This window comes from Littorina saxatilis, linkage group LG8 (genome assembly GCF_037325665.1).
Source record: "Littorina saxatilis isolate snail1 linkage group LG8, US_GU_Lsax_2.0, whole genome shotgun sequence".
Classification (NCBI taxonomy): domain Eukaryota; kingdom Metazoa; phylum Mollusca; class Gastropoda; order Littorinimorpha; family Littorinidae; genus Littorina; species Littorina saxatilis.
In genome coordinates, this window is record NC_090252.1 from 23,270,452 (window position 1) to 23,342,540 (window position 72,089).

General features: G+C 42.3%; 1 protein-coding gene across 2 annotated transcripts; it reads left to right on the forward strand.

Annotated features, from left to right (window-relative positions):
- The first annotated feature begins 1,696 nt into the window (after positions 1–1,696).
- Positions 1,697–59,603, forward strand: LOC138973079 (uncharacterized). 2 transcript variants are annotated; one of them, XM_070345737.1, is made up of 5 exons: positions 1,698–2,441; positions 21,198–21,366; positions 28,420–28,688; positions 57,497–57,956; positions 58,454–59,603. In XM_070345737.1, exons 2-5 carry the CDS (start codon positions 21,205–21,207, stop codon positions 58,601–58,603), a joined length of 1,041 nt encoding a protein of 346 aa, XP_070201838.1. In that variant the 5' UTR covers positions 1,698–2,441; positions 21,198–21,204; the 3' UTR covers positions 58,604–59,603. The 2 variants fall into 2 exon arrangements, with proteins under 2 accessions (XP_070201839.1, XP_070201838.1); XM_070345738.1 differs by lacking the exon at positions 21,198–21,366 and having other exon boundaries at positions 1,697–2,441.
- The last annotated feature ends 12,486 nt before the right edge of the window (positions 59,604–72,089 follow it).

The window sequence follows — 72,089 nt, forward strand, 5'->3', positions numbered from 1 at the left end:
AGTCGTGCTGTGTGCGGGCGAGCGTTGCCCTGCTGGAATATGGCATCCTGGTCAGCCAGAAGAGGAAGGGCGTGTGGGCGCAGAATTTCCTCCACGTATCGCTGGGCAGTTATGCGCCCTTGGACGTGCACCAGGGTGCTCCTTCCAGCGGTATTGATCGCCCCCCACACCATGACGCCTCCACCACCATGAACGGGTGCCTCATCCACACAGTTGGGCGCGTAACGTTCGTTTACTCTCCGGTAGACCCTCCTCCGACCATCATGTCGCTGGAGCAGGAAGTAGGACTCGTCGCTGAACCACACGTGTCTCCAGTGATTCCGGACGGTCCAGCGAAGGTGCTGGTTGCCCCACTGCACTCGGTTCTGGCGATGGCGGCGGGTGAGGACAGCTCCTCTGTGAGGTCTGCGAGCTCTCAAACCAGCTTCATGCAGGCGGTTCCGCACGGTCTGGTCCGATAATCGGTGTGGCCCGGGGAGAGCCTGGACAGAAGATGAGGCCCACAGGAAACGATTCCGGAGGTGGCGGAGCCGTATGAAGCGGTCGTGAGCAGCAGTTGTCGCCCTTGGTCTTCCCGCTCGTGGCAAGTCAGCAACGGAGCCAGTGGCTTGAAACCTGACCCACAGTCTACTGATGGTGCTCTGGGACACGTGGAAGTGCCTGGCGATTGCACTTTCACTTTGGCCTGCTTGTAAACGACCCAATGCAATTTGGCGGTCTTCTCTGCTCAATCGGGCCATCTTTCGTCGCTGAATTGTCGTCTGATTTCTTTGTGGCGAACAATCCGCTTTCATGGGTTTTGGAAGACATGGTGAGAGCTCAATATTCCCCGAGTTTCACGAGATTACACTGAAGCATGACGAGTGGTCATGCCAAATGAGCAATTTTGACATTGTAGCCACTGATAACGCATGCGTCACGTGCAGAGCTCACTTGTGGCAATGGACGAAAGGTCGACGACCAGATAAACATTTTCTGCAGTTTGGTGGATATCCTTGTAGCCATATAACTAAATTAACCAAATATTACAAGCTATGCGTTTCTTTTTTTGAACAGTATATAATATAACATTAATTTGTGACGGCGTCTTCGCTCTGTAAGTGGTATATACACACACACACGCGCGCGCACACACACACACACACACACACACACACACACACACACACACACACACACAACAGAGCACCTGTTATTTAGGAAAATGAGCCCAAGTAATTGTAAAAACAACAAAACACAATTGTCTGACAGCGTTGGCTTTTTTGGGACAACCCAACAAGTTGGTGCATTCCCATTAAACTGTCGTACAGGAAAATGCGTCTTTGTAATCTAGCCGAGGGTACAGGCGGATGAGGTTTTTGTTAATGAAACAAAATACAATCTGGGACACTTTTTTTCGCGCTCAAGAAGAAAAGTTGTTCAGAACGATTAGTACTATCTTATGTTAACATGACTTGTTTCCAGCTTTCGCATTTTGATCCTTGTCTATTTGTCTTGATCCTTGAATATTTCACAAATCAAGAAGAAAAACCCTCCCATTTCTATCCAAAAAGATCCCAAGGCTCAATGTCACATTTTTATGTTCAATTCACTCGCGTTTTTTGCACAAGTGGGTGTTTAAGTGTATTATCGTTTATACCCCGTCATTTAGCCAGCCATACGCTTTCGGGGGACTCGTCGCGTTCAACTTTTAATTTGTCGCCCAGCATAATCCGCTGTCCAGCGCAAGCGAAGGTCGTGTTTGACTGACTATTAGGGTTTAACGTCCTCTTAGACCAACTGGTCTATATTGGGACAGGTATTGGTAATACGTTGAAGATATGGTGTGATACTTTGATTCGAACAAGCCCGCTGTGGTTGTCTTCTTCGACACACCAGCATTGGGTTTGTCTCGTCAAAGTATCGAAATACGATCATGATAATCGGAGACGAGAGATGATGCATGCGTGTCTTCGTGTTTTCCAAGCCCTGAGACTTTCGCTGTGAACGTGGGATCTTTTTCGTGCGCATGTGTGCACACGGGGGTGTTCGGACACCGAAGAGAGTCTGCACAAAGTTGACTCCGAGAAATAAATCTCTCGCCGAACGTGGGGATCGAACCCACGCTGATAGCGACCAACTGGCTACAAAGCCAGCGCGCTACCAACTGGGCTACGTCCCCGCCCCGTCGTGTTTGTTTTACACACAAGTGGGGACAGTTGTGGGCGAGTGACCCACAAAGCGCAGCTGACCATTGTTTGCGAGAGGCACATGGTATTTGACTCGTACAGGTCTCGCGGGCTGCCGCGATACGACGGGGCGATCAAGAATGCTCGTTTCAAGCCAGCCAGTCTTGGGCGGGATGTGGTTGCGACTGTGAGGAAATATATGCATGAGAGTGTGATATATGGTGTGTATTCGAGTGCTGGCTGCGTGATATGTCTGTATAGCTGTAAGTGAAGGTGAGTTTTGACCGTGTTTTTAATTTGTAAAAGTTTGTATTGTGCTTTGAATATTCATTAAGCAGTTGTGATCATATCTGTATCGCTCTCCTTACCTCTTCGATCCATTGCCACTTATTTTCTTCGTTCATTTTTCTCATTCTTCTCATTCTTCTTCTTCTTCTTCGTCTTCTTCTTCTCTTTTGGCATGGCGGTAGTAGCAGTGTGTGTGTGTATGTGTGTGTGTGTGTGTGTGTGTGTGTGTGTGCGTGTGTGTGTGTGTGTGTGTGCTTGCTTGCGTGCGTGCGTGCGTGCGTGCGTGCGTACGTGTTGTGGTTGTGTTGTGTGTGTGTGTGTGTGTGTGTGTGTGTGTGTGTGTGTGTGTGTGTGTGTGTGTGTGTGTTAAGACCTTCAAATCCCATGTAAAATAACCACGCAATCTTTGTCAAAATAAACAGATTTTTCAGTAATTTTTTGGGCACTTTTTGTCACGTCGATGTTTCAATTAACTGATTTATTTAGACATTGTTGCATGTATTGGATTATTTGTGCGCGAAAAATCCAAGAAAATTAAAATCGTCCTGCTTTTCTGGTCACGTACGTAACCCTGCATAATTGTGTTAGTTGGCACACTCGCATTTACCGTAAAATCCCTAGCAAACGCCCAGTATCTAGCAAACGCCCACCCCCCACTTTTGGCCAAAAGTTGTGCAGAGGGGTTACTACCTTGCAAACGCCCACCCCTTATTTTGCTTTTAAAAACATTTGTTTTAAGACAGTCGGCCTCCTTTATCTACGATTTGTGCACACTGTTCGATGGTTCGCCGGTTTTTTCTTCTTCTTTTTTTTTCTATCACTGAACGTTGATCTTTCTTTGGGTAAACGGGTGTGTTTATTACACCCCCGGTATAGGGGTGTGTAAAGGATTCGGTCGATGTGTTTGTTTGTTTGTTTGTGTTCGCATATAGATCTCAAGAATGAACGGACCGATCGTCACTAAACTTGGTGAACAGGTTCTATACATTCCTGAGACGGTCCTTACAAAAATTGGGACCAGTCAAACACACGGTTAGGGAGTTATTGGTGGATTAAGATTCTACAAGGACTCATAGAGGGACATATTAATGGTCAAAGGGAAATAACCTTCTCAGTTGGTGGCAGTGAGAATGGTAAGGACGGGGGTGTTTTTCCTACCTCGGAGGAATTTCTTGTTTTTCGTTAAAATTGCATAAATCACATGTTGTATCACTTTTTTTCTCTCGTGAAAATGTGATGACACTTTATCTTGCCAAGGGGTGTATACCTAGCAAACGCCCACCCCCTACTTGTACCCAAAATCTGTGCGGAGGGAGGGTGGGCGTTTGCTAGGGATTATACGGTACTTGTTTCATTCTTTCTTCCTCTTATCTTTAGTGTGTTCAATATTTCCTCCTTCTTTCTTTTTACCTTTCTACTTTTAGTGCAGAAAAAAACCAATTGTTTCTTTGGATAGCTTTTACTATTTGTTTTCACAAGAGTTTCTTTTTTTTGTCCTAACAAGTGATATTTGCATGATTTATGGGTCATAATTGACGTTTATGGGGTGGGAGGGGGGGGGGGTGGGGGGGGCAAAGGGGGTAACACAATTAGTTTTGGGGAAACATTTACCATCAAGAACAATAAAGGAATAATTTAGAAGTACGTTTTATTTCACTCAAAACAGGTCCCACCATACAATAACAAAGCCTTTTCTTTGAATGTATTAACATAGTGTGTTCCGCGGGTAGATTTCGTAGGCTCAAAATACATTGTGCATAGAATGGCCCTCTGGGGCTTAAAAATAAGCCATATTACGGTGGAACCCCTCTCTAGCGACCTTGAAAATGTTGACAAAAATCGGTCCTTATGGAGGGGGGTCCTTACAGAGGGAGGGGGCGGGGTCAGGGGGCCACAAAGAAAGTCACCTCAGCTTAAGCGAGACGGTTATAACCGGTTATAACTGGTCAGTGATGCGTTACGCTGACTGAGAGTCTTGGCTTTGTCTGACAAAGTCGTTACACAAGCTGTTAGGTACTAGTCGGTCCTTAGACATTAGAGCGGGGTGGTCGCTACACTGGTGACAACTATATAAGGAAACACATCGGTTAAAAAAAAAGGGTCGTTGTGGCGGGGTAGTCGTTAGAGAGGGGGGTCTTTGTGAGGGGTTCCACTGTACCAATAGAAAATGTGTTGTTTTGTGTGTGTGTGTGTGTGTGTGTGTGTGCGTGTGTGTGTGTGTGTGTGTGTGTGTGTGTGTGTGTGTGTGTGTGTGCGTGTGTGCCCAAATTATTTTTTTTTTAGTGGCCAACACTGGAGAAGAACTCTAAATCTCACTCAAAATGTGGACAGAAATAGAATGGGAAGAAAAGTAACAAGATGAAGCCCCACAAAACCAAGACTGACAACTGAGCACAAATAAGCAGAACCAATGTTGAGTTTAGAAATGGAGGGATTAAAATCTATTGAACAAAACACGCGGCTCTCGCGTACAAACCACATAAGCCGAAAACAGAAACTCGATTTCCTCATGATTAAATGCAATATCCTGCTGTTTTCAAAAGGTCAAGGTCGACATTGTTCCATTAATTATCCTTGACTTTCTCTACATTGTCTGTGTTGTTGTGTCTGCAAAATTAATTGCTATGCAGTGAAAAATCGCTTAGCTAATTATTACAACACACGAGCAGAAAGAATGCATTACTTTGGCCTCAAGCGATTTTATTGTCTGACTTTCTGGTTGGTGTAAGCTTACATGTCAAAACTTGATTAAACTGTTGATGAAATACTTTGACGGACGAATTAAGACAAGACAAGCTCATTCGATGTTTCCGTCGTCGATGTGGAAAACTTCTGATTGATTACAGAGCGAGTGAGTGAATTAGAATATGTATATATTGCTTTGTGATTCGTTGTCACGGTTTAGTGACATGGATTGAGAAAGGAACACTCTGTGGGGAGTCTCAAATTACGACGAAAAGCGCCTGTGTTTGTACGGGCTATTTTCCGCTGACCGAGCTAAGCACGGGAAATACGTTTACTTGCACGCCTGGCTGGCATGCGAGGGGTGATATTTTGATACAGGGGTTCCACGTGCGTGATTTTGCTTGCTTGGCGAAATCGACTGTGACTGAACTGGATACAGGACACGTGGAGTCACGTGATGTTTTTTCAAGGTTGTTTGGGGAAGACATGAGAGGACACTCGGAACACAGGGCAGCGACAGAGAAGGATCGTTTTTTTCCTCCGTCCTAAAGTTAGATGGTCTTCTACACGTGGTGATTTATTATTTTAAGTCAGCGTGCCGTTCTGCATGGTACCGTATGGCTTTACGGAACTACAAAGGAGAGAGAACTTTTCGCTGTTATACCTGTGCTGTCAACAAGGTTGACAGGTTTTGATTCTTGACTGAGCGGGGGATTTTTCCCACGCATAAAGTATAACAGCAAGAAGGGGATGGCGGTATTTTCGTCGACGGACGGCAGCCATTCAAAAGGGAGCGGATTCGCTTAAAGGAGAGCTACTTACATTAGGCTGTTGAGGTAATAAATCATTATTTAACGCTGTTGACGAGTCTGTGTTTGTGGAATGAAATACTCTCTGTTGTTCTTTCCAGGTTAGCGCATAATTTGCTCTTTGTGACGCTAAAATAATAATCTGTATATGTTTTTTGCAGATATGGAGAGAAGGAAGGAAAATGACTGATTTGTTGTTTTAAAAGTTCGTTTGTGCAGGCCACGTGCTCGATGAAATATGTAAAGGTGACATGTTTGAAGGTGGAGGGTGAAGGGTTGCGTGGCATGTTTAGTTCACCGATGCTTTTTGTTGCAGCCTACTCATCGGTACCTACCTATTGGAGCTGTATGCTGTAACCTGGTGTCGTGGTGCTGTATGCTGTTGCTGCTGCTGGGATAACCGGTGAGGCCGTCACCGTCTGCAGGGGTCTTCCGGCAGGCAGTGACATCACCTACACGACCACCCGTTGTCTTCAGCAACTGCCCCACGGTTCCCTGCTTCGTTCAACGCCGACTGGCACTACAATCAACGAAGCAGTAGTGGGGAAGGACTATTTACGGGTCGCCCACTCCGTAACTAAAAGCTAAGTGCACCATGTCATTGCGCCACCAAGTCACCTTGTGTATTTGTGATTATATTTGAGTGGTGGCGACGTGGGTTGTGACAACTGCATTTAACCAGCGCTTTTACAGACAGGTAACTTTTCTATCTATACACGGGATCAGCGTGTTATCATTTTCTAAACTTTAACCGGCATTTTTGTCAGTGACCTCTTGTGTTTACGTTTTGAACGTAAAAACCTCTTTTGGAGTGAAGTCTCGAGGGAGGTGGCGTGATAATATATAAACAGGCGTCTGAAACTTATACTTTTGTTGATTTTATCTATTTGTATGACTGCGAGAGTGGATCGTGGTGTGGTTAGTTAGTTAGCAGTAACTAACCGTTCATAATCACCTTCTGTGATATATTGAAACGTGACATTCGCAACTGAAATAACCATGGTATCGTGTTGCTTAGTAATTGCTGCATGAATTGGCGTCACGCAGAATTACACGCCCCTGAGGAAGGCCTGGCAACAGATGGGTATATATATATATATATATATATATATATATATATGTTTTACTCCACCTTTAGATATTTGTTTCCATACAACATCATCACCAATATGAAAAACATTGTTTAAAACTGCATCCAACTTTAATCTTTTATGATAATTCTTAACTGAGCGTATAACGCCCTCGAAAAACACAATATTCAGTTGTACATTTGGATGTTTCAATTTAAAATCGTTATATGACAAAACACCATCAGCTCCCATCAAGTGACCGACTGTAATAATGCCGTTTTCCATCCAATTCCTGTTAAAAATAACCTTTTTATCAATGCAAATATGTACATTATAATGGAACACTCTAAGGCAAAATCACTCAAGGAGATGGGGACACATTTACATGCAAAATGCTTATAATGTTTGAAAACATCTCTCCAGAAAGGATTCTGAACTCTTTGCATCAATATGTTTCCAAACTCACCTCCTCTCTTGTGAATGTTATGTACAAGTGGACACAGAGCTTGTAAAAATTTAGTTAATTTTCCTTCACACAAAGGACTCGCTGTAACTATAAAATCTTCAGAACTGACAAAAAGCATTTAAAATCCACCATTTTAAGCCCGCCCCCCCCCCCCCCCTTCAAACGACTGATACGCTGTTGTTCTCTTTATTCTATCTCTCTTTCCATCCCATAGAAATGAAAAAAATAACTTATTCAAATCAAATAAAAACTTATCATCAGGGTCTGGTAAACTCATAAACTGATGAGTTAACTTAGACAGCGCCAAACTCTTAATAACTGTTATTTTTCCAAAGGGGGTTAAATTTCTTCTGGACCAGGACCTTAACAAATTCTCAATTTCTACCAATTTATGTTCATAATTAAGGGGTATAATGTCATCTAAGTTAACTGAAAAAACCCAATGCCAAGAACTTTAAATGTTACAGGGTTCCAACTGAGCCTAAGTTTCGGCATAAATTTAATATTACAATTTTATGTGAGCCTATCCAGACTACCGTAGTTTTCTCATAATTCATTTTCAGACCGGATATAGAGGCAAATTGCTTCAAAACGTTCTTACATGCACAAACAGATTTTGTATTAGTATTAACGGATGTGTGGCTGATCTGAGCAGCTTTATTCCCAATTGAAAAGTATTACTATGTCAATGTAATTTTTCTAATTTTTGAGTTACTCCTTATATGTAATCCCTTAAATGCACATTGTGTTGCATTCCATACAATGTATTTCTGTATTTTATATTATTGATGTTTTTTATGTGCGTCTGTCTTTATGTGTTGTATAAGGACAGGTTGGGAGAATAGGCTTTGCCTAAACCTTTATCCTTTTGTAATAAAGTTCTGAGTCTGAGTCTCTCTCTCTCTCTCTCTCTCTCTCTCTCTCTCTCTCTCTCTCTCTCTCTCTCTCTCTCTCTCTCTCTCTCTCTCTCTCTCTCTCTCTCTTTCTCTTGTATAAAGATTCTGTGGTTGAGTCATTGCATGCAAATTTAAAGGACCCTAAAAAGTTTTGGGAAACAGTCCGTTCAGTGCGACCATCTCTTGGTGGACAATGCAACATATCGATGGAACAGTGGTATGAGCATTTTCTTGATGTTTTTGGTACCGTACCACCTGCTGAAACAAATACTCCAGGTAATGAAGGTGATCAAAGTTTTGAGCAAGGAGGGATAAGAAATTGTGACTCTTTAAACCAATTGATCACACATGATGAGGTATAATAAATGCATGCCGCCCGGGCGCTGAAAAATGAAAAGGCAGCTGGCCCAGATGGGTTGATTAACGAGTTTTATAAGAATGGTATTGATATACTCTTGCCTTTTTGACCACATTTTTTAATCATTTATTTGACAACGGTTTGTTTCCCGATGAATGGTCACACTCGATTTTGCACCCAATTCATAAGAAAGGGGATATTGATTCACCGGATAATTATATAGGTGTTTCGTTGTTGAATGTATGCAGCAAATTATATAGTTTTATTTTGAATAAACGTATTTCTGATTGGATTGAAGAGAACGAAGTTGTTGGGGAGGAGCAAGCTGATTTTCGCCAAGATCACTCTACAGTAGACCACATATTTACAATGTTTGGAATTGTACAGAAACAGTTGTTGAGACATAGAAAACTGTATGCAGCCTTTATAGATTTTCGGAAAGCGTTTGACTCTGTTCACAGGGAGAAACTATGGAAAGTACTGGATCAGAATGGCATGTGTGGAAAGATTGTTTTAGCCCTTAAAAGTATGTATACGACAGTGAAAACGTGTGTTCGAGCAGGAGGTGAACTTTCAGATGTATTCATGTGTCCAGTCGGCTTAAAACAGGGTGAAAACTGCTCACCGATTTTGTTCTCTTTGTTTATTAACGAATTAACCAAAGACATTATGGCAAATGGAAGACACGGTATTCAATTGTCACCAGATTTAGTCGAATTATTGATTTTGTTGTTTGCTGATGATGTGGTTTTAATCTCTGATAGTGTCATCGGTTTGCAAAACCATCTAAATGTTTTATTGACCACCTCAAAGAAGCTTGAGGTAGTCGTAAATATGGCTAAATCGAACATAGTTGTGTTTAGAAACGGTGGCCATTTGGCATTACGAGAAAAATGTTTTTTTTGCGATAGTGAAGTGAAAGTTGTAAACATTTATAAATATTTAGGAGTCTATTTGTCCACAAGAATCTCTTTTTTCCACACTCTAAACGACCTTGCTGATCGCGCGAGAAAGGGAGTATCAGCTATCCTCAAACTTCTATGGAGTATTGGGGAATATTCTCCTGATACGTTTTTTAAACTGTTTGACAGTCAAATACAACCGATCTTGACGTACGGTTCGGAGGTCTGGGGACTCTGCTGATCAACAAATTGTTGAAAGAGTACATTTGTCTGCCATTAAAAGGTTTGTCGGTGTCCATTGGAAGTCACCAAGGCATATAGTTTACGGTGAAACAGGACGTTATCCTCTGTTTGTGGTAACGCACATAAAGTGTATGAAGTTTTGGCTTCGATTAACTCGGATGGATGGCAACAGGTACCCCAAGAAAGTGTATAATATGTTATTGTCTATACAAAGGCAAAATTACACGACATGGGCTTGTAACGTTCGTAATGTTTTGTACAAGTATGGATTTGGTGAAGTGTGGGAAGCACAAGGTGTTGGTGATATTTCCACGTTTGTAAGAGAATTTCGCCAAAGACTTGTCGATTGCTTTAGACAGGATTGGCATAGTTCCCTTGAATCACACGTGTTTTATCATGTGTATTCGTTATTTAAGCAGTCCTTGTGTATGAGTGGTTATTTGTATCAGATAAGAAATGTTCATTTTAGAAGAATGTTAGCACGTTTCAGATTTGGTATGTCACCCTTAAATAACCACTATTTACAGTATAAACCCAATGTAAATAACGTAGACAGACTTTGCCCTTTGTGCTCAGATGATACAATTGAGACGGAAGTTTATTTTTTACTTGTTTGTCCCGCATATAATGAGATCAGAGTTGAATTAATAGCCTCAAAGTATTATCGGAACCCATCCATGTTTAGAATGTGCCAATTACTATCCTCTACAGATGGCCAAGTGGTAAGACAGTTAGCAACGTATATTTACAAAGCTATACGATTTCGCACTGAGTCTCTGGAAAATGCACAGTTGCAAGATGCAGGTCCATAAGGTTGCTTCTTTTAAACATTGTTCGCTTGTATTATGTGTCCACCAGTCTTGTTATGGACCGGAGGCCTAACAAATAAAATGTCCGACTCCGACTCCGACTCTCTCTCTCTCTCTCTCTGATTGTTTGTGGGTTCGTTCGTTTAATTTGTTTATTTGTAATGTTGCTTTACTTGTTTATCATTTATTAGACATTTGTATTAGAAGTAAGGACCGGTTGTAAGAAAAGGCGTCGCCTTAAACCTCTATCCTTGAAAAATAAAGTTCCATCATCATCATCATCATCATCTCTCTCTCTCTCTCTCTCTCTCTCTCTCTCTCTCTCTCTCTCTCTCTCTCTCTCTCTCTCTCTCTCTCTCTCTCTCTCTCTCTCTCTCTCTCTCTCTCTCTCTCTCTCTCTCTCTCTCTCTCTCTATTCCACAATTCTCTGTAAACCTCATTATGTGTTCAGGGAGGTGAAAAATAATGTGTTAGGACTGTCATAGCAAAACAATTTTGTCCGGGCTACCCTAACCCAAACATTTTTATTTTAAACCTAAATAAGATACGAACAAGAGTACGTTAGATGTATTTATATAGTTTTTACCGTTATGCCCAATGATCAAATGAGCATAGAAACAATTTAAGTTAAATCCCCCAGCGAGGAACACGCGCGTGTCATGAGGTCTAAAGAATTTCAGTTCACTGGTTGCGGCAAGCCCCCATGTGTCGATTAGATAATATCAGCTGTCTCACTTTTGCTGAAACACATCAGACACTCGACAGGCATCATATACTTGTATTGCCTCACGCATTTTTCTCCTTTCGATTTCGTCGGCTTTATTAGCCCACCCCCCGCGGGTTTGGGGGAAGAATTTACCCGATGCTCCCCAGCATGTCGTTAGAGGCGACTAACGGATTCTGTTTCTCTTTTTACCCTTGTTAAGTGTTTCTTGTATAGAATATAGTCAATTTTTGTAAAGATTTTAGTCAAGCAGTATGTAAGAAATGTTAAGTCCTTTGTACTGGAAACTTGCATTCTCCCAGTAAGGTAATACATTGTACTACGTTGCAAGCCCCTGGAGCAAATGTTTGATTAGTGCTTTTGTGAACAAGAAACAATTGACAAGTGGCTCTATCCCATCTCCCTCCTTTCCCCGTCGCGATATAGCCTTTGTGGTTGAAAACGACGTTAAACACCAAATTAAGTAAGTAAGTAAGTAAGGCTTTACTAGCCGACTAAAAAGGTGAATCGACCTGATATTTGGCTCGCCATCTTGAAATGTATTTCGTCTGCTCTGTCACCAACAACTGACCCAATTGAAGTCTACTCACGGCGTTTATTCAAACTTGATTTTTACAAACATTTCTGTGATAAATCAGGCCTAAAATAATCAGAGCATGTATTCTAAACAACGAAGTGACTGTGGTAAGATGAACAAAGTTAAAAAAACAAAGGAATATTGTACTCACCAATACAAGAACGAGACAAGACGGTAGTACGAATTTTCGCTTATGGAAGCTTCATCAGGAAAAACAAGAACACAAAAGACAACAAAAAGCAGACGCAACACGGAACGAACAAGGTTTGAAAGAAAATGGAGGGGAAACACGCAAAAAAGGGAAGGAACTCTAGGAACGGAAATGAATGAAAGGGGAGAGAAGTGGTTGGATGATGTCATGGGCACAGGAATACTAGACTAAAAGTGATACACATTCATAAAAGGGGGGGGGGGGGGGTGGGGACAGAGGGAAAAAAAATAACAAGTCGCGTAAGGCGAAAATACAACATTTAGTCAAGTAGCTGTCGAACTCACAGAATGAAACTGAACGCAATGCAACGCAGCAAGACCGTATACACGTAGTGAGTATTGGTGAGTACAGTATTCCTTTGTTTTTTAACTTTAGAGCATGTATTGATTACACAAGGTAGGCATATTTTACAAGAAATTGTAATGGCAGCTAGGGCTTGAATAGTTATGATCTGTGACTAGATTATGCGTTGTAATTATTGTTTGCGTTTAAAAGTTGGTGTACGTTTGTGGATTGATAAAAAAAAATTAACAGCAAATGCAGAGCACGTAGGATTTATGATTTAGGGTACTTAATTTTTAACCAAAACGCCACATTCACTCATTTCAACCAAAAAAGCACGTTGCATTCACGTGGAATTAACGTAAAAACACAACGTAATTTTCACCACACCACAACCACAAATTCACGTTGCATTAACATGGAATTTACGTAAAACCCCAACGTAATTTTCCCCAAACCACAACCAACTATAAAATCACGTTGTGTGAACGTAGAATTTACGTAATTTTTTTACGAACCAAAATTTCACGTTATATTCACGTGGAATTTACGTAAAAACGCAACGTTATTTTCACCACACAAGAACCATAACCAAAAATTCACGTTGTATTCACGTTGACTTCATGTATACACCGTAATGCAATGTTGTCTTTCAACGTTATTTTCACGTGATTTCGTCCATACAAATCTACGTAATTTTACGTTGAAACGCAACGTAAACCCAACGTAAATACAACGAATGGGACATGAAGCGTGACGATATTGAGAAAGGTAGGGGAGCATCTCGTTACTCCCCCGTATCGTTACTCCCCCGGCTCGTTACTCCCCCGGCTCGTTACTCCCCCGTATCATTACTCCCCCGGCTCGTTACTCCCCCGTGCCTTTTTTATTACACTTAAGTAATGCAGTTATTACTTAATTGAATTTTCAAGAGAGAGAGAGGAGAGAGAGAGAGAGAGAGAGAGAGAGAGAGAGAGAGAGAGAGAGAGAGAGAGAGAGAGAGAGAGAGAGAGAGAGAGCATGTTTAAAGAACTTACAACTGTCAGATCTGCTTGTACATTCGTGTACAGTACATCTTTGAAAAAAAAGTATATATTTTAAGCAGAAGAGATTTTATTTATTTATTTACGAGGATTTATATCGCGCACGTATCTCACCACACAAGGCGACTCAAGGCGCATGTTACCTATTAATGCCGTGTGAGATGGAATTTTTTACACAATATATCACGCATTCACATCGGCCAGTAGATCGACTGCCTTTAGGCGCTGCATCCACCTTTCACGGCCTATTATTCCAGGTCACACGGGTATTTTGGTGGACATTTTTATCTACGCCTATACAATTTTGCCAGGAAAGACCCTTTTGTCAATCGTGGGATCTTTAACGTGCACACCCCAATGTAGTGTACACGAAGGGACCTCGGTTTTTCGTCTCATCCGAAAGACTAGCACTTGAACCCACCACCTAGGTTAGGAAAGGGGGGAGAAAATAGCGGCCTGACCCAGGGTCGAACACGCAACCTCTCGATTCCGAGCGCAAGTGCGTTACCACTCGGCCACCCAGTCCCTTACTCCTAGATACGGGGAATAACGAAATGCTCAGCTCGTTACTCCCCCGTATCGCTACTCCCCCGGCTCGTTATTCCCCCGGCTCGTTACTCCCCCGTATCGCCACTCCCCCGGCTCGGTACTCTCCCGTACACAGAAAATGACTGGATAACCGTGGATAGTAAGATAGAAATATTGTTTTTCCGGAGAAATTGTCTGGATAAATAAACAAAGAAACAAACAAAACAGCTGGAAAGGGGGCGGGGGGTGGGTGGGGGGGGGGGGGGACAATATTTCATGCCAACTTACTATCACAGGGTTATCCAGTCATTTTCTGTGTACGGGGGAGTAACGAGCCGGGGCAGTAGCGATACGGGGGAGTAACGAGCCGGGGCAGTAGCGATACGGGGGAGTAACGAGCCGGGGCACTAGCGATACGGGGGAGTAACGAGCCGGGGGAGTATCGAGCCGGGGGAATAGCGATACGGGGGAGTAACGAGCTGCTCCCGATGGAACGACATACGCATTGCGTCGCCGAGTTTGGGTTCTTTTACGGGAGGCTGTGACAGAATTCGACCCTTTCAGTCAAAGTTTGACAGCATCCTTCAGCAGACTGTCCTTTTATTTATTTTTTTTTGAGCCTGCGTGGACTCTGTATGATTGTGTCGTGAATTGCGAAGAGATTGTGAAAGGCTGTCGTTTAGCGTCACATAATTTGGGTTCCCAAATTGCAATACCGACTTTTACGGGCGCTTCTCGCAGAATTCGACCCTTTCAGCCAAAGTTTGACAGCAGACTTCAGCGATTTTTGTTTGTTTTTGTTTGTGACTGTGTCATGAATCGCGAACATTTTGTACAAGATTGTCGTACAACATAATTATAGCGTCGTCGATTGTGGGTTCTCCAGTTGTAGCATTACAGTGTTCTAGATGATAGAACGTGTAGCAAAGACCTGTACGTGTACGTGTAGATATTGCGTCTCCCGTGACTCACTTTTTTTCTCCAATTTCCAAATCATTCGTTGTTTTGCTCCCACCAAGACGGCAGATCTTGGCAAACGCGTGACGTAAAAACTAGATTTGATGACGTCACCCGTACTCGTTCCCGTACACGTGGTGAAAAGTGCCACATCTAGATCTTGCAAATGTCCATGACGGGAAGAAGTGATCGAATTCGAACTCTTCAGCCAACGTTTAACAACAGACTTCACCTGTCCGTTTTATAGCTTGCATGGGCTGTTTGGGTATGACCGTGTTACGAGCCGCAGAGAGATTGTAAAAGACTGTTATCACCTGCTTCAAGTAGGTCACGTGCTAGCCTAGTAAACTCACCTGTTAGTAAAGGCCCGGTCACACAGCCCAAAAGTCGCGTAAACGCATGAATCACGCACGAAATACGATCCTTACGCGATACATGCGCGATTTGCGCATTTCATCAGTTTGTCTGACGTGGAACCTCCGTAGTTGTCCGCCGATGTTCGCCGGATCGGCGCTTTACGCGATTCCAGGTTTTGAGCAGCTCAAAACTCGGCTTCGCGTAAGAGTTTACGCAGTAACTGTATTGCGCTGTTTTACGTAATTTCTGCGTAGTTTGCGGAGTTCTTACGCGAACAATGCGCGAAATATGCGTGTAATATCAGTGATCGTTTGCGAAAATGTTGCCGCTATCGCGTTCATCGACGACTTTCCACTGACGATTAGCAGACATATGACGCATGTTTCGCGCTTGTAACACCTACGTATCACTGAAAATCACTGAAAATTGTTCCTTGCGCAGTTCATGCGCGAATCATGCGCGATTCATACGCAGTTCATTAGTGATAGTGCGCAGATTATACGTGGTTTTCCGTGGACCTTTGCGTGCCTATGCGCTGTAGTGCGTGGTTTGTTAGTGATTTTTGCGTGATCTTTCCGTAGTTCTTGCGCAATTCATCGGTGATTTTCATCGCGTAAATCAGCGAAAATGGTCAAATTCTCGACCGACAAGCACGCACAACCAAATGTTATGCGTGATTCATGCGTTTACGCGACTTTTGGGCTGTGTGACCGGGCCTTAAAGGTACTGAACTTGTCAAATCTAGGTGCACGGAGCCCCTGGGGCTTTTAGTCATACCTCCGGCAGCTGTCCGTTAGAAGAACTACCAAGTTTCATTGACTTGCACCCAAAGAGTCAAGAACTGCGATTTTTTTACGAATTAATTTCGTACTCGGACCCGGCTGGTCTTGACCTATTTTTGGGTCTAAATTTAGATCAGGTAGATCACCATATCATGCACAAAAAGACACGTCACCAGCAAACTATGTCAGACGTCATCATGAGTTTGTGTAAAACAAAATGGAGGCCGGAATCACTCAGTTGAATCGAACTCCGACCAAACACCACGTAATAACTAGGTTAATTTATGCACTCGCGTGAACAAGAAACTGTCGAGCTTCACAGATGTCGTTGGGTCGTTTTTGGTTTGCTTTACTACCATAGGAGGATTTTTGAACTGTAAATGCACTCAGCTGCAACAAAAACGCAAAACGACGGCTGTGAGCTGCACTGTGCCTTTAAGGAAACAAACTGAGTTTCATCGATCACGAATAGCCATTTCGGCTGTAAAGGGACTCTACAAATACAATCAACAACCATCATATTTCACCTGTTTCTGGGTTTGTTTGTCGAGTCTTATCAGATCTCGCAACTATACCTTGCGCTAGAGGGATGTGGTACCGACTGATTAAGAAGTCGAGACCGAGTCTCCTATGTGTGTGTGTGTGTGTGTGTGTGTGTGTGTGTGTGTGTGTGTGTGTGTGAATGTGTGTGTGTGTGCGTGTTTGCGTGCGTTCGTGCGTTCGTGCGTGTGTGTGTGTGTGTATGTGTGTGTGTGTGTGTGCGTGTGTGTGTGTGTGTGTGTGTGTGTGTGTGTGTGTGTGTGTGTGTGTTGCTGTGTGTTTTTGTGAATGAGCGTGTTTGCGTGCGCGCGCGCGCGTGTGTGTGTGTGTGTGTGTGTGTGTTTGTTGATAAGCCTGGTCAAAAATTCCATTCGACCATAATCAGTTGCAGCTGTCAGTTTACACATGTGCTGCCTGCTTGTGAGATCCCATAAAAAAGGTACATATACATACCTTTAATCTTGTATTGTATTGTAAGTGCCGTGTTATATGCAAGGTTTTTAGGTATCGGTGCATTGTGTAGTTCAGCGAGAAAGAGTGTGTTTTCTTGTTCTTCGAATGTCTGCTCTGGATATAGCGTAAGACTGATTTTTATTATAAAGTTCATTGGCAGGGCCCCTTGCATATTACACTTTCTTTCTTTATAATGCTTTAAAGAAGAATCTCCATTCTACAGTAGTACATAGACCATTTATCCTGGACCGCCAACTAGCTCTCTCTCCGCTCTGTCTCTCTATTACGAGGTAGCGGCCTCACGCATTTAGGAAGCTACGCTTACTAGCCTTTCAGAAATCAGGGGGATGTCATATCCGGTATTGATTGTAAACATGGACGAAGTTGCCGAGGTAAGTTTTGAAAATGCTAAAATAAACTCAGCTAAAGTGCATATGGAACATGTTTTTCGATGAGTTTTGTAAAGTTTAGTTTGGAGTTTTGGAAAATCCAGTTCATTGTCACCTCCCATTGTCACAAATAACTGGAGCGTGCTTTCTTTTCACTGTCTTTCAAACCGGACGCTAAGCGCCCCTGTGAAAGTCGAGCGTCGTAACCTCGAACGGTCACGTGACGAGTTGGCTGTCCAGGCTATTTGGTCTATGAGTAGTAGAAGTCAAACAGGGTAAGTGTTCACCAACATTTCAAACAAAGATGGCCACCAAACAAAGCCAACTCTCATTATCTTTTGGTAATCACTATTTACAAATATCAACCAATTTGCATGACATTTGACATGGAGTTATGTCATAGCCGAATGTTGCCTTATGCAATAGAACATGAATTCTTAGGCCCTAATTGAAGGAATTTAACTTAACTAAATTGTAGAACTCGATCAATTGCTTTAGCTTATGGTAAATCTAATATGACATGAAAAGAATGACTGCATTTTTGAGTGTCAAAATACTAAGGGAATAGACAGATAAGGGAAGAGTCTACAACACAAACAATTGAGTCAAATATTATTATTATTATATATGAAGTCTTATATCGCGCGCGTATCTCCAGAATCGGACTCAAGGCGCAGGGATCTATTTATGCCGTGTGAGATGGAATTTTTTACACAATACATCACGCATTCACATCGACCAGCAGATCGCAGCCATTTCGGCGCATATCCTACTTTTCACGGCCTATTATTCCAAGTCACACGGGTATTGTGGTGGACATTTTTCATCTATGCCTATACAAATTTGCGAGGAAAGACCCTTTTGTCAATCGTGGGATCTTTAACGTGCACACCCCAATGTAGTGTACACGAAGAGACCTCGGTTTTTCGTCTCATCCGAAGGACTAGCACTTGAACCCACCACCTAGGTTAGGAAAGGGGGGAGAAAATTGCTAACGCCCTGACCCAGGGTCGAACACGCAACCTCTCGCTTCCGAGCGCAAGTGCGTTACCACTCAGCCGCCCAGTCCAAATATGGTAATTATCAATTTTTTCTCTCTTGTTATTCTTGACTGAAACAATTCTAACAGTAAAACAAGATGACATAGGTGAAAACATGATTATTTTATTGTAAAAAGTAATTATTCATACCTATTAGAACCACATTTCAGAGCGTATGTGCTTAAAGTAAATTAATTTACGTTAAAAAAAAACAGGATTGCACACAATGCTAAATAGGCCCGCAAACACGCGTTTTCAAGTAAATCTAATACAACCCGATCATAAACTTGGCCAAAAGGGGACACCCCGAAGCGTCCCGGTACCAAAGCGTCCCGGTACCGAAGCGTCCCGGTACCAAAGCGTCCCGGTACCGAAGCGTCCCGGTACCAAAGCGTCCCGGTACCGAAGCGTCCCGGTACCAAAGCGTCCCGGTACCGAAGCGTCCCACTATAACGCGTCACAGGACTTAGACTTTTTTTTTTTTAAACCTTGACCAAGGGCGGATCAATTCGCTTTGGAGGGGGGGTTACAAAATGACTGCGAAGATACAAGTTAACGGCGCCGAAGGCGCCTAAGCCTCTAGGGGGGTCCGGGGGCATGCCCCCCCGACATTTTTTTTATCCAAAGAAGCAAAATAGAGCTATCTGGTGCATCCTGAGCCAATAAATTACCTCTTTTTTGGGGGGGTGGGGGGTGGGGGGAGGGGTTACGTAACCCGTGTAACCCCCCCCCCCCCCCGATCCGCCCTTGTTGACCTTGATTTGACCTTGACTTGACTAACCATATTTATTTTTTTTTAAATTTAATCTTGACCTTGATTTGACCTTGACTTCACTGATTTTCTTAATTTTGCACAGACCTTGATTTGCTTTCGGTAAAAAAAATCACTTTTTGTCCAACTTTTCCCCAACTTTACTTTAGATCTGTACTCACAACACACCAATTTGGAAATACTGTACCCGTGTGGACAAGTTCGGGGGAAAAGTCCGTAGGCTTCCGTTCACAAGAGGGATATGTCTGTTATCACACACGCTTTCTGGCTTCACTAAGCGTGAGCGTCGGAAAAAGTCTTTTCAGTTCTGCCTCCGACTTTTAAATTGTATCATTTGGGTTAATTTGGGTTTGTTTGGGTTCATTTGGGTAATAAAAAACGCTCGCGCTGGACCCGAGTACTCTTCAGACTGGCTCGCTCCCCCAGTATGAAAGTTTTTGTCTTGTGCACGTTTAAGACCAAGTGATTGCTCTGTGTGAATTACAGGCATTCCCTTTGCTTTATAAATATTGGCATGCGAGCCGAGGATGTGCGTGGTGACTGGTACCGGGACGCTTCGGCACCGGGACGCTTCGGTACCGGGACGCTTCGTGCCCTACTGCGCGGGAGCGTCCCGAAGCGTCCCGGTACCAAAGCGTCCCGGTACCCCTGTGACGCGTTATAGTGGGACGCTTCGGTACCGGGACGCTTCGGCACCGGGACGCTTCGGTACCGGGACGCTTCGGTACTGGGACGCTTCGGTACCGGGACGCTTCGGTACCGGGACGCTTCGTGATGTACCCGGCCAAAAAATTATTGCAAAAATGTTCGCATGTTCAGAAAAGCGTTAAACCACAATCCATTTTAATTTAACTTCATATGCTGGAAAAGGTAATTATGTCTTCTGTTCATATCATTTGTTCGATCGGTGGTACTTTGTATTGGCATCCCGTGGCAGCCTGTCAAACAAGGTCACCCCTAAAGTCGACCTGACAAAAATGCCCCGTATTTTAAAATCTGCAAAAAATCAGCATGTGCACTTACCAAACACTTCTAACTACCATTGGAAAGGTCATTCAATTTCCTGTTCAGAGCATTTTGTTTCATGCACCTTACATCTTTAGTATTTGTGTAGCCTTTTGTCAAAGGTGGTAGGTGTCAATCGTTTCAGAGACCAAAAAAGGCACATTTTGCGGCCATTTTTGAGGGGGTCCTCCACGTAGAGATCCATATCTGCTCAAGTTTCTAATGAATTGCTTTGAAAATTTAAGAAGTTATGACCAATAGGCTGACCAGAGTGTGTGTGGATTTTTGTGAACGTGTATATCAAACGTGTCGTATTACGTAACTTTTCCGAAAGATCTAAACAAGTATTCTTATTAATTCAGGGTTTATGGACAAAAAAATCGTGACTTTGCATGCTAAGCAAAAAATGGTTGAGGAAATTGGTGCCAAAGTTTCAGGCAGATCTGAGTGCTGGTTTACATTTGCGGAAGATGGGAACGCACAAGAAAAATTATCTATCACCGCCATGTCTCGCGAAGGACTTAACGATTTTGATTTTTTAACTGCCGAGTTCGCCTATAAGAAATGTTCTATTCTATATTTATTTCTGCTTGTTGTTGTGGATTTGTTGTTGTTGTTGTTGTTGTTGTTGTTGTTGTTGTTGTTGTTATCATCGTCGTCGTCGTCGTCGTCATCTTCTTCGGTTTTGAGAATGCGTGCGTATGTGTATGTATGTGTGTGTGGGGGGGGGGGGGGGGAAGAATTGTTTGCAGATTTGTGTTTGTTTTTCTTTGGAGGAGGAAGAGGGGCGGCAGAATGGCAGGGGATATCAGTGTGCTTAACTTTTCTTTTCTTCACTTTTAGGGAGAGAATGTTGCCAAGGCGGGTTAGAAACCTTGCTACCATGGTGAAGCGACGAGCGTTCTGGACAGCAAGCGTTCTGCTCGGGCTTGCATTCATTTCATTTCTCTACGTCATCGGTCCTCCTGTATTGCGTTCTCTCTCCGGGTTGCAGGGATTTGATCTTTTTTATGTAAGTTAAAGGCTCAGCTGTTCTTTCTTTCTTTATTTGGTGTTTAACGATGGCTCAGCTGTGTTGCTGTCCCTTGTTGTAGTGTGTAAATGGCGTACGTCGAACGAACTCGAAAGCGGCATAGAACTAACAACATTCCAGCTCGTCTAATGGATATAAACTGGTCACGAGAGAGCGCTGAGTTCTTACAGTATGTATATGTTTAGATGTGTGTGTGTATGGCGCGTGTTGTTTGTTGTCGTTGCAACCAGTCTGTGTATCGTTTCCCCTGCTGTGTTGTGTCAGTCCCCCCCACTAATTCCCCCTTCATGCCCCCTGTGTATGTAAGACGGTGGTCACAACAAAACTGTACCTGTTCATTCGATGATCTATTCCTTGCTATGTCGGAATCATTTACACGATGTAAATTTTCACCTTCAGCACCACAAATCAACTCGAATGCAGTGCTTGTTTCTGTATATGCATTGGAAGTCACTCGACGTGTTGTTGTGAGTGTTGACGGTTTGGTATGTCAGGTGTGTTGTCGAATTTGTCCAGCATGCAAGTTGACATGTTTGTGTTTGATTTGCATCGTATGTGCAGTCTTGTATGAAATGGAAAATAAATTTGAAGATGGCCATGTGTGAATTATTAAATATTGTTACTTTTAATATAAATGGTTCAGGAGATTTTAGAAAGAAAAAAGATGTTTTTGATTTTTTTTTAGAAAAAGCAAGGGCAATGTATTTTTATTACAGGAAACGCACTGGAAAATTGAACAAGAAAATATGATCAGATCACAATGGGGGTTTGAATGTATTGTGGCAGGAAATAATACTGCAAGCAGAGGAGTTGCTGTGTTATTTAAAAATGATTTTGAATATAAACTTCATAATGTTGTGAGAGATCCAGAGGGGCGATATATTTTGATTGATATAGAAATGTTGAATAAACGATTTACTCTGGGTAATGAATATGGCCCAAGCCGTGGTGACCACCCTGAGTTTTTTGAAAACCTGATGGATAATATTGTTTCATTTGATAATGACTGTATTGTGATTGGAGGGGATTGGAACATTGCAATTGATCCTAATATTGATTCTAATCATCCTTCAAAAGTATATAGAATGAGAAGTAGGAAAAATATGTTAGAAATGATGGAACAGTTGAATCTTGTAGATATTTATAGAAGTCTGTACACCGGTTTAAGAAAATATACCTGGCGAAGATTTAATGGTGTACAAAGAAGTAGACTGGATTATTGTTTTAACATCTGAACAATTGGGATTAATTGTTAATGGTGTTGATATTATGCCCAGTTATAATTCGGATCATTCATCTGTATCTTTATATTTCAATACTGATATTGTAAAAAGACACCGACCACTATGGACGTTTAATAACTCACTGTTAAAAGATATAACATTTGTTGGATTAGTTAAGCAAGTAATATTAGATTTGAAAATACAATATGCTGTACCTGTTTATGACAGAAATAATATACATTTGATTGAGGATGAAGATTTGGTGTTGATGATTAATGATCAATTATTTTTTTTAATGATTTTGCCTACGCCTCACATAAAAAAAGAGAAAGTGATAGGAAAGAAAGAGAAACCCTTGCTGAGATTGTATGTTTGGAGAATCAGGTGAATGAAAGTAATGTACAGTTGTTAGAACAAAAGAAGCGAGATTTGTGTGAAGTGCGGCAGAAGCGAGTTGATGGTATTATTGTGAGATCACGTGCCAGGTGGATTTGTGATGGTGAGAAGAATACCAATTATTTTTGTAACCTGGAAAAAAGGAATTATGTGCAGAAAGCAATGTGTTTTGTACAGACTGAGAACGGGGATGTTATACGTGATAGTGATCTTATATGTAATGAGGTCAAGTGTTTTTATGAAGAATTGTATTCCACAAGAGACACAAATTTGGTAAATAAATCGATTGATGAAAACTTAGAACACCCAGCACTTTCCAATGAAGAAAGAGATTGTTTGGAAGGGAAAATTACCATGCAAGAAATGATGGCAGTTATTAAATGGTTAAATAACGACAAAATCCCTGGTTCAGATGGGTATACAGCTGAGTTTTTTAAGTTCTTTTTTAAAGATCTCTGTTCTTTTCTTTTGAGATCTCTGAATTATAGCTTTGAAAAGGGAGAGATGTCTATCACCCAGAGACAGGGAGTTATTACCTGTATACCAAAGGATGGAAAGGATAAAAATTTAAAAAAAAAATTGGCGACCCATTACACTGTTGAATGTAGTTTATAAGATTGCTTCATCCTGTATTGCTGAACGGTTAAAGTCTGTTTTACCAAACTTGATCCATGAAGATCAGACAGGCTTTCTAAAGGAAGGCACATTGGCCAAAACGTAAGGTTATTCTATGATACTCTATTCTATGTGAATAAGCATAACATACGTGGCCTCTTAATGTGCATTGACTTTGAAAAAGCTTTCGACAGCGTTTCTTGGTCCTTCATTGATAAATGTTTGTGCAAATTCAACTTCGGTGATGACATTAAAAGATGGATTTTCACTTTTTATAATAATATTAGATCATGTGTTTCTGTGAATGGTAAATATTCCAGTTGGTTTGATGTACAAAGAGGTACCAGACAAGGAGATCCATTGTCACCTTATTTGTATTTAATATGTGCCGAATTTCTGTCCATTATGATCCGCCAGAGTTCAGAGATAAATGGTATAAAGGTGGCAGATGATGAAATATTAATATCCCAGTTTGCAGATGATACCGCCCTATTTCTGGATGGTTCAAAACAATCTTTTTGTGCATGTATGAACGTTTTGAAGCAATTTGCCACTACCGGTATATCCGGTCTAAAAATGAATTATGAGAAAACCACGGCAGTCTGGATAGGCTCACATAAAAATTGTAATATTAAATTTATGCCGAAACTTAGGCTCAGTTGGAACCCTGTAACATTTAAAGTTCTTGGCATTGTTTGTTCAGTCAACTTAGATGACATTATACCCCTTAATTATGAACATAAATTGGTAGAAATTGAGAATTTGTTAAGGTCCTGGTCCAGAAGAAATTTAACCCCCTTTGGAAAAATAACAGTTATTAAGAGTTTGGCACTGTCTAAGTTAACTCATCTGTTTATGAGTTTACCAGACCCTGATGATAAGTTTTTGTTTGATTTGAATAGGTTATTTTTATTTCATTTCTATGGGATGGTAAGAAAGATAGAATAAAGAGAACAACAGCATATCAGTCGTTTGAAGAGGGGGGGCCTTAAAATGGTGGATTTGAAATGCTTTTTGTTAGCTCTGAAGATCTCATGGTTACAGCGAGTCCTTTGTAGTGAAGGAAAAGTAACTAAACTTTTACACCGCTCTGATATGGCCCTTCGTGGTCGGCTGGGCGTTAAACAAACAATAAAACAAAAAACAAAAAAACAAAAACTTTTACAAGCTATGTGACAATGTGTCCACTTGTACATAACATTCACAAGAGAGGAGGTGAGTTTGGAAACAAATTGATGCAACGAGTTCCGAATCCTTTCTGGAGAGATGTTTTCAAACATTATAAGCATTTTGCATGCAAATGTGTCCCCATCTCCTTGAGTGATTTTGCTTCAGAGCGTCTGTATTATAATGTATATATTTGCATAGATAAAAAGGTTATTTTTAACAGGAATTGGATGGAAAACGGCATTATTACAGTCGGTCACTTGATGAGAGCCGATGGGTTTTTGTCATATAACGATTTTAAATTGAAACATTCAAATTTACAACTGAATTTTGTGTTTTTCGAGGGCGTTATGCGCTAAGTTAAGAATTATCATAAAAGATTAAAGTTGGATGCAGTTTTAAACAATGGTTTTCATATTGGTGATGATGTTGTATGGAAACAAATAGCTAAAGGTGGAGTAAAACATATATATACCCATCTTGGGAAAAATGATGGCAATTTACAGTGCTTGGAAAAATGGTCTAATTTATTGAATTTTGATGTAAATGTCAGAAAAGTGTTTTTGACAATAAGGCGAACTACACAAGACACATACCTGAGGTGGTTCCAATATAGAATACTACATAGAATTGTTCCCACTCAACGCCTGTTATTTTTTATGAAAATTTCTGACACATCACTATGTAGCTTTTGTACACAGGAAGAGGAAACCTTAGAACATTTGTTTTGGGAGTGCACAAGAGTTAAGCTTTTTTGGTCTGATTTCACAGAATGGTTATGCCTAAATTTCACACATTGCAGTAATTTAAATTTGTCAAAAGAGCTTGTCATTTTAGGGTATTTATACAACTTTCATACGGATGCTGTTTTCGATTTGTTTATTCTCCTTGCCAAACAAAGTATATTTGGAGCCAAATTAAATAAGACAGTCCCAACACTAAATGTTTTTGTGAAAATTGTTAAACAAAGGTTTTTGATCGAAAAGTATAATGCTAGTGTAAATAATTATTATGGTAAATTTGCAAAGGAGCGTTAGTGAGACTGTGATCATACTCATAATAATCATACTCACTTATTTTCTTATGATGTTTTTATTTTTTATTATGCGTTCTTATTCTTTTGATTGGAAATGAGTATTGTCACAATATAATTTCCATATGGATTAATAAATTTGAGTTGAGTTGAGTTGAGTTGAGTTGTTTATATAGACACTTTTTTCATTGATGCCATAGGATAATTGTATTGATTGATTTCGTATGAACATTTTTGAATGTGATACCCCCTGTTCCATTTATTCATAACATGTTATACAGTACTTTTATGCCTATAATTAAACCCCATGTATACTTGGAGGCTAAAGTGTGACCACCGTCCCCACCTACCACCCCCCCCCCCCCCTCCTCCCGCAACCTCAGTTACCCCCTCCCCCAAGTCCCCTGTCTTTTCAACAACCCATCCTACTGTCTATGTATGTGTCTGGTCTAGGTATGTGCGTGTGTATCCACTAAGACAATCATATCTTATGTTAACAAATTCTGTGTATGTTATGTTGTGTTTATATGTACGTGTATATAAAAGAATTAGAAAAAAAGAAAAAAAAGTATACATCTATTAGTAATAAAAATATTATTGTACTTAAAAAAAAGGGGGGGCTGAGCTGTTTGAAGGTAGACTATGTATACAGTACAACCCCTGTTTCAAGACCACCCCCCCACCCCCCGTTCCCGATTTAAGACTTCTTCGCTTTTAAGACCCTGCTTTCTCAGATTTTCTATTCATAACTTCTGTAAATGCGGGGATATAGCTCAGTTGGTAGCGCGCTGGATTTGTATTCAGTTGGCCGCTGTCAGCGTGAGTTCAAACCCACGTTCGGCGGAAATTTATTTCTCAGAGTCAACTTTGTGTGCAGACTCTCTTCGGTGTCCGAACACCCCCCGTGTACTCTACATTGGGGTGTGCACGATAAAGATCCCACGATTGACAAAAGGGTCTTTCCTGGCAAAATTGCTAAGGCACAGTTAACAATTGTCTACCTACACCCGTGTGACTTGGAATAATAGGCCGTGAAAGGTAAATATGCGCCGAAATGGCTGCAATCTACTGGCCGTATAAAATTTCATCTCACACGGCATCCCTGCAGAGCGCCTAGAACTGTACCCACGGAATATGCGCGATATAAGCGTCCTATTGATTGATTGAATGTACCCCCATTTCAAGACTCCCTCCCTTTTAAGGCCCAAGATTCTCAGATGTTTTAAAGTCTTAAAATCACTGTACGGTGAAACCCCCTTTTTAAGACCTCTACAAATGTGAGAAAATCAGGTTTTAATATTGAGGCGGGGATAAATTTACAGAGGTTAGGAGCCCCCGCGGGTTAGGGGGAAGAATTTACCCGATGCTCCCCAGCATGTCGTAAGAGGCGACTAACGGATTCTGTTTCTCCTTTTACCCTTGTTAAGTGTTTCTTGTATAGAATATAGTCAATTTTTGTAAAGACTTTTAGTCAAGCAGTATGTAAGAAATGTTAAGTCCTTTGTACTGGAAACTTGCATTCTCCCAGTAAGGTCATATATTGTACTACGTTGCAAGCCCCTGGAGCAAATGTTTGATTAGTGCTTTTGTGAACAAGAAACAATTGACAAGTGGCTCTATCCCATCTCCCCCCTTTCCCCGTCGCGTCGCGATATAACCTTCGTAGTTGAAAACGACGTTAAACACCAAATAAAGAAAGAAAGAAAGAACAGAGGTTAGGAACCGAATATCAGAGAAACGAGGGTCTTAAAAGGGAGGTAATTTTAAATTGGGGGTTCTTAAAAGGGAGGTAATTTTAAATTGGGGGTTCTTAAAAGGGAGGTAATTTTAAATTGGGGGTTCTTAAAAGGGAGGTAATTTTAAATTGGGGGTTCTTAAAAGGGGAATCAGTGATCGACAAGACGAAGAAGAAGACAAGGGGAATCAAAAAACAAGAAAGGTAGGTTGTTGGAACGTTTGTTATTGACAAAACAATACATTCACAGATATTTCGACCCAACGGTGTTTTAAGTGAACAGACAAACAAATATTCACACTCGTCTGGAAGCCGAGCGACCATATATTTATGTATGTATATAAACTCCATATACATTTACATATATTATAATTATGTAAAAAAGACCAGCTCGTTTATATTCGCTCGGCTTCCAGATAGGCTAGAAATCGGAACCTGTGTGTGTGTGTGTGTGTGTGTGTGTGTGTGTGTCACTGTGTGTGTGTGTGCGTGCGTTCATGTCGGTGTGTGTGTGTGGGGGGGGGGGTGTGTACGTGCGTGTGTGCGTGCGTGCGTACGCGTGTGTGTGTGTGTGTGTGTGAGTTTGTTCTTTAACATTCTAAAAATTCTTATTAGCATGTATACTCTAGTCTTAATTGTTTATTTAGTTGGTTGATTGGTTGGTTGGTCGGTTGTTGTTGTTGTTGTTGTTGTTGTGGCTGCTGCTGTTATTGATGTTGTTGTTGTAGTTGCTGCTGCTGCTGCTGCTTTTGTTGTTTTGATGCATTCTTAATCAAATTCTTATTATCTACTTTTAAGTTACTTTTCAATTAATCAGTGTTCCGATTGATACATATATAATTATGCATTGATTTTTCATCTAGGTCGGTATGACACCAAAACCAACCCAGCAACCACTGCATCCATGCGCGCGTGCTAATATCACCCTGGTGTCTGCTTTTTTTGACATCGGCGACCATCGTAAGGGCGGAGTCACGCGGCATATCAGCGAATATCTGCCTTTCAGCCAATCCTTGGCTTTCATCAAAACTCCTCTCGTCTTCTACACCGACTCGGAAGTGTTCGCCGATCACGTCACTAAGCTTCGATCCCGATTGGACCCGAAGCTGACGCACGTCATTCGTGTCAAAAGGTAAAGTCCGTGGCCCCGTGTGACCCACTTTACATTGTTTTACATACGTGGTGAATTTAGTCGTCAGTTTGTGTTTTCAATGCGACTGTGTATCTGCAATAGCATATTATTTTGTACGTACCTCTCAATCAAAAACACACCAAGTGACTGATAGTGACACAAACAGGGTGGCGGCATCTTCAAATAAACTAGCGGTTAGCGGAAAATTCGTCTGCTCGGTCAATGGTAAGATGCAGATCATTTGATGTAACAATACCCCTGTGCCGGAAGTACGTGTGTATGCGCGCAATACTCAATCTACACAGACACAGCAATTAACAGTAGGGGAAGGGCTCCTAATATGGACCACCTTTTTATTATAGCTAATAACTAGCTTGTTTTATCACCAACAAGTATACTATTTTGCATGGTGGTTGTTCTTTGTCTAGGGTACCCTCAAGTTGAATTCCAGCTAGCAAGCTGTGGTAGAAACTCAGCAAAAATTAAACAAAGAGAGGCTCCTAATAAGGACCACTTTCAAATACTCCACAAACATTCAAAATAACACGCTACAACCAAGTATGTCACTTTAAAGTTTATTCAAACGTAAACCTGAAAAATGTCATTCAGTTCAACAAGAAGAAGAATCAAAATACAACATAACAGTCACGAAGAACAGAAACGAAGCGGACTCATCAAAATTGACAAGGAGAGATCGCCTCATAGTGCAGTGAAATTCAACTTTATTTTACGACAAAAGAATCAATAGTTCGCATGTGTGAAATAAAAACAACAACAACTTTAAACCTCATCTCTAATGTCGAAATTGTGTATGCTGATAAATGAGCAAATGCCCTTGCGAAAAAATCATCAAACTGTAAAACTATTTTATCGACACATAAATACATCGTCAACAGGAACAAAACAGATACATATCGTGAAACAAATGAAAAAAGTCAACATGGACAAATTATGTTCATTACTTTCGAAGTTAAATTCGGCAAAAAGTGTTAAAGAAACGACGGGTGGGCGGAGGGGGGGGGGGGGGGTAACGGGGGGCCAGGAGGAAGATATTAATGGTACTGTGCCTTGATGATTTAATGTGAATAAAAAAATTGTCAGATTGTCATTGCTAATTATTAAAGAAAAAATAATATGGGGGGTGGGAGGTGGTGAGGTTAACACAACCTGGGAATGGTCTGTCGAGTTTGCACGATGAGTTGCGTTGTAATCCCGAACGTATAATGCAAAGCTGCACTTAGTGATTATCACTTTGGTAAACATTGGCCACCGGATAAGCCCTCCTTCATTGGAAAGGCTCTGAAGGTAAACCTATCCCATGTATCCTAAAACCAAACAAAACATGACACCGGTGCAGGTTAGGAAACCAGGCACACCCTGCACTGAGCAGCGCCGAGAGATTGATGCGAGATAAAGCTTAAGAGGCCTGTACGCGTTTTGACCAAAGATGCAAAATGGTGCAATATGGTGCCATCTGAGAAAAAGCCGCTATATCGTGTTATATAACACTTAACAAGTGGCTCTATCCCATCTCCCCCCTTTCCCCTATCCCATCTCCCCCCTTTCCCTCGTCGCGATATAACCTTCGTGGTTGAAAACGACGTTAAACACCAAATAAAGAAAGAATCGTGTTATATATGTGTGTGTGTGTGTGTGTGTGTGTGTGTGTGTGTGTGTGTGTGTGTGTGTGTGTGTGTGTGTGTGTGTGTGTGTGTGTGTGTGTGTGTGTGTGTGTGTGTGTGTGTGTGTGTGTAATCCGATGTAAAGTGTACATTTGGTTGCGCACTGGTATGTAATCTCAACGCGCCCTTTGACGCACCGAATGGAATTGTGATGAGACATTTTCAGATTTAATGCGCCAATGGCGCAGGGCGCACTATTAAATGAAACCCCGCACCGGAGAGGCATATGCAAATCCACTCCCATACTTCAGTGTACTCCCTCTCCTATCAAGGATGATGATCGGCCTTTCCAGCATTTTTGATGTTTGGGATATTTCAAACTCCCCAACCATTGCTGTTGGAGCTGCCATTGCGAATACTCTATTGTGCAGTGTTAGGAAACGAATATGACGAGGCATGTCTGCGTTCAAAGCATCCTCCACCATATACTCAGCGTGTTCATCAATCTGGTCCCAAATGTGAATCATCAGCTGACTTCGCAAGCTATCAGCTGCCGCTTGTTCTTTCAGTCTAAGATCGGATCCACAGGCTGGCCGTTCAACCGCTGGCAAGTTTGCAGGACTGGATCAGTGGCGACAACAATGCTTCTGAATAAGCAACGCCGATGTTTATTTCAAATGTTGAAGGAAAGGGTACACCCGATGAAGCATCCGTCCCTGATGGTCGTGATGGTCCGTCAGTAGTTCCCCGAGGTGACCATGGTTGTTGTTCTGAAGCCGATGGTGATGAGGTTGCAACATCTGGTCGTGGTGATACCAAGGGCTGCGTTGATTCTGAAAACATGTATTCAGAAACAGGTGATCTGGATGGCTGCGATTATGATTGCTCCGCATCCACTGCTGATGGTTGCAATAATGTGGTTCTTGCAACCGGTGGTCGTGCTGGCAGTGGCGACGGCAGCGATGTTGAGTACAGCAGTACCTGCAATGTGTGGACCCTCCCGTGAGAGGACACCTCCCTTAAAAGGACATCTTCTCTTGTCCCTTTTTATATAATTTCTACCAAAGTCTACCTGTCATGAAAGGCCACCTGCAATGTAGGGACACTTTTGGCTGGTCCCAAGGGTGTCCTTTCATCACAGGTACCACTGTATTCAGAAACTGATTGTGGTGGAGACACCTCTGATTCTGTAGCCAGTGATTGAAGTGGCGGCGATCTAGCAGCCTGTACTTAGAGGCTGTGGTGGGTGAGACGATGAAAGACCCTGTGAACTTGGAATTGCAAATACCCTGGGCGACCCATCGGCTGACGCATGAAACTCGCTGCTGTCAAACACCTCTCTGGAACATGGCCATATGCCGCAGGATTTGAACCCACTGATGGCTGTGCTCATCTTGGCAGCTTTCAGATATGCCTCATTGAACAACGTGCACACCTGACATGGGGTGACACGTCGTCCTGGGTGGTTACGCAGCCAACTCTTAATGGCCTGGTCGTAGTAGGTTTGCAGGGGTTTGAAGAGTGAGCGGTCCATGGGCTGCATTTTATGTGTTGTGTGTGGTGGTAACGACAACAGGATCACGCCGTTTTCCTTGGCTTGATTGATTGCTCTGATGTTACAGGTGTGGCTCTTGTGGCCATCAAGAATGAGTAGAACTTTCTCATCCACTGTCGGCTTTACATGTCGGATGAAATGTTCAAGTCAGTCGCAAAAGGTGTCAGTGTCCATCCACCCACTCTCATTGCTTGTGACAATGGAACCAAGTGGCGCTCCATCCGCTAGTTCTGGGGGCATACGCTTCCGTTTGAATATCCCCATAGGTGGTACGTAGTTGCCATTGGCCGACACACAGCATACAACCGTTGTGTTTGTGCCTCGTTCCCCGCTCGAAAGAGAGCCTATTTGATGTGTTCCCTTCTGGCCAAGCACCTTCTGGCACTTCTTCTGGACAGTGCTGACGCCAGTTTCATCCATATTGTAGATGTGTGAACCTACCAGTCCGTTTTCATCGATGATCTTCTCAAGCAGGTCAAAGTAGCGATAAACAGCTTCTTTGTTGAATGCGTGGGCTCGAGCCAATAACGTTGGCTCCGGCTGCCTCAAACTGATCTCAGGGTGCCTTTGCATGAACGTCTGATACCATTTCTTTCCAGCCATCTTTTTCTCTTTGTTAAATGTGTGCGACATTCCGTTCATATCCGCGATCTCAAACGCGAGAGCCATCAGTGCCCGCCTAGTACATGTAATCCCGAAAAAAAATTTACACAGAGAGAGAATGTGCTTCACCAGCTGAGCCTCAATTTCTTCTGGCAACAGCTGGTGTCTGCCGAGAAGTTTTGCCTTTCCATTTGCGTACTAATTGTTCTTGTTCGTTATATGACGCTTCAAGGTTGCTTTCGGAATGTTATATTCCCTTGAACACACGTTCAACCCTAGGCCATAGTAGTAGGCGTCCAATGCCGTGCTTAGCACTTCGTGAGTCCATTGGCCACTGAAAAAATAGAGACACGGGATAGGTATAGCACACACACACCCAAACACACACACACACACACACACATACACACACACACACACACACACACACACACACACACACACAACCCATAAATAAAGATGTTGGTAAGTTTCTTCTTGGTAAGATTTTAAACTTCAATGTTCGCCATGACTAAAAAATAAAGTTTAGGTGTCCGAGACCTCCAAGACCTTTAGTTGGGCTGAATAACGAGTAGTACCTCTAATTTGGGACTTATCACTGCACAATGATATCTCTCATTGTCAGATGGTATTCTCTTGAATAAACTGCCCTCGTTATTTGCCCAAAATCAATACATGACTTGGCTATGTGTGATGTATGTGCGCACGAGAGTGATTGCGTGTGTGTCAGGTGTATGTGAGTGTGTGCGCGCGCAGGTGTGTGAGTATAACTGTAAGTAATAAGAGGGAGAGAAAGAGGAGTGTCATTTCTTTGGGATTATCGTGTGCTCTTGATTTGCGCCGGGGGGGGGGGGGGGGGGGAGGCGATAAGTGAGTAGTTTAAGTGTGAGTTTAGATAGAGCGGACAGCGTCAGATAAACTCTATTTAAACGAGACAGATTAGCCGCGGGTGGAGGAGGAGGATGTTAGATACTTGAGGTAGGCCTAAAGGGATCAGTGTTGGCAGGTAGGGAAGAGAGGGTAGTAAAGCAGGATATCAACACTTAGGCCCGTAATTAGAAAGAGAGGGGAGAGGAGGACTTGTGAAAGTCAAGGAGAAGAGCCCAGCCGCAATGTCCATGTTGCCGGGGGGCTTGCACGTGTGATGCATCAGCGGGGGTCTATAAGAACGGGAGAGCAACACATTGTGGTCAGTCCTTACCAGCGCGGCGCAGCGGGCATATGCCAACTATTTCTTCATGTGGTCAGGAACTTTATGACGTCATGCCAAGCTGTTTGGAATTGTTCTATTCTTTTGTGATGTCTTGATTCATCTGCAATCACTTTGTAAAGTTTACGGCGCCTAATATGGACCTTTGGTCCCCTAATATGGACCGGTCCATATTACGCGCCCACAGGCGGTCCATAATAGGCGCCCATGCATCCTTCAGTATTTGGTTTTACTCTTCGTTCTCCAGGATTACAGAAAGTCAACACTCGCAGCATACAATACAGACACCCTGAGGTGTCCGATAGAAGGTGTGGTTTATCTTGTAAGCTATTTATGTGCAAAAACACTGATGAGTTTCGAGGGTCAGATTTAGAGTGTAAGCTATCAAAAGGGAAAAGGACTCACCGTTTGGGCTTCCGTGCTTTCCCGGACATATCCCTCTGCAAGTCAGCAAGGGAGAGTAACTCTATCGCTTGCAATCATTTATGAGTGCTCTTGCCTTGTTATTTCCATGGAAAGGGGGTGGTCCATATTAGGAGCCGGTCCATATTAGGAGCCCTTCCCCTATCAAATGGTTGTGTGTATGCGCGCAATACTCAATCCACACAGACACAGCAACTAACAGTATCAAATGGTTGAAGTATCAGTCGACCAGCATTTCAAAAAAGCCAAAGTTGTATCGTTTTCGGTAGCCGACTTCCCCGTCATCAATTCAAAAGAGCAGCACGTTGTACACACCAGCCGACTCATTCACCGAGTTTGCTTGACATATATCCGAGCTCTCTACTTTCAAACTTTTAAAACTTCGATCTATACTGACTTTGTTTTGATGACAAAATAATTCTTTCGTGTTTTAACAATGTATACTTAACAAACTTTCAATTTATTATTTAGACTTTAAAAGTTGGGTCTAGCGCCATAACGGGGGGCCCGGTAGCTCAATTGGTAGAGCACTGGACGTGTGATCCGAGGGTCGCGGGTTTGAATCCGGGTCACGGGTCAACTTTATGTGCAGACTCAGAGACGGTATACATGTTCCACCCCCGTGTCACCACTGTGGCACGAAAAAGACCTCTGTCACTCTACCATAAGTGCAGGTGGCTGATTACACCTAAACACGCAGACACCTGGGTAGCGCGACTCTGTTGCTGCTAGCTTTCCACTGGGAGGAAGCGACCTGAATGTTCCAGCGATTGGACAATAAAGTAATGAAAATGAAATGAGAATAACGAGGCGTCCGATTCACACCCTACTGTCCACGCAAAAAAAATGCTCGCTCTCTATGGAGGGCACCTAGGGTGTTCTCTAGCGGTAGATGTTTAAACGAAAGGGTGTTTGCACTGTGTGTAAAAGCCTGACAGTGCCCGTGGCCAGAAACTGATGGTTTACGGGAGGCAGAGTGGGCCTGTAATGACTGTCGGTGCGTTTAGGTGTGCGTGTCGTCTTTACTGAAACAGTCATGTACTCTTAGAATACTTTTTCAAGAATAGACAAGCGACGTTATATGGAGCTGTTTGAGGTCCTAATGCATCTCATGATGTTTAAACTTGGATTTTGTTTAAAGGGAAGGCTGGTAGGGGGGGAGGGGGGGGGGGAATTACAACATACAGCCACTTTGCACACCCTGAGATTCATTAGGACAAAAAGAATGTTTTCATTTCTTCACTATTTTATTACTCCATATTTGCTATTACCGTGTCGTTTCAGCTTAGTAAATTGTTTCATCAAAACGGGGCGGGGATGCAGCTCAGTCGGTAGCGCGCTGGATTTGTATCCAGTTGGCCGCTGTCAGCGTGAGTTCGTCCCCACGTTCGGCGAGAGATTTATTTCTCAGAGTCAACTTTGTGTGCAGACTCTCCTCGGTGTCCGAACACCCCCGTGTGTACACACAAGCACAAGACCAAGTGCGCACGAAAAAGATCCTGTAATCCATGTCAAAGTTCGGTGGATTATAGAAACACGAAAATACCCAGCATGCTTCCTCCGAAAACGGCGTATGGCTGCCTAAATGGCTGGGTAAAAAACGGTCATACACGTAAAATTCCACTCGTGCTTGGTTTGGTTTGTTTGTTTACTTAACGCCCAGCCGAACACGAAGGGACATATCAGGGCGGTGCTGCTTTGACATTTAACGTGCAAAAAACACGAGTGTACGTGGGAGTTTCAGCCCACGAACGCAGAAGAAGAAGTTTCATCAAAACAAAACAAAAGAAACAGGCTGCTGATGCCCGATATCAAGAACCAAATAAACAAGAAAGATGAGTTAATGTAACGTTGATCAAGAACTGAACTGCTTCAATGTTCTTCAAATCGTTTCTCCTCCGAAAGCGGCGTATGGCTGCCTAAATGGCGGGGTAAAAACGGGCATACACGTAAAAATCCACTCGTGGTAAAAACACGAGTGTGCGGGGGAGTTTCAGCCCAGGAATGCAGAAAAAGAAGAAAAAAGACAAATCGTTTCAATACATAAATTTTCTTATGTTTTGATCGTAGATTAATATGTCATCACAGTCTGCTTTCCCAGATTGCAAGCGAGTGTCGTCGACGATTTTGAGATAAGGCCAAAAAAAATAAATTGTCTGTTTAGGGTAACATGACCAAAAAAAGTAGGGTCGGTAGGTAGGTAGGTTTTTTTGTTTTGTTTTTTTTGTGTGTGTGTGTGTGTGTGTAAATGAAACGCCAAATGTCTCTTTTTAGCATTTTTACCTCTTTTTTTTTCTTTTTTTTTTTGAAATCAAAAAAAAGTTTTTGGGTCGGCGCCAAATCGATAGGGTCGGTCGGGTTACCCTAAACAGACAATTTTTTTTTTTTGGCCTAAGGTCACTTTCTGTATCATAAGTGTTTGTCTTGTTTGTCTACTCAAAAAAACCACTTGGTCGACGTACTGTAAATGTCACGCTTTGTTTTGTCAGTAATTAAACGTTCCAAGAACCTACCATTCCTGGTTTTTTTTAGTTTTTTTATTCTGAGTTTTTGAACAAGAGACGGACGCAATGGCTTGGTGATAAGACGCCGGCCTCCAAAGCGGAAGGTCGTGGGTTCGAATCCCGGCCGCCCTGTTGGGTTAAGGTGGAGATTTTTCCGATCTCCCAGGTCAACTTATGTGCAGAACTCCTAGCCCAGCAAACAATTTTACGTTGTATTCACGTTATATTCACGTTGGGTTACGTTGGGTTTACGTTGCGTTTCAACGTTTTTTTACGTAGATTTGTATGGACGAAATCACGTGGGAATAACGTTGGAAAACAACGTTGCATTTTACGTGACACCAACGTGAATGCAACGTGAATTATTGGTGGAGGTGGATTGTTCGTAAAAACATTACGTGAATTTTACGTTGTCACAACGTGAATTTTTGGTTGTGGTTGTGGTTTGGTTGAAATTGCGTTGCATTTTTACGTAATGTCCACGTGAATGGAACGTAAATTTTAGGTCAAAATTTAGATGAAAAATTACGTGAATTCTACGTTGACACAACGTAAAAGTTGTGTTTTGGTGCATTTTTTTCTGATAAAATTGACGTGAATTACACGTCGATACAACGTGAATTTTTGGTTGTGGTTGTGGTTTGGTTTGATTTCGACGTGAATGCAACGTTGAGAGTGAATGTAGGTTTTGGTAAATGTATACACGCACACACACCAACTTTCACACTCAGTCACAGATCATAAGGACTATTACATGTAACACCATAAACTCAAGATACGATCAACAATTTTATTTCATAACAAAAACATGCATATTATGTTGCGGAGAAACTAAAAATGCACGCAGCTTTGCAGGGCAACAGCACAGCATATTCAATCGATTTCATTCTTTGTCCTGGTGGTCCTCTTCTCCCAGGCAGTCCTCTATGCGCCTCTTTGATGCTGGTCGCTAAACAAAGCAAAGACAGCACATTGATATAAGTGACACCAGAGCCTCCATAATGTCTGGAGTAGAAATACACATCTTTTAAACTTAGGTCACTTTTTAGTAACTTTGCACTCACTGCCTACTATGTCTATTACTGAATGTATTTCTTTTTAATATATGAAATAAAGCATTATGTCCCTTCTTCGAGCCTTGTTGTGTCAGATTTAGGCCGCAAGCCAAGACAACAAAAGACTGTGTGCCAGTGTGTATTCCTTCCATAAGAAATGAAGTATTTCAAACGAAACTTGATCGTTTCAGAACAGTTTGGGGGTATTTTATTTGTATTTGCATCATAAAGACATTTGACCTGGAAGGGAAACTGTCTTTAATCTGTGTACAAGAATTAAATGTTTGTAATTGGCCAAAACACAAATAACATCCGTTACTGCTATATATATATACGAATCACACACACTCACACACAAACTCACACTAGCGCGTCGCCTTATTCCCACTACTATGAGTTATACACAACTACAATAAGCGATAAACGTTTCATATGCTGATCAGGATGCAATGAACTTTGACACGCTCCAAAGCCCATTATAGGGGCCGGTGTCCGTCTCTCTCCTTGAGGATAAAAGGGCTCACAGCCTTTTCAACATTGTTATCAAAATCAAAGTCTTTCGGTAACCTGGAAAGCTCCTCGGAGCTAGTACTGTCTCAATTATCCACCGATCGCCGTAGGTCGAAGTTGAAGACTATCAAGTGTATGCATGTTGTAGAGGTGGAAGGTGCACAGAAAATGGAAGCAATCATTACAATCAAGCTTTGTTTGTTAAATACACTACTCCTTGTCATCGGAAACTAAAAGTTATTTGGTTTGGGCCTTTTTTTCACAGATTATACATTGTAATTTTGTAAATGAAAAAAAAGCAAAATGAAGCAATACCAAATAAAAACAAAATGTTCAGAAACATACATGATACATGGGTAGTATCAACACGGTTGGTTGGTTGGTTAATCTAAGCTGAACGTCCTCAGAGAAACTAGTGCCAATTAGGGACATGAAGTGGTTATATGCTGGGACAAAACGGTTGGGAAAAAGGAGAACTTTAATTAAAGTTGCCATCAAGCAAGAGAGGGATGGGTGGTTTCAACTTGCAAGGGTAATAAGAAAGCAGTGAGAGAGACAATTAAGGGCGACATGTGCGATCAAGTTGAATTTGAAAGTCCAGCACCTATAATTACAAGTTTTCCACGTTATATTTCCAGTGTTATCCATACCAAGAAGGTTCCTTTTTACATTTAGTCAAGTTTTGACTAAATGTTTTAACATAGAGGGGGAATCGAAACGAGGGTCGTGGTGTATGTGTGTGTGTCTGTCTGTCTGTCTGTCTGTCTGTGCGTGTGTGTGTGTGTGTAGAGCGATTCAGACTAAACTACTGGACCGATCTTTATGAAATTTGACGTGAGACTTCCTGGGAATTATATCCCCGGACGTGTTTTTCTTTTTTTCGATAAATATCTTTGATGACGTCATATCCGGCTTTTTGTAAAAGTTGAGGCGGCACTGTCACATACATTGTAGCTAACTCATGACATTACAACATGTGCAAACTGCATACGTGGGAAACGTGCAAAGGTCAAACGTACCAATATTTCACAAAAAGTAAGAATCTGGGAGAGTTGATAATGCTGAAGCAACTGTTAAAATCGCATTTAAGCAAATATAGTATCGTGGGTACAAAGAAAAATATATGCTGAACATTCTCCATCTACAACATGCTAAGGGCAGGCTGTTTAGCGCCTCTCTGAGCAACAAATATAGAGCCACCCATCTCAAGTTTTTCTCGCGAGCTAATGCGAACCGTATATTTTGTGTTACGCCAACAAAACACGATGTAGATCTATTTTTCCGGCGTGAAGATAAAGGACTCATCACGGTCACACGATACGTGTACCCGGATCCTCGAGACGTCTCACTCTACTGCACATACGGGTCGCGAAGAACTCATCGTGGGATCGTGGTGGTTGGGGGTTGAGCGTAAGTTGATACCTTTACGTCGGACAAAAGCTGCTGTCTTTCACATTTCTGTACCCGGTTAATTGAGTCACGACTGACTTGCTATAATCACGAGTACGCTGACGTTCGAAGCAAACACAGGCCGTGAAAACAGGCTTGCCTTTTTGAAAGGAGCAAGCATACCCGGACTCTTGTTCGTCTCATGTAACTGCACATCCAGATCGCGATGAACTCAGCCGAGGACCTTACTCGGCAGAAATCCAATTATGTATGGTTTTGAAAACTGAAACATTTACGCAGAACAGAAACTGGGTCTCTCTCTCTTTACGTTTCTATTTGTGTACCTCTATCTGTCTGTCTGTCTGCCTCTGTCCCAGTCCGGTATCGCCATAACGGTTAAAGGGACGTTAAACAAAAATAACTACCCAACTGTCTCTGTCTTTGTCTCTCTCGATCTCCCCCCCCCCCCTTTCTGTTTCACTGTCTGTCTCAATGTCTCGCTGACTGACTGTCTCTGTCTGTCTGTCTATCTATCTCTGTCTCTCGCAATCTCTCTGTTTATAAAAGAGATAATCCAAGGTGTGTGTATGTATGTGTGTGTGTGTGTGTAGGGGGGGGGGTTGAATAACAACAGGGGTAGGACAGGTAGGCTGGCGCTCAGAGTAAACAAGTCTGCACAACACTGGTGGGCGAAAAGGAAATCTATGATGACAGATACACTGAGGCTTAGAACAAAGAAGTCTACACAACACTGGCTGTCATAAAAGGCAGGCCATGATGACAGATACACTGAGGCCCAGAGAAAAGAATTCTACACAACACTGGCTGTCATTAAAGGCAGGCCATGGTGACAGGTACAATCATACCCGGACCCTTGTGTCGTTCGGCTCTGCTGCACATTGGGGACACGTTGTACCCGCCGTGTGCTATAACAGGAGCAGAATGCAGCTATGTACCGGTCTTATTCATTACACCATATTATGGTGTTTTTCCACGCTGCAAGCTTTAGGTAAAGTTGTCACTGCATAATTATATTACCCCTTTCCAGGGGCCAACGGCCTGTAAAGTAATAATCCACTGTCAACTCTCTCTCTCTCTCTCTCTCTCTCTCTCTCTCTCTCTCTCTCTCTCTCTCTCTCTCTCTCTCTCTCTTTCTCTCTCTCACACACTCTCTCTCTCTCTCTCTCTCTCTCTCTCTCACACACTATCTCTCTCTTTCTCTCTCTTTCTCTCTTTCTCACACACTCTCTCTCTCTCTCTCTCTCACTCTCTCTCTCTCTCTGAACGTTTGATCTCTGTGAGTATTTGATAATTACAGCTAGCACCCCGAACTGTCATAAGTTTGATACCCTATGTACCCGTATAGCCTGATGCAATCGACCCCAGCAACCTTCCACTCTTTCCATGTGTGGATTATTTCGTTTTGCTGTCCCCCACCTCATTCATTATCTCCTAGGCTTAGAGCTTTAAATCTGTCATCAGCTTGTGCCACTAAAGTTGTTGGTGTATGCACAATCAGTTGGAACTTCTTATTCAACAATAAGTCTTGCATCATGGTTTGATGACCAGTTTATGCCGACCTGTCATATGTAGAACACCTTGTGTACTGATCGTCTGATGCAATCGACCCCGCACCCTCCCACCACCACCACCACCAGCTATCCTCTGAGTGTATGGTGTGGTCAGTGGAAAGACAAAACTGTGTACATTGATAATGACAACGACAAAATGGTATACGAAGATGGAGACGTAAGACACAGGTTAAGGGATGGTTCAAGATGGAAACGTAAGACGTTTCAAGACGGCGTCAAGACACAGGTAAAAGGATGTTTCCATCGTGGATCCATTGCTGTAAGTCGACATACACTTCCTTAGGTTCCTTATTTTATACCCTCGACAACGAAATAAATAATTTTAAAAACAAAGAAAATGAGAGCTAGAGGCAAAGATTGCGCAATCTGTACAAAGATAAAGACGTAAGACGTTTCAAAATGGCGTCAAGACAGAGATGGAGACGTAAGACGTTTTAAGATGGCGTCAAGACAAAGATTAGACTGTAAGATGTTATAAGACGAAGATGGTGACGTAAGACGTTTCAAGATGGTGTCAAGACGAAGATTTAAACAAAACTCAAGACGTTAGACGTTTCAAGACGAAGATTTAAACAAAGATGGAGACGTAAGACGTTTCAAGATGGTGTCAAGACGAAGATTTGAACGTAAGACGTTTCAAGACGTTTCAAGATGTTCTAAGACATGGTCTCAAGACGTAAGACGTTTCAAGATGGTGTTAAGACAAAGATGTGAACAAAGACGAAGATGTAAAACGTTCCAAGACGTTCCAAGACATGGTCTCAAAACGTAAGATGTTTCAAGACGTTTTAAGATTGCGTCCTCAAGATGCGTCCTCAAGATGGCGTCCTCAAAAAGGCATGAGATCCCCCTTACTATACTACTACTGGGAAGTTCGAGTGCCACCCACGATCCAAATCTACGTCAGTTGCTGTGTTCTGCCGTTCATTTTTACATTTAGTCAAGTTTTGACTAAATGTTTTAACATAGAGGGGGAATCGAGACGAAGGTCATGGTGTATGTGTGTGTGTGTGTGTGTGCGTGTGTAGAGCGATTCAGAGTAAACTACTGGACCGATCTTTATGAAATTTGACGTGAGAGTTCCTGGGTATGATATCCCCGGACGTTTTTTTCATTTTTTCGATAAATATCTTTGATGACGTCATATCCGGCTTTTTGTAAAAGTTGAGGCGGCATTGTCACACCCTCATTTTTCAATCAAATTGATTGAAATTTTGACCAAGCAATCTTCGACGAAGGCCGGACTTCGGTATTGCATTTCAGCTTGGTGGCTTACAAATTCATTAATGACTTTGGTCATTAAAAATCTGAAAATTGTAAAAAAATGTTTTTATAAAACGATCCAAATTTACGTTCATCTTATTTTTCATCATTTTCTGATTCCAAAAACATATAAATATGTTATATTTGGATTAAAAACAAGCTCTGAAAATTAAAAAAAAATTAAAATTATGATCAAAATAACATTTTGGGAATCAATTTAAAAACACTTTCATCTTATTCCTTGTCGGTTCCTGATTCCAAAAACATATAGATATGATATGTTCGGATTAAAAACACGCTCAGAAAGTTAAAACGAAGAGAGGCACAGTAAAGCGTGCTATGAAGCACAGCGCAACCGCTACCGCGCCAAACAGGCTCGTCACTTTCACTGCCTTTTGCACTAGCGGCGGACTACGTTCAATTTCATTCTGTGAGTTCCACAGCTTGACTAAATGTAGTAATTTCGCCTTACGCGACTTGTTAATAACTTAAACAAGTTCAAATGGACAAAAAACTAAACATCCGAGACACTAACATTTTTTACACACAATGTGCTGGTGCGCTCATCATTATGACATAACATTTCCGAAAATGTGTAACAGGTACAACTTGGCAAATTAAAACAAAAGTGAACTGTATTATGTCAGTATGATAAGAATGAATTCTGAATATAAATTAACCACCTTTGTTTAAAAGAACAAACGGGTGTAGCTCAGTTGGTTTGACGGGAACACAGAGACATAGAGATTACTACATGGCTTGCTGTGTTGTACCAAATTTACACGAGTTGTTTTTTAAAATATTGAACTGCGAGCGAAAGCGAGCTGTTCATTATTTGAAAAAGCAACGAGTGTAAATCTGGTACGACACAGCAAGCCATGTAGTATTCTGTTTATCCTACACACTGTACTTACGTGTATTTTACTGAAAATTTCCTGCAGTCGAGGCAGCTATATTGAAGACGCTTGTTTTGGAACCTCGATCTCTTCTAAAGCCTCGTGCAATATATTACGTCAAAGTAAAGAAACGTCACTCTGAAAGTGTGGCGTGACGTGTTAGTTCTAAAAATTCATCGAGGGTAATTAGCGAGCGCAATTTTTTTTCTATAATGACGTTCGTCTCGATGACTCTGGCATCATAAGCAGTGGAAAACAGATCCCTGCCAGACTTGCTTGATATGACCTCATTTACATGATATACACACGTGTGATTTTAACGATTATTATCTCACGAGTGTCTCTCTCACGTATGTAGAATAACATAAACTATCCAGCTGACGACGGTGGCCAACTCAGCCGGACGTAATGATGTGTGACCTATGAAGTAGGATCCTTTACAAGTCCGAATGCAATTGTTGTGTCTGCTGCTCTCTCCTCATGGACTTGAAAGCCCTTTCCATCGGTCTTTCGTGACAAAGCTTGCTTTAACAATTGCCTCTTGAAAAAGCGCTGAGTGACAACTTCGGGTATCCTTCGCCGGCAATCTCTTGCTAAGTATGTACAGAGAGGAAGAGAGAGAGAGAGGGAGAGAGAGAGAGAGAGAGAGAGAGAGAGAGAGAGAGAGAGAGAGAGAGAGAGAGAGAGAGAAAGAGAGAGAGAGATACTGACAGACAGACAGAGAGGAAGAGAGAGAGAGAGGCACACACACACACACACACATATAGAAGGACGGACGGACGGACGGACCGACGGACATTTCTTTTATTTTCTCTTTGTATTTTGATATGTTTCTTTAATGTACTCTTGTGCTTCAAATAATGTTCTCGTCGAACCGAAACAGATAAATGTGAAGCCTTTTTTAATCAGTCTGACTTGCTCACTAATTTGTATCATTCGGGCGAAGTGGCTTGGTGGTAAGACGTCGGCCTCCTAATCGGGGGGTCGTCAGTTCGAATCCCGGTCGCTGCCGCCTGGTGGGTTAAGAGTGAAGATTTTTTCGATCTCCCATGTCAACTTATGTGCAGACCTGCAAGTGACTTAACCCCCTTCGTGTGTACACGCAAGCACAAGACCAAGTGTCGCACGGAACAGATCCTGTAATCCATGTCGGAGTTCGGTGGGTTATGGAAACACGAAAATACCCAGCATGCCAATACCCAACGAAAGCGGAGTGAAGCTGACTATGGGGAACCCAAATGGGCAAACGAGCTCACACGTCACCAGAATTTCTGGAATGCTGAAGAAGAAGTATCATGCTATTTTGAAGTATAGGAACCTTTTTACATTTAGTCAAGTTTTGACTAAATGTTTTAACATAGAGGGGGAATCGAAACGAGGGTCGTGGTGTATGTGTGTGTGTGTGTGTGTGTCTGTCTGTGCGTGTGTGTGTGTAGAGCGATTCAGACCAAACTACTGGACCGATCTTTATGAAATATTTCATGAGAGTTCCTGGGTATGATATCCCCCGACGATTGTTTCATTTTTTTGATAAATGTCTTTGATGACGTCATATCCGGCTTTTCGTAAAAGTTGAGGCGGCACTGTCACGCTCTCATTTTTCAACCAAATTGGTTGAAATTTTGGTCAAGTAGTCTTCGACAAAGCCCAAACTTCGGTATTGCATTTCAGCTTGGTGGCTCAAAAATTAATTAATGACTTTGGTCATTAAACATAAGAAAAATTGTAAAAAAAAATAAAAACTTATAAAACGATCCGAATTTACGTTCATCTAATTCTCCATCATTTGCTGATTCCAAAAACATAAAAATATGTTATATTTGGAATAAAATCAAGCTCTGAAAATTAAATATATAAAAATTATTATCAAAATTAAATTTTCGAAATCAATTTAAAAACACTTTCATCTTATTCCTTGTCGGTTCCTGATTCCAAAAACATATAGATATGATATGTTTGGATTAAAAACACGCTCAGAAAGTTAAAACAAAGAGAGGTACAGAAAAGCCTGCAATCCTTCTTCGCGCAACTACTACCCCGCTCTTCTTGTCAATTTCACTGTCTTTGCCGTGGACTGACGATGCTACGAGTATACGGTCTTGCTGCGTTGCATTGCGTTCAGTTTCATTCTGTGAGTTCGACAGCTACTTGACTAAATGTTGTATTTTCGCCTTACGCGACTTGTTTTTTTTTTTACAGTGATTAGCCTCTTTAGTGGTCCACATTAGGAGCATGGGCCCTTGATAAGGACCAGTTGTGAATGTTTCTGTATTTATTTTTGGATGAATTTCTATCAAACCTAGTTTGCTCCAATTAGGCCTAAAGGCTAGCTAAAGAGAGTAAAACTACCAAACACTATATTAAACTTCTTCGCAAGATTACAAGCTACTTATCAGCGTGAAGCTAAAGACATCCATATTAGGGGCCTATCCTCCACTTCAATCAATCAATCAATATGAGGCTTATATCGCGCGTATTCCGTGGGTACAGTTCTAAGCGCAGGGATTTTTTATTTTTTTATTTTTTCTTTTTCTTTTATGCAATTTATATCGCGCACATATTCAAGGCGCAGGGATTTATTTATGCCGTGTGAGATGGAATTTGTTTTTTACACAATACATCACGCATTCACATCGGCCAGCAGATCGCAGCCATTTCGGCGCATATCCTACTTTTCACGGCCTATTAATCCAAGTCACACGGGTATTTTGGTGGACATTTTTATCTATGCCTATACAATTTTGCCAGGAAAGACCCTTTTGTCAATCGTGGGATCTTTAACGTGCACACTCCACTTGCAGTAAGTAAACATTTCTGAAACCTCCATCGACCCTGTTTCGAGACACCAATGTCACAGAGTCGTCTGTTATGTTATAGAAACACCTTACCTGCTTCTTGAGCGACTAGTGGCAAGGACGGGAAAGTAGGTCATCCATGGGAGGGGGGGGGGGGGGGGTCTTAAATTATTATCGCCATTCAAATTAGTAAAATAAACAGGATGTTATTTCTTAGAGCAATGTCCTATGCAGTATACCCCGAACTCGTCAAACAAGTGTAGGATGGGGGAGGGGGTTGCGATGGGGAGAACTGCCGTGTGCTGACAAAACCGAGTAAGTCCATTTTTTTCAAAAATGATATTTTTTGTTCATCAAAGCTTAGAAATTAAGGCGCACCTTATGTGTAAATTGTGACTTTGTGAAATAAATAGATAAGGAGATATAAAAAAGTAAGTCCACACCTTAAAAACTGTTTAAAGTACATCTGCAATGTGCTGACAAAACCGAGTAAGTCCATTTTTTCCCAAAAATGATATCTTTTTGTTCATCAAAACTAAATAATCAAGAAGCAGCCTGTGTGTAAATTTTGACTTTGTAAAATAAATAGATAAGGAAATATAGAAAAGTAAGTCCACAACTTCAAACATTTCTCAAAAAAAATTACATGTCAATTTGCTGGTAAAACCAAGTAAGTCCATCCACCAATCACAAGAACCTTTATGACGCTATAACCAATCAGAATGCAATGTTTTTGCCAGTATGACGTCAAAGTCAATCCGAATATTCTTGCGGCATTTTACTTGTTAGTAGGGGTGCTAGTTTTGGTGCAAGCATGGCTGCTAAAGAAGAAGTGTTGACAAGATAAATGACAAAACAGTGAAAATAACGTTAACATTACGAATTTGCACAAGATGGAGAGAGAGAGAGAGAGAGAGAGAGAGAGAGAGAGAGAGAGAGAGAGAGAGAGAGAGAGAGAGAGAGAAAGGGAGAGAGAGAGACTAAACAGGGAGAGAGTGAGAGAGGGGAAAGAAATCAGGGTCGAGGGGGGGGGGGATGGAGGGAGAGAGAGAAATAAAGGGAAAGAGGAATTAGGGAAGGAGGAAGAGAGTAAGAGGGAGAGAGATAGCGAGAGAGGTTGGGAGGGATAGAAAGAGAGATGGAGGGAGGAAAAGAGAGAGATAGGGAGGGATAGAGGGAGGGAGAGAGAGAGAGAAACAAGGATCGTCAGGAGAATTATAGATAGAGAAGAAAAATGTTTAAAATAAAACGTCATAAGGTGACGTCATTATGTCTCGCCTTATCGAAAGAGGTCATTTGTGTGTTCTAAACTTTAAATGACGTCATTTGTGAGTTCTAAACTTAAAATGACGTATTTTCTGTATGGGTCGTCTGACAAGAATTTTAAAACTATCATTATAGAAAAATTGGGAACCCCTTGGACTTACTTGGTTTTGTCAAAACATTCATGCACACTTAAAAAGTTGTTTTTGGTTGTGGACTTACTTGTTCATATCTGCTTATCTAAACACTCTAAAAAGTAGAAATTAGCACACAAGATGCGCATTGATTTTTTCTTTTTGATGGACAAAAAATATCATTTTGAAAAAAAAAGACTTACCAAAGCGGAAGGTCGTGGGTTCGAATCCCGGCCGCACCTGACGGGTAATTAAGGTGAAGATTTTACCGATATCCCAGGTCAACTTACATGCAGGCCTGCTGGTGCCTTATCACCCTTCGTGTGTACACGCAAGCACAAGACCAAGTGCGCACGGAAAAGATCGTGCAGTCCAAAGCAGAGTTCGGTGGGTTATAGAAACACGAAAATACCCAGCATGCTTTCACCGAAAACGGCGTATGGCTGCCTAAATGGTTTTGTAAAAACGGTCATCCACGTACAAATCCACTCGTGCACGTGTACGTGGGAGTTTCAGCCCACGAACGCAAAAGAAGAAGAAGAAGCAGAACTAAAACGCCTTCACAAAAATTGCGTCCTCGCTGTTAAAACCCGTCAATCGGGACAGTGAATGTTTCCGTACCATGTCCACACGGCACCTGAATTGCTTAATATCAATTCAAACGTAACACATCTATAAATAGATTCAGGAAACATTGACACCTGCAATAAAATCACTTTCGTGCCTGTGCTAGCATTTTAATGTCCAGAAATATTTCGTAATAACAATTTCAAGAAACGATTTTTAAGACATCAAACCCGGGTAAATAGTGTTTGATTTGAATTTCAAATAATGTGATTTAAGGCTGTAACTATAGTAGTAACCGTACCACCCAATCTTACAACAACAAAACATTACCGGAACAAAAAAACATGCTGTGTAGCTTAAAAAATTGTACGTGAATAATATGTATTTTAGCAAATCACCGCAATCTGATATGCTCATCATTCTCCAAGGCACTCAAACTAACACTCACGTACACAGTCATACACAAGAACCAGCTTTTATTCTTTACTGGACATAGTCCTTAGATCAAGACCGGTTTTAATCAGAACAAACACACAAACGCACACATTGTTACAGGTTCGCTTCGAAAGTATCTGTGAGAATCGTACCGAAATGAGCCAGAGCGTAGTTTAGAGATCAAATAAGCAAAGGGAAGTAAACGCTCTAATGTGCACACGACATGTGTAATAGAGTAAGCGAGAGTTATACGGAACGTTTCTCCTGGCACCTGAGAGAATAACGCATTGAAATGAACAAGCGACTTTCATCCTCAAAAAAAGCACTACTTTTTCTTCCAAATGTTTTGACAAAACCAAGTAAGTCCACTTGCTTAGATCTGTCAAATTTTTTAGATCTGATATAAGGGAAAAAAGTGACAAAACCAAGTAAGTCCACAAAATGCCCAACAAAACAAAAACCATCCATCAGATCATTATCCAACTCGGGTTGTAAACGTACAATAATGCTATTTATCTTATTATCTCTGTAGGTTGATCAAGATAATCGTCACTTTTGAGAAATGTAATAAAACAGAAAAAGTCGTTTATCTCAGAACTAGCTTCAGTGGACTTACTCGGTTTTGTCAGCACAAAGAGGTATGGTAAGGAGGTGGGAGGGGGGGGGACTTTCACAAGTATTATACTTTAATAAACTTCACACAATCAGTCATCCGTCGAATAGAATGTAGGGCACTTGCTCACAACATGAAACCTGCATGTTAAACTCCTTAAACCTGAGCAACAAACCCGCACAGCTGCTTTCATATGCGTGCAAGGAGTGAACTGAACAGTGTGCACTCTAACTTGCTTTCCTTCGGCTAGGAATAAGAAGACACCTCTTGCGTAGTTGTGTGTGTGTGTGGTGTGTGTGTGTGTGTGTGTGTATGATAACGATCTGCTATTTGCCGTATAACTGGAGACTGCCTACGTGTGTGCGGTAACTTAACGCAATTCCACGCGAAAAACGTGCTGACCTAATCCACAGAAGCAGGCAGAGAGAGCACAGTCGTTGGGCCTTCCTCCTTTCAATGTTTTGTACTGCTCTTGTACAGCCAGTCCTCCGTTTCTTAGACGCTAGATTTGGCGAGTGTGGCGAGGAATTAGTGTTTCTTAGGCAATTCTCGCCGCGAGCTGAACTGAACTGCACTGAACTTTATTTTACAAGGACACACACACACACATTGACCCCAGAGTACCAGAGAAACAAGTCTAATCCGTAGACAGAGAAACAAACAGAGAAACAAACTAACAAAGTTCTTTACTGGCTCTTTTGAGAATAACGGTGGTAATAATTATACACAAAAAAAGAGAAAGCAATCTAGTTCATGTATGTACATGTAGTACACACACGTTGCAGTTAACGACACCTTGTTTACTTATGTGATTATCTAACACGTTGATAGATCATAAAGAGGGATGCAATTCGTCAACGACTATTTTAACCTCGAACAAAACAATGCATTTTTACGATTTTTGTAGCGTGTTTGCATGCAATCAAGAGTCACTTCATCCTTACCCCGTATCACACACTTTATGAGGAGGTAAAAATAAGACAGCAACTACAAACTATGCACTAATCGAACAGCCATTAAGTTTCCTCCGCAAATCTGCTTTTGTTTTTGACGTGCTATACATGTATCTGGTTAATATTTTACAGCAGTTTAAAAACGACATAAAATCGCTGGGAGCAGTTGGCACTAAATACAGAGATGCTCTGCAAATGTGTAAAATCTGTGTATGATCTGAAAATGAATATTACAATGGATCTGGAATTTGTGTGAAACAGGTCTCGTTGTCCACACCTATATCGCAGCAATATGAGGACAACTTGCAAATTAATTTGTAGTGGGGTGCAGCAATTTGCGGACGTCCGTCACTATATTGCAGCAATTTGCGGACCAAAGACCGCCTATTTGGGGACGTCCGCAAATAGTCGCATTTTTTGGCCGATGTCCGCAAATTGCTGCGATATAGCGACGGACGACCCCATTTGGTCCTATTTGGTCCGCATATTGCGGTAAATCCACACACACACACACACACACACACACACACACACACACACACACACACACACACACACACACACTCACACACATTATAATCCCCCCTCCCGAATCCCCTCCCCCATTCTCTACCCGCTAGCTCCTCTTTGTCTCACTCTCTCCTCCTTACAAATAACAATTTGATACGTTCATCTTTAATCTACCCCCCTCCCCGAATCAACTCCCCATTCTCCACCCGATAGCTACTCTTTGTCTCGCTCTCTCCCCCGGTGTGACGTTTCCATCTTTCGCCGTGTTGATATTTCGCTTCTCGGCCTCGTTGATCTAGTATAAACTCTACACTGAACAAAAAAACACCCTTCGATAGTACTGATGAGCGACCTTGTGTACCTTACATTCATGGGGCCAAATTTGTCCAACCAATTACAATTTGTTTTATTTAACTTAGAAATTTGATTCATCCTAAAATGTTTCCTTCTTACTCAAGGACGTAACCACTCAGTACACGTTTTCGAAGAATTCGATTTTGGGGTTGAAATCTATTAAATCTTACCACCAATTTTCTTCACATGCAAGAAACTGACATGCTTATCGTCCTTAAATGATTTCACTTCTTAATTTTACCAGGAAACAACATTTCAGTCTTGAGTATATGTCGAGGGGGAAATATGTACACAGGCGAAAGATGAAATCGTGACCGGCAGGGTATCTCGGCTGCCTACTTGAGTGAGTAACAGAACAGGTCGACAAAAGACAGTCAAGTATGTAATGAGCCAATGTGTCAGAAGAGAAAATGAAAGTTTTACGCCCTCACGGCAAAGCCATTAGGGGCATGTTACACGGGAAATCCCGGCTTTGTATGAAAATTAAAAATAAAAATGCGGGGGGGGGGGGGGGGGATGTAGACAGCTGGCTGCCGGCTGCTAGAGGAGACCTGAAATGGGCTAGGGACCGGGTTGGGTCGTCTTGGGTCAGTGCTGAAATGGTTACTTTTTTGGCTGTTGGCCGAACGGACACCCGGGCTTCATATTTTTGCATGCATGTATTCGTGTTTCCAAGGCCTGAGGCTTTCGCTGTGACCCTGGGATCTTTATCGTGCGCATGTGTATGCGTGCACACGGGGGTGTTCGGACACCGAGGAGAGTCTGCACAAAGTTGACTCTGGGACACACATCCTGCGCCGAACTTGGGGGTTGAACCCACGCTGATAGTAACAACCGGTTTTAAAGCCAGCGCCTCTACCGACTGGGCAAGCTCCCCCCCCCCCCCCCCCAATTTGTTGGGGTCAAGAAGTTCCATGGAGGGCGGGGGGTATGGAGTAACACATAGTGTTTTGCTCAGAACATTCCCACCCATGCAGAGCCGCGCTATGGGTACGCATTACCGTGAAGCTGGCAGTCAGTGCTACCAAATGTCGTCTGTGTCTACCACTCGGTGGTGACTTAATGTGGGTCTATGTAAGCAGATGCCAGCGCAAGCAATCTGATGCAGAGTCAGGAGGCGGTTTGGTACAAGAGAACCTTAGAGGCCACAGCCTCGGCCGTCTAAGGGATCTGTGTGTCTGGAGGCACATTTGGTTTTTGAGGTTCAAGCGGAGCTGTTGCCTCTGCTCCCAAGTTCCCGTGTCTGGAGGCGTTTTTGGTATGGTAGCAAACCTGTAGGTTGGGGCCTCTGCCTTTCAGGATGCCAGGACTACAAAATGTGTGTCTTGGGACACATTTAGCTTAAGATTCCAGAAGTGGATCTGTGCTGTGCTGGGTCTGCTGCAAGCACACTAGAACCAGCTCGCAACAGTTGAGGTGAACAAATTGGTGACCAAGACCATCATCGGTTTCTCTCCGAGTGATGGGTGTGGGCGGAGAAAGTCTCCCAAGCTGAGAGCATTCTTCCTTCTGTGGCAGATAAGGCTAGACATTTCGTCTTTGAGAGTGTCACAGCCTTGAAACACTTGTGTGAGGTGGCCAGTCTTGCCACACTGGCAGACTACCTTGTCCCAGTAGATGTGGCTGCTGACCGTGCACAAGCGACGCAACAGGCTCATGGGTCTCGGGGGGAGTGGGAGGTGGTGCCCTTTCCTATTGTAGGGGAGGTGTATCCATCCTCTCTCTTCACATGTTTGTGACAGTGTCTGCTCTCTTTCCTCTCTTTTTAGCTTGGCTAGCAGCAGTTTGGCTTCCTGGCAGGAGAGCCGAATGTCTGTCACTGGCATGGTTGACATAGCCGCTGCTTTTGCTGCTCTGTCCGCCATTTCATTTCCCCGGATTCCTGTGTGGGATGGCAGCCACATGAGGGAAAAGTCTGTTCCTTTTGTCATAATTTGGTGGGCTAAGAAATGAATTTCAGTTTGCATCTCTCCTCTGTTCTTGGTGCCATGTGCAAGTGCTTGAAACGAGGATTTTGAGTCCGTAAGGATGACCACCCCCAGGGGTGGGGTTGGCAGATCGTTTATCAGTGTGCAGGCCATGTAGATAGCAAATAACTCTGCAGAGAAGATGCTGATCCCCTTGTTTAGCTTGTATTTTCGTGTTATATCAAGTCCAGGAATCGACAAGGCACACCCAGCCTCCCCTGACTGCAGGATCGAACCATCTGTGAAGACCTGTAGGTGGCTTTTAAATCGTTGATCGATCTTTTCTTTTGCAACTGTGGCTAGCAGCAATAGGTCTTCTGCCTTTTTGAGGCCGTCTCCATAGTCTATGATCAGATTTGGGGCTTCAAGCAGCCATGGAGGGTAAGGAAGAGTACCACCTGTGACCAGCTTTTCCTTGGACAGGCCACTCTGTTCCCATATGCCCTTCACATGGTTGTATATTGGGATCACTGTTTGGTATGTATGAGTCTTGGATTCAAGAGCTTTGTATTGCATGTGGTCGGTATCTCCCATGTCTGGGGTAAATACTTCCACTGCCGTGTTTGGGACACAGTGTATTCTGACAGCCAGCTGTGCACATCTGGGGTGGCATTCCTCTTTCAGTGGCAGCCATCCCACTTCCTGGTAAAGTAGAGTGGAGACTGCCGATCTGGGGACCCCCAGCGCCACTTTGAGAGCGGCTCTTTCTACTCTTTCAAGCTTTACCCACTGACTGTCAGGAGCTGCAAAGAAAGCCTCTTGGCCATAGCTGAGGCGCGACCGAACAAGGGCACGGACAAGATGGATCAATGGTTTTCCGGCTGCCCACGACTCTCTGCTCAGAACCTTTATCAGGTTTAGAGAGCGTTGAGCTTTTCTCACAAGTGAGTCTATGTGTGGGCCCCAACTAAGAGAGCTTGTGAATGTCACTCCCAAGAACTTGGTTTTATCTGCTGGCACCAGCTGCACCCCATTTATGGTGATGGAACATGTCCTTTTGACAAGCTGCACTCCTGTGAAAGCCATGAACACGGTTTTTTCGGTAGATAGCTCAAAGCCATTCGTCTGCATGTAGTCAGCGATTTGGTCGACTTTTTCTTGGTACCGCCCCATTTTTGTTTTGATTGTTCTTTCTGACTTGCAGTTGACTGCTTCCCAGAGGGCCATGTCATCGGCAAACAGAGACAATGAGGCCTCCTTGAGGTTCAGATTTGCTGCATCGTGGACCATGATACTGAACAATATGGGGGCTGTGATGCTTCCTTGAGGCACCCCCATATCTAGGACATGTGTTTGAGAGATGGACTGCCCCACTCTAACAGCCATGGACCTGTCTGTGAGGAATTTTGAATTCTTCTCATACCACTGTCCGCTGGGCAGATTCACTTGAACTTGAAGCAGCTTGTCTGGATACATCGTCCTCCCTCAAGATCGTAAAATGCCCAATTAAGTACTTGAGATATCAATGGCCGACCCCGCTTTCAGTCTCATGCAATGAGCTAGTCTGATTAAACAGCTTTCTAAAGGTTAATTGCGTCCGTCTATGTGAAACGTGTTTTTCCTTTGTGTTCCACCGCTTGTGTCCCATTGTTTCGCTATACTGACTCAAAAGTTGAGTCTAAAAGAATGTGTATCCCTTGAACTGAGTTAGGGCTGACATTGTGACTATTGGAAAGACCCGCCATCTTTGGCCGGTCCGTTTCCAATCATGGTCTCGACAATCAAGTAATCTGTGCATGTGTACATGGAGTACAATAAGTGATAACGTCTCATGTGGAACAAATGAAAACAACTTACCTTCGAGTTGATTACGATGAATATTTTAGTCCTGAAAGTGTTCATCAAAGTTGAAAACCAAATTTGGGATACACAAAGTCGACCGTGGCCATCACCGGAAAACACTGTCGGTTAGTAACGCGTCTTTTTTTGGGAGGGAAAGTTTCGCACTCGCAAATTCATTTAACTCAGCAAATTCCTTGAAACAATATGCATTTATGTTATACTCTTTTCGTCTTACACAATTAGTGAACCTCTATGTTTGACCGAACATTAATTGAATAGAATATTACGAAACTAAAAATGCAGGTGAAAAACCCGAAATGATTGACAAAGTTTCGACGTTGTCTCTCTCTGTCTCTCTCTGACTCTCTCTGTCTCCCTCTCTACCCCCTGTCTCCCTCTCTTTCTCTCTCTATCTCTCTCTCTCTCTCTGTCTCCCTGTCTGTCTGTCTGTCTCCCTGTCTGTCTGTCTGTCTGTCTGTCTCTCTCTCTCTCTCTCACTCTCTCTCTTTCTCTCTCTCTCTCTCTCTCTCTCTCTCTCTCTCTCTCTCTCTCTCTCTCTCTCTCTCTCTCTCTCTTTCTCTCTCTCTCCCCCGACCCCCAGCCCCAATTTTTGGAAGGTTAGAAACTAGAGGACGTACATTTCTGTACAGTCACCATAAAATCTTCATCATGAATGCAAAAATGTTAACAAAATCGGCAAACCATAAAATAACATGAAAAAAGGAAAGAGGTGCATTTAAAGGCTGTTGGGTACTGGCTCTCAAAATCCGTTCAGCAGAATGAGTTCGCATGTAACTGAAACTATTCTTAAAAGTTACTTGGTGATTAATTTTTAAAAGCTTGATAACACAAGTCCCATGATTTTAGACATGCTACAATGCCTTTAATCGAAGAAAGTTTGCGCTCTTGGCCGAGTCAATGCAGCTGGCTCGAAAATTACCTCCCTTGGACGCGTGACGTCTATAGCGGAATCGGCCGGGTGGAACGGCGCTCTCTTATGCCGTGCAATGGGCGCAATCGGGTAGTCTAGTCATGTCCTCAAGAATACTTCAAAGGTAGGTCAAGAGAAACTAAGGACGGGGTGCGAGGGTGACTTCTCCCAGGTTATAACATATCAAACAATAAATAACGGAGTACATAACATGTATTCTGCTCCCTTCCTGCTTTTTCAGGTGTAATTCCCACTTGAACCCTGTTTTAGTTCAACTTATTGGCAGATATATTGTCACGCGCCGAGGGACACAAACACACACACACACACACACACATGTACACACACACACGCACGCACGCACACACACACACACACACACACACACTAACATGTGTACACACACACGCACACACACACTAACACGTGTAATCACACACACACACACACACACACACACACACACACACACACACACACACACACACACACACACGCACGCACGTATAGACAATCACAGAGATTAGGTTCATGTATTCTGCCCCCCTCTCGCCAATTTACAAAATAGAGAGGTTTGATGAGCACAGTAGATCAACTTTAAACGTACACAATTATATTTTTAGCATTACTTTTCAATTCTCGTTGATGCATTAATGATGCCAGAAAATGTAACCGGACGCATTTGGAACGCCAAAGCAATCAAATACATTGCGCGGTACATCGGCGCTTAATTTCATAACGTCTGACTGAGTCATTTGTTATTCGGTGATAGTTTCGCACATATCTATCTCCTGTATTTGAAAATCTGTTCACCTTACGTAATTTTCAAAGGCTTTATATATATTGATAAACAATACGAAACCGTGCAGGTGAAAAATTGGTAATGACTGACGTAGGATTTACGTTGTGGATTTCACGTTGAGGGCACGTTGGCGATCAATCAAACCCCAACGTTGTGTGTTTACGTTGAAACTACGTTGTAGGATAAAAGCGCTTTGAACTTCGGATAAGGCGCTATATAAATAAAGAGAATTATTATTATTATAGGAACGTTTGTTGTATCAAACTAACTTTTGTTTTTAAATCACGTGAATTTCACGTGAAAATCACGTGAGTATACCAACGTTGTTCGAACACCAGAAAATCACAATAATACAACGTCGATTTTACGTTGCTTTTTAAGGTGGAATCCACGTGAAATTTACGTTATGTACCAACGTGTAAAAAACAAAAAAACACAACTGTAACGCAACGTTGCTTTCACGTTGTGTTTTTTTGGTTGGATCCACGTAAATTTCACGTAATCTTCGCAACATTTGTAAGACACCAAAATGCAACGTGAAATTCACGTAAAATTTACGTTGTATTACAACGTCGAAAGAACACCAAAATCTCACAATGACACAACGTTGGTTTTACGTTGCGTTTTTTGGTTGGGTCAACGTAAACTTCACGTAAAGTTCGCAACGTTGCTAATGAAACGAAAAATTCACATTTTCGCAACGTCGTATTTACGTTGTGTGTTTGCTGGGAGTGCCGTAATTATCCTCCTTCGTGTGTACACGCAAGCACAAGACCAAGTGCGCACGGAAAAGATCCTGTAATCCATGTCAGAGTTCGGTGGGTTATAGAAACACAAACATACTCAGCATGCTTCCTCCGAAAGCGGCGTATGGCTGTCTAAATGGCGGGAAAAACGGCCATACACGTAAATATCCACTCGTGCAAAAACACGAGTGTACGGGAGAGTTTCAGCCCACGATCGCAGAAGAAGAAGAACGAGAACGAGAACGAGAACGAGAAGGAGAAGAAGAAGGAACGTTAGCAGTCTATCTGTTTTCGGATTTCCCTGAAAGCTTTTTCTGTGTGTTTTCCTGTGCAGAGATTCCCTGTGGCCCTTCAACTTGCGGGCACCCATCGGACAACTATATGCTCAACCCGGGTACCCAAAGCACGCACCAAACACGGTAGTACCCGACTACTCCTGCGCGCAGCACGCCAAATACGCCTGCATCCTTGACCTCATTCTTAAGCGTCATGACATCATCAAGACTGAGGTGTACGCGTGGTTGGACTTCGGCTACTTCCGTGATCTGAAAGACAAGCAACATTACTGCATGGTGCTTCCACAAAATTTCACAGAGGAAAAGGTTTCTTTTAATCAGGTGTATCTGCCGAACTTCAAGCAAGCACCCAAAACTATATTCTACTCCAACCACGTGTGGGTGGGTGGGGGGATGTTCCTGGCGACACGTGACACGATGGTGAAGTTCTGCATCGAGTACCAGCGAGCCACCGAGTACTTGCTTTTCGCGCGGAATCTCAGCTCGACGGATCAACAGGTAGGAGGGTATAGCTGCCGATTGTTGCTGGTCTACATGGAGTAGTGGTGGTAGAGGTGGTTGTGGTGGTGGTGATGATAAACAGTTATTTCAACACAAGTTGTTGTGATAGTTTTTTTTTGTTTTTTTAAGGGGTAATGGTGGTTGTGGTGCGGGTGGTGGGGATGATGATGATGATGATGACGACGACGATGATGATGATGACGACGATGCTGATGACGATGATGGTGACGACGATGATGATGACGACGATGATGATGACGACGACGATGATGATGATGATGATGATGATGATGATGATATATTTTTGTGTCCGTTTTGAACAAATGATCAGCGTAGAGAAATAGAGTGTCTCTTTGCATATCTGTCATCTTTACCATGTCCTTCCTTCTACCTGTCTTTGCTTGCAGCTGTATCAGAACCTGCGTGAATATCTATCCCACTATCACCCTATACTGACCTCCCTCTCAAATCACTACGCTGTTTCCTGTCCGCAGACACTGTACGCATCCTTTACGGAGGAGGGACGGAGGGACATCAACTTTGACGTGGAACTGCAGGTAGATCCGGGAAGTCACGGTTGGTTTAAGCTGGGATTTTCCTGTTTGCATCGCATGGGCAACGGTACTTTTCCCAACCTACGCTAGAGGCGTACAGATGAAAATTGTGTAGTAAAATCCGAATCCACATCGTCTATTTCAGATTCCTGGGCCGAGGTGCACGAAGCAAAAGTGGGTGCCACCTAACTTGGTGGGAACAAACCGCGAGGTCTGATTGGTTGAAATCTCAACAAATCTGAATTCTAACCAATCCGATCGCGCTGCTGCATACCATTCAAATGGGTGGCACCCAGTTTTGCTTCGTGCACCCCAGCCAAGGATTCTGAAATAGACGATGTGGATTCGGATTTTACTTTTTGCATCGCATGGCGAACCATACTTCTTCCATTGTGCGAACTATAGGAACCTAACACGGTTAGTATGGCCTCAGGTTTTCCAGACACTGCTTCCATCAATAAAACTCAGTCAGAAACTGCCTTCGAACAAATAACCAAAGGGAAGTAATCGCTCTTTTTGCATACGACATGTGAGTTGTACGGAACCTTTCTCCTGACACATGAGAGAATAACAAGCATTGAAATGAACAAGCGACTTCCATGCCTTCGAACAGTTGAAAACTGCGTGAAGTGCTCACTAGGATGATTTTGCTCTCGGGATTTTCCTGTTTTGCATCGAATGGGCAGCGATACTTCATCCATCAAGAAAACACAGCCAACACTGCAGGCGTACGTGATAAATGTTTGGATAAATGTTCTCGATTTATTGCATGGGGAACATGAGATTTATTTCTCAGGTGTTTGTGAATGAAAACTCGTGAAAATGATGACAATGTTTTATATCGGCAAAAAAAAAATAGTTTTGAGTGAACGAGATGTGCGTTTTGGTTATAAAGTTATAGACAAAAAATAAATTGAAAACAAACAAATTAATCACATTATTTTAATTGCGAAACATGTCCATCAGCAAATTTAAGTATGGTAACACATATGACTTGAATGTCGTGTTTGAACAAGAGTTCACATTGAGACGGCAGTTTTTTGTATGTATGATATGGCACAGTGAATAATTATGTGATGTGATTGTTGAATTGAAATAGCATGGTTTGTATGTAAATGTAAAGACGGGAAAAAAAGTGTATATAAAAAAATATAACAAAAATACAACAAAACAGGGGGAAAAAAACTAAGACGGGCGCAGTGGCTTGGTGGTAAGACCTCGGCCTCCTAATCGGGAGGTCGTGAGTTCGAATCCCGGTCGCTGCCGCTTGGTGGGTTAAAAGTGGAGATTTTTCCGATCTCCCAGGTCAACTTAAGTGCAGACCTAGGCCTGCTAGTGACTTAACCCCCTTTGTGTGTACACGCAAGCACAAGACCAAGTGCGAACGGAAAAGATCCTGTAATCCATGTCAAAGTTCGGTGGGTTATAGAAACACGAAATACCCAGCATGCCTCCCCCGAAATCGGCGTATGCTGCCTGAATAGCAGGGTAAAAACGGTCATACACGTTAAAATCCACTCGTGCTAAAAGCATGGGTGAACGTGGGAGTCTAAGTCCATGAACGAAGAAGAAGAAGGGGAAAAAAGAAGTGGAAAACAGATGGGAAGAAGGAACCTCACACAGTACACATGATTTTATCTCGGATTTTCGTGTTTGCATCGCATGGAAAACGACAATTAAAAAAAACCTCAGCCACCTAGGCAGGTGTGCAGGTGAACATTGTCCGAACTAGGAACCTCATGCAGCTGATCTGATATAGTATTTTCTGTTCAAATCGCATTGACCACAACACTTCTTTCATCAAAAAACTACAACAACACTGCCGTCTTAAGGATAAGGAAAAGGATAAGATTTTATATTGTCCTGTGAGGTTACCCTCATGGAAATTCGGGCTGCTTTCTCCCTGGGGAAAGCGAGCTGCCATACAGTATACGGCGCTACCCATTTTTACATTTGGTCAAGTTTTGACTAAATGTTTTAACATAGAGGGGGAATCGAGACGAGGATCGTGGTGTATGTGTGTGTCACAGTGTGTGTGTGTGTGTGTGTGTCTGTGCGTGTGTGTGTGTAGAGTGATTCAGACTAAACTACTGGACCGATCTTTATGAAATTTTACATGAGAGTTCCTGGGAATGATATCCCCGGAAGCTTTTTTCTTTTTTTCGATAAATACCTTTGATGACGTCATATCCGGCTTTTTGTAAAAGTTGAGGCGGCACTGTCACACCCTCATTTTTCAATCAAATTGATTGAAATTTTGGCAAAGAAATCTTCGACGAAGGCCGGACTTTGGTATTGCATTTCAGCTTGGTGGCTTAAAAACTAATGAATGAGTTTGGTCATTAAAAATCGGAATCTTGTAATTAACATTATTTTTTATTAAACGATCCAAAAATAATTTCACCTTATTCTTCGTCATTTTCTGATTCCAAAAACATATACATATGTTATATTTGGATTACAAACAGGCTCTGAAAATTAAAAATAAGAAAATTATGATTAAAATTAATTTTCCAAAATCGATTTAAAAACAATTTCATCTTATTCCTTGTCGGTCCCTGATTCCAAAAACATATAGATATGATATGTTTGGATTAAAAACAAACTCAGTAAGCTAAAAAGAATAGACATACAGAAAAGCGTGTTATCCTGCTCAGCGCGACCACTACCGCACATTCTGTCTGCTCTGGATGGTGGTGATGTGTCAGTGCTTACCCTACTTGACCTTTCTGCAGCGTTCGACACGATTGACCATGTCACGCTTCTCCATAGACTTCAGACTCTGTACGGCATCTCCGGTCCACCGCTAGCATGGCTTGAGTCCTATCTCATTGGCAGGACTCAGGCTGTGCTTGTCGATGGCCAGATGTCTGCTCCAGCCCCACTTTCTTTCGGCGTTCCTCAAGGTTCAGTACTCGGTCCCATCCTTTTCATCATGTACACTAAGCCCCTCTCCACACTGATTCAAAACCATTCTGTTTTAAATCAGTCTTTTGCTGATGACACCCAGCTGTATAAACCCAGTCCCCCTGCAGAGACACATTCCGCCATCCAGACCATTCAGACATGCATCACTGATGTTAAATCTTGGATGGTCGATAACAAACTTAAGCTGAATGATGATAAGACTGAAGTCTTACTGTGCAAAAAGAAGAACGCTACATTTCCCTCTCCCCAACCTGTTTCTGTTCAAATAGGCAACACCGACATTCTTTTCTCACCATCAGCTAGAAACCTTGGATTCACCCTTTCATCTGACATGACCCTTAACAAACATATATCTTTAGTCTGTAGAGCAGCTTATTTTGAGCTTCGTAAGATCAGCACCATTCGCCCCACACTCTCCTCTCAAACAACTAACACCCTTGTCTGTGCCTTTGTTCTTTCTAAACTTGACTACTGCAACTCTCTTCTCTCTGGCTGTCCTCTGTACCTCCTGCATAAACTACAAAAAGTCCAAAACTCGGCAGCACGCCTCATTCTGAAAGCACGAAAACGAGATGACGCAACACCACTTCTTCACACACTGCACTGGTTACCTATTCAAGCCCGCATTGACTACAAACTGTCCACCCTCTGCTTTAACTTCTTTTCTGGCTCGTCTCCTGCTTACTTCTCTGAACTCCTCACCGTCTATTCTCCAGCAAGACAACTCCGTGCCTCTTCTGACGGTCGCATCCTCACCATTCCACACACCAAAACCAAAACATACGGACAACGCACTTTTACTTTCTGCGCACCCACACAATGGAATTCTCTCCCCTTGCACATCCGCCACTCTCAGTCACCCCAAGCATTCAAACGAGCACTTAAAACGCACCTCTTCAAGAAATACAACCCCTGATTTTGTTTTCTCAGTCCATCAGTAGGCTACATGTAGTGTATTTGTTGTTTTAGTGATAATGTGATAATGTATATAAACATCTAGGGCTGTTTTCAGTATTGTTAATAACATGTTCTGTTTGATTAAGGGTATTCAGCTGGTATTTCCTTGTTTTCACTACCTATTTTATTCATGTTTTTATTACTTAGTTAGTGGAAGAATCTGTTGTAATGTATGTTTGATGGTGTATGCTTTTAATTAAGCGTTGCTGACTATGAATGTAGATGTAAATGCTTGTATAACTGTGTTTTAATTTTAAATGTGTCAAGCGCAAAGAGCATAATTGTAAAGTTATGATGTTGCGCTATATAAATTCTCATTTATTATTATTATTATTTAAGTTATTGAGACATCCCAGTGCACTAAGGGATTTATAGAGCAAATCGAGAAAATTCATTATTGAACGAAGCGCATAGCGCTGAGTTCAATAATTATTTTCGAGATTTGCTCTATAAATCCCTTAGTGCACTGGGATTGTTTCAATAACGATATTGTCAGTACCGCCATAGAAAAAAGAAGATTCCAAGCGCACATTTTGCAACGCGCATTTGAATAGGCATAACTGTGTGGTCAGGTCGTGTACAGTAAAGATCTACTTTTGTGTGGGGTGTCTCAAGTGTGTCGTGCTTTCGTCACACGCATTTTAATTTCTGTTGGTAAATTCCAGTGTAGCGTTAATCTGAACAGTGATGATCTTTCAGAGAGACCTCATTTGAACTCGGAGAAAGGGCTGTGCTCTTCATTATTTGCGATTCGAAACCTCCAGTCGAGCTTCGACGGATTGACTGTGCGGAGTGACTCCCCTTGAATTGACTCGAAGCCGCGGGACTCGACGGTTCGCATATTTTCAAAACAAATGTGGCATATTTCTCGTGTTCAATCTTCACTCATCGGGGAGTCTGATACTAAATATGAACGGTAAGAATGCTCTGAACCCTACACGTATTATATCCCCATCGTTTTTTCGTTCACATTTGCCCAACATGTTAATTTGCTGAGCGGGGTTTATGTCGTCTGCTAGGGCAATCAAACCACTGCATGCAGTCTGCACTGACTGAGTCTGCACGCACGAGGCACGCTGGTAATAAGTCTTATAATGGTAAGAACGTTCTGAACCCTACACGTTTTCGATTACGATTGTTCTTGCCTTGAAATAATAATTCGGAAACCATTCATTTACTGAACTGATGCAGTCGTATTTCAGTGTAGTCAGTGCGGCTACGTATGACAGTCGATCGAGTCAGTCTTCCAAACTGGTCTAGCTGGTACGTTATCGGAATAACACTTGTGTTTTCTGCTAGCGGGTGGGAATTTTATATTAACTCATCATTTGGTAATGTGGATGATAAGCTACATGCCACTAACACGATGAGAAGAATCTATGCAAGTCGGCGAGAGACAGCGGCTTCTATTTTTAGATCAGTGGCAGCCGCACTGTGGCACAGGCACATGCAATCTGTCAGAAAAAAACCACTTCTGCTTTAATTGAGAAGCAGGGAATTTATGGTCATTTGGTATTGTGGAGAATATAAGCTACATGTCAGTAATTAATTCTGAGGATGAGAGCACAGTCTTGCTTAGGTAAAGGGCGTAAGAATACGCTCTGTGGAAAAGTTAGCGCACTCCAAGAGTGCGCTAACAGTTTTAGCGCATCGCCATTAGCCAATCAACTGGTTCACATCAGTCATGTGACACCAGTACTTACTGACAATTATTTAAGTTATTGAGACATCCCAGTGCACTAAGGGATTTATAGAGCAAATCGAGAAAATTCATTATTGAACGAAGCGCATAGCGCTGAGTTCAATAATTATTTTCGAGATTTGCTCTATAAATCCCTTAGTGCACTGGGATTGTTTCAATAACGATATTGTCAGTACCGCCAGAGAAAAAAGAAGATTCAAAGCGCACATTTTGCAACGCGCATTTGGATAGGCGTAACTGTGTGGTCAGGTTTGTGTCACTGGATCTACTTTTGTGTGGGCTGTCTCAAGTGTGTCGTGCTTTCATCACACGCAAACTCTTGTTTTAATTTCTGTTGGTAAATTCCAGTGAAGCGTTAAGCTAAAAAGTGATGACCTTTCACAGAGACCTCATTTAAACTCGGAGAAAGGACTGTACTCTTAATTATTTGCGATTCGAAACCTTCATCGAGCTTCGACAGATTGACTGTGCAGAGTGTTGCCCCTTGAATTGACTCCGGCCAAGGCCACGGTTAGCAGACTCGGATTTTCAAAGTAAATGTGGTATGTTTCTTCTGTTGTATCTTCACTCATCGGGGAGACTGGTACTATTATATATGAACCGTAAGAATGCTGTGAACCCTACACGTAGTATGTCCCCATCGTTTGCTTGTTCACATTTGCCCAACATGTTAATTTGCTGCGAGGTTTATGTCGTCTGCTAGGGCGGCTAGGGCAAGCGAACCACGGCACTGCACTGCAGTCTCATTTCAAACCATAACAATTGCTCGTCTGCACGCATAAGGCAGGCTGGTAATAAGTTTTATACATGGTAAGAACGTTCTTAACCCTACACGTTTTCGATTCCGATTGTTGTTGCCTTGAAATAATAATTCGGAAACCATTCATTTACTGAACTGAGTGCAGTCGTATTTCAGTGTAATCTATCTAGTCTGCTACGTATTATATATTCCAAATGCTGATCTAGTTCAGTGGTACGTTATTGGAATAACACTTGTGTTTTCTGTTAGCTGCTGGGAATTGTATACTAACTCATCATTTGGTAATGTAGATAATAAGCTACGGCATACTGAATTATGAGAAGATTCTTCGCATGTCGAAACTGAAAAATAGACACAGCGGGTTCTATTTTTAGATAGTGGCAACTGTGGCACAGGCACATGCAATCTGTCAGAAAAAAACCACTTCTGCTTTAATTGAGAAGCAGGAATTTATAGTATTTTGGTATTGTGGAGAATATAAGCTACATGTCATTAATTAATTCTGAGGATGAGAGCACAGTCTCGCTTAGGCAAAGGGCGGAAGAATACGCTCTGTGGAAAAGTTAGCGCACTCCAAGAGTGCGCTAACAGTTTTAGCGCATCGCCATTAGCCAATCAACTGGTTCACATCAGTCATGTGACACCAGTACTTACTGACAATTATTATTATTATTATTATTATTATTATTATTATTATTCTGCATGGCTTGTCGATTTCACTGCCTTTGCCACGAGCGGTGGACTGACGAAACTACGAGTATGCGGTCTTGGTGAAAAAAGTAGTGCGTTCATTTTCATTCTGTGAGTTCGACAGCTTGACTAAATGTTGTCAATGTTATTTTGCCTTACGCGACTTGTTTTTTTCTGCATGCGTGTACTCATGTTTCCAAGCCCTGAGACTTTTGCTGTGAACTTGGGTTCTTTATCGTGCGCATGCGTGCACACGGGGGTGTTTGGCCACCCAGGAGAGTCTGCACGATGTTGACTCTGGGAAATAAATCCCTCGCCGAACGTGGGGATCGAACCCACGCCGATAGCGACAGCTGGTTTTGAAGCCAGCGCCGCTACCCACTGGGTTATTTCCCCACCCCTGATGAAAACTGTGATAACTGGGAACACCCCGAAATGTGACTTATTGATCTTGGGATTACCAGTTTAAATCATATGGGGCATGACATTTCGTTCATCAGCAACCCCTCCACACACACACAGACACACACACACACACACACACACACACACACACACTCACACACACATCCGCGCGCGCGCGCGCACGCACACACACGTACACACGTACACACATACCCGCGCGCGCGCACGCGCACACACACACATACACACACACGCACACACACACACACACACACACACACACACACCCGCGCGCGTAAGCGTAAGCGTGTGAACTGGTCATTTTCATTATATTAATTTTTGTTTTAAATTTGTGCTTGTTTTTTTGTTATTTGTTATGTTGCTTGTTGCTTGTTTTTTATTTGTCACACCAATGCCTGAATAGCTGTTCCACGAACTCACACACACACACACACTCACACACACACACCCGCGCGCAAACACACACACGCACGCACACACACACACACGTACATACACACACACACACGCACCCGCGCGCAAACACACGCACGCACACGCACACACACACAATCAATCAATCAATATGAGGCTTATATCGCGCGTATTCCGTGGGTACAGTTCTAAGCGCACGCACGCACGTACAGTCTGTGTATACACACATAACCAACTCGGCAGGCGTAAGCGTGTGAACTGGTACTTTTCAATTTATTAATTTGTTTTAAATTTGTGCTTGCTATTTTGTTATTTGTTATGTTGCTTGTTTTTTATTTGTCACACCAATTCCTGAATGGCCGTTCCAGAAGGAGGAAACATACCCAGGGGTACCGGGTGGCCAAATCTCACAAACGAACTCGCAAGGCCGGGCGAGTAATTTCAAGAAAGTCACTAGCCCGGCAGAAATGTCGCTGGCCCGGTACATACCACAGTTGATCTGCAGTGTTTATTATACGTTATTTGCGTTTTTGACCAAAATATGACATTTTACACAGATCGAGACAGTCATTGTTTTCCGAGACCGCGCTAGCGGTCGAGGTGAACAGTGACTGTCGAGATCTGTGTAAAATGTCATATTTTGGTCAAAAACGCAAATAACATTTATGTATCGATCGAATTCCTTTCAGGTACTATGACTTTGTTGTTGTTTTGACGATTGAACGAGCACACACACACATGCAATCAAACACATTACCTGCTATTCAGACTTGGTCGTGTGACAGACGTTTTCTTCCACACGAGATTACGTTGATTGTCTAACGAAGCCGTCAGGCTGAGTTAGACATCAGCTAATCGAGTGTGGAAGAAAACTCTGTCACACGACCAAGTCGGAATAGCATTTATGTCTCACAGCTTCAACAGAGGAGAGAACAAACACGTTTTGCGTACTCAGGCTTGATAAACCTAAACACAGGAGCAGCCATTGTGGAGAGATCTACTTTTTGACGAAAGTGACCGAACAACTATGAATGACGTCTCGGTATATGTGAATGACGTCACAGTCATCGTCACAGTCTGTATCTTTTGAAGCATCGCAATCTTCATGACGTCTTTCTGTGTCTGCATCCGCGAAATGTTTGTTCTTTCCGGGATCTTTGTCATCTATGTTCATAACTCTGTCCTTCTAGATTTAGACTAACAAGGCTCGTGAGCGAGCCACTTTCCAAGGGCAGCTAAATTCTGTCGTCTGGGGTGCCGTTTTAGTATTCTCAGCGTTGAAGAATTTGTAAAGAGAAGAAACGATAACAGCAGGAGAAATAACAGTCGTGTGTGCATTTTGGGGCTTTCGGAGGGACGATTTCGAGTTTGAATCCGTTCTTGCACATGCTCCAAAGCGTGTAACATACAATCTTGCACACGTTTGCTTTAGTAGGAAAGCGTGTGACATAAGCTTCATATTTGGGCGTTTCAGGTTGACCGAAACTTCAAAGGAACTACAAAACACACGTCATGTACTGACTTTGTTGTTGTTTTGACATTGAACAGAACACACACATGCAATCAAACACATGACGTGTGTTTTGAAGTTCCTTTAAAGTTTCGGTCGCCCAAATATGAAGTTTTGTAGGCCTCTGACGTCACATGGCTCAAAGAAGGGAAATCCAATGTCCGCAATCGATACATATGGCTTTAAATCCCGATATTACAACCAAAAGGGTCGCATTTGACCAGAATTTTCATTGGCTAGCCGGGCGAGTTACCAGGCGGTTTTTACTAGCCCGGCGGAGTTTTTACTCGCCCCGGGCGGGCGATTTGGCCATCCCTGCATATCGCGCCGATCAAGACACTCATTAACTTGTGCCATGTCAATCAATCAATCAGTAGGAAGCTTATATAGCGCGTATTCCGTGGGTACAGTTCTAAGCGCTTGTGTTATACAGGGTGACACGAAAAAAACAGATCCCACCAAAAGTTTAATATTTTCTGAAATAATCAGCCGATTCTTTTATTTTTTCAGGTGAGCCAAGCTGAAATGATGTTCTAACAGCCCACCAAGTTTGAGCTTCAAGATGTCATGGACAACGGAGCATAAGACATTTATAGTCGAGGCCTATTTTCGCCGGCGAACAGATTTGCTCGGGCTGCGCACAACAGACTCTCTGACTGAATCAATATTCCTCGGTGTCCTTGCTGATTTAGGTCGACCAGAGTGGGATCCCCTGTTAGGGTTTTTACTATTGAGGTTATTGACAGTCCCATGGTCTCTGAACTTATCCCTCCATCCATAGATAACTGATTTAACAGGAAAGTCTCTACGTCCAAACTGTCTTTTGAATTCCAGTTGAGCAGCGTGGATAGAATTCGACCGAAAATAGGCCTCGACTATAAATGTCTTATGCTCCGTTGTCCATGACATCTTGAAGCTCAAACTTGGTGGGCTGTTAGAACATCATTTCAGCTTGGCTCACCTGAAAAAATAAAAGAATCGGCTGATTATTTCAGAAAATATTAAACTTTTGGTGGGATCTGTTTTTTTCGTGTCACCCTGTATATACATATATCCCTTATTACACCCTCGGTATAGGGGTGTGTATAGGATTCGGTCGATGTGTTTGTTTGTTTGTTTGTGTGTTTGTGTTCGCATATAGATCTCAAGAATGAACGGACCGATCGTCACCAAACTTGGTGAACAGGTTCTATACATTCCTGAGACGATCCTTACTAAAATTGGGACCAGTCAAACACACGGTTAGGGAGTTCTTGGTGGATTAAGATTCTACAAGGACTTATAGAGGGACATATTAATGGTCAAAGGGAAATAACCTTCTCAGTTGGTGGCAGTGAGAATGGTAAGGACGGGGGTGTTTTTCCTACCTCGGAGGAATTTCTTGTTAATTTCTGGATTTTCCTGAAAGGCACGCTCTCTCTCGTGAAAACTGTGCGGCTCGCCATCTCAATTATAGCCAGGTTCTACACAGTCATGGGCTCAGATAATACCATCCTCCCACTTGAACACATACCAAAAATCTTGCTGTGGTGAGCTGGATTTTTTTTCGGGGGATGAATTAATTTTTTTTATTTTTTTTTCGAAATTAATTCATCCAAAAAAGCTCAACTCCCCCTGTGTACAGACGGCACTTTTTGTTGTTGTTTTTTTTGTTTTTTTTGCTTAACGCCCAGCCGACCACGAAGGGCCATATCAGGGCGATCAGACAGCACTCGGGCTGTTCATTTTTGGTACGTGTCCTAGTGGCGGTATGGTCTAATTCCTTGTAAAAAGCCTGGCAAGGCCAGCTGAGACGGTGAACATTATTCTCGAGAAAGAAGAGTGCCTACTAGTCGGTATTTACCTGGTGTATTTATTTATTCGAAGGTAAAAAACAAAAGAAGCTTTATTCATCATCTTTTGTTGTAACACTTTTTAACTATTGAATACTCTCGATTTGTGTACACACACAAGATTTGATGCTGGCTTTCACATAGATGGGATTAATTTAAATTCTCAACTGCCTTTTTTATGTGCATTAGATGTTGCAAGATGCAAGGAAAGGCTTGTTTTGCTTGTGTGTGACAGTTCTGTGCTGTTTGGTTGTGAGTGTGTGTGTGTGTGTGTGTGTGTGTGTGTCAGTCTGTGTCTGTGTCTGCGCGCGTGATGCTTGCTTGCGTGCGTGCGTGCGTGCGTGCGTGTGTCTTTCTGCCCGTCTGTCTGCCCGTCTGTCTGTCTGTCTGTCTGTGTCAGCGCATGTGTAAATGCGCGTGTGTCGGTGTGCGAACACGCACCAACTTATGCCTTACAAATTCAATAAATCATTTCGTGTGTTGATTGTCATATTAAAACTATATCGTGTGCGTGCGCGTACTTTTCTGTAAATTGTTAGAAAGGAAAACAAAAAGCAATTAAGAAAAAGATTACAAAATGGTAATCACGTCTGGAAATGTTCATGTACCTGTTTTTGAGGATAAGTCGAGAGAAGAAAGACATTTGTACAATTGTAAAAAATGAAAATAAAAATCTTCCACCCCCCCTCTCTCTCTTTCTGTTTACTCTTACCACACGCGCAAAAAAACACACACGCACATACACACGTGCGCGCGCGCATCAACACACACACACACACACGCGCGCGATCAAACACACACACACACACACAACTAAACACACACACACACACACACACACACACACACACACACACACAATTAAACAAACACACACGCACGCACACACACACGCACGCACACACACACACAAATCTGGACAGACAAAAAGCTTTATGGACCAACGTTTTATTACTAATAGATAAAAACGCGACTTTCAAAACTTTTTTCAAAAAGTTTGATGCTGGTGTACTATAATTTAACAAGAGATGCAGCTTGCACTAATAAGAAATCTTTTTAAGAAAAGGATTAACATCGGAAACCCTTCCGTGTACTGTTTAGAAATACAAAATATGGAAAAACTCAAATTACAAATTGATTTAACCTGTTCCATCAAATTCTGATAATCAAAACTCATAACATTTTTTAAATTTTATATTGTTTATTTGAACAAGTTTTTAGGCTCATTTACTTCCCAACCATCATAACAGTGCTGAGTATTACAAACACATCCAATTATTTCAATTTTGAAAACATTCACCGGATTTTTACGGAAAGTGATGTAAACACATCTAGCAGACAAGAAATATAGAGAAACAATTATATAAGAAACAAGATAACACTATATGTGAAGCATGCGACTCGTGTAATCAAACAGGAGGTTAACACTACGCCTGTACACCCTGTGTCTGATGTGTCTGAAAACACCTCCGCACGGAGGGGTTTTGCAGCCAGCGCAGTGAAGATAAAGAGGGAATATTTTCTCGGCTCGCGCGGCAGCAAGCAGGATGTCGTTAGACTGTGTAATGAATCTAACGGTAGACTTTATTGCTACATGGAAGCACGCTTAGCAAAGGAAAAAACAAGGACGAAGGTAACAGATTAAACGTCGGGGCAGGATTGAAAAAAAGGCATTGTCTTTTTTGAAAACGTGAAAACGTTAAGATTTGGAAGTTTATGTATGTTGTGCGCGAAAAAAAAGTAGTTGTTTAAAATAAAGACACTTATAGTTATCTGTCATATGAAATCAACAAATACAAGATGAAAAAATTCAAACTGAGCCAACATCCAGTTGTTGTCTCGGGAGTGTATGGCCCCAGCGATCCTGCAACAGCAGTTTAAAGCATAATAATAAACAATATTCAGTGAGAATGGCAAACAAACATAGAAACAAATAAACATGTGAAACTTTTTTTTCTTGGATGAATAATATGACGTGCGCATTTTCTTCCAACTTCAGTCTTTATTTTCATAAATGCTGGAACCTATTCTTAATTTGGGAAAGAAACACTATGACACCATTCTTAGTTTCATAAATAAAAGATTCATATGTCCGTTATTGCATTCAAACGTTATAGTAATGAAAAAAAGGCGCTTGTTCTTGACTGAAGATCAAGAGGGAGGTGGGGGGGGGGGGGGTCTTAACAGAATCTAAATACAGCACTTTCACCTTCGCCTTACGTATTAGCTCCAAACCTTTCAGCTCCATCCCCGCCAATCTAGCATTTCTAGCAGGCTTTTCTGAAACTACGTCCAAAAAGGAAAAAAGAGGATGAAAGCCGCTTGTTCATTTCAATGCTTGTTATTCTCTCAGGTGC

What these genes read in the sequence shown, in the direction of transcription:
- LOC138973079 (XM_070345737.1), top strand. Translation starts at nt 21,205, where the DNA reads ATGTTGCCAAGGCGGGTTAGAAACCTTGCTACCATGGTGAAGCGACGA. An exon ending in AGGGATTTGATCTTTTTTAT is followed by an intron (nt 21,367 to 28,419) that starts GTAAGTTAAAGG and finishes TTTTTCATCTAG; the next exon opens with GTCGGTATGACACCAAAACC. An exon ending in TCAGCTCGACGGATCAACAG is followed by an intron (nt 57,957 to 58,453) that starts GTAGGAGGGTAT and finishes TCCTGTCCGCAG; the next exon opens with ACACTGTACGCATCCTTTAC.